General features: G+C 53.8%; 1 protein-coding gene and 1 pseudogene across 1 annotated transcript; one reads left to right on the forward strand and one right to left on the reverse strand.

Moving 5' to 3' along the window:
- Window positions 1-14,088: 14,088 nt before the first annotated feature.
- Window positions 14,089-60,478, reverse strand: HS6ST1 (heparan sulfate 6-O-sulfotransferase 1). The gene is made up of 2 exons (XM_019628367.1): window positions 59,651-60,478; window positions 14,089-17,543 (listed from the first exon to the last, which is right to left on the reverse strand). The coding sequence occupies exons 1-2, from the start codon at window positions 60,175-60,177 to the stop codon at window positions 16,835-16,837; spliced, it is 1,236 nt and encodes a 411-aa protein (XP_019483912.1). The 5' UTR covers window positions 60,178-60,478; the 3' UTR covers window positions 14,089-16,834.
- Window positions 53,810-54,424, forward strand: LOC109374068 (cytochrome c oxidase subunit NDUFA4 pseudogene; annotated as a pseudogene).
- Window positions 60,479-65,940: the final 5,462 nt, after the last annotated feature.

A 65,940-nucleotide genomic window follows, 5' to 3' on the forward strand; every position in this document is an offset into this window, starting at 1 on the left:
GTTAAGTGGTTTGGACCTAACTGCTTAATAAATGGACCCCTTAGGCGTTTCTGAGACACCAAGTGTTCTATGATCAGAGAGAGTTTGGAAACTCTGGCTTAGATGGTTCTGCCTCTGAAAATTAATATCTGCCCTTAGGAGGAATGGCCACAGGTATGTGTGGGTTGGTAGTTTCCTTTGGACAAGCAGGACACCAGAGAGGCCTAGATATTAGGGGGAAGGGGAGGGTGGAGGCCCAAACTGCTCTTGTCCCCTAGACCACTAATGGGTAGTGTTCCTTCTCCAAAAGCAAAACTCTACAGGGGACTTTGGGTGTGATTTTTGTTTACACCTAGTGGTGCTGATCAGCTGATGACGTTTAGCTGGGCCTGGGAAAAGCTGGAGAAGCAATGAGACATAGACTAGTTTAAGGTTTTACACAGAGCTGTGCTGAACATGTGGGGAACGGGCCTGCTGGTTCCCAAACAGCTGATGACAGCCCTACACACTTGGGGGCCCTGTGTCCACAGCAAGAAAAAGCTCAGGTCTTCCCAGGGATGGGCATCAGGCTACCTGAAAAGCAGTTGGGCAGCATCTGTTAAAATCAGAAATACATCTGCTTTTAGGCCCACCCAGCAGCCACTTTGGTCCATCATAACAGAAATAAAGTGCAGTGGCTGAAGCTGTTTGCACAGGGATGGCACCTCTGGCCCCAAAGCAGGAGCAACAGGACTGGTCAGCTCTGAGGATGGCTGAGCAGATCACAGCCATTCACACGTGAAACATTAGGTAGCCACAAAAAGACCCACTGAACACCGGAGCAGAAGATTTCACAAGATATCACTGAGAAAATCAAGATGCAGAAAAGTGTGAAATAGGATCGATCTCACTTTGTAAAGCAAATGAATGAAATACCTACATGTGTGTAGGTGTACATATGTATTAATATGCATATATATGCTTGATTATCATAACATATGCATATGGAGGGAAATGTGGAAAATACATGGAATAAAAATTTGATTATTAGTGTAGAATATGTGGGAAACAAGATGCAGTCAGGAGATGCAGTAGATGTAGAGCCAAACAAAGAAGGAAAAGGAAAAGGATTAAAATAAATGAAAAAAACACCCTCTTCATGCATTTCTACAAAGTGTTACACACGCATATATTTACACATGTGCATACAGACGTTTTATGTAACTAATGGTGTTTACCATGTGAACAAGGTAGATTAGGACCACCAGCACTCTTTTTCAAATGCATAAAACAACCATCCATTATTCTCATAGAGTCTGTGGGTCAGGCACTTTTGGGAAGCCTCAGCTAGGCACTTGATGTCACATATCAGCCGAGGTCACAGTCACCTGAAGGCTCACGGCTGGAGGGTCCCATTCTATGGCGGTGCACTTGTACAGCTGGCAGTGTGGTGCGGCTGTTGGCTGGGTCCTTTGTTGCCCTCTAAGTGGGCCTCTCCCTGGGGCCCCTGGAGTATTTTCATGGCAACATCTAGGGCACCCCACATGAAGCATTGTAGTAGGAAAGCAGCCATAGACAGCAGGGAACGAACACATGTGGCTGTGTTGCAGTGAACTGTAGGTACAGAAATAGGCTGTGGGACATTACTGCCTATGGGCTGTAATCTGCTGACCCCGACATAAAATACATCCTTGTAGGCCATGCTTAATACTTTGGCTTTTCCCCTGAGAGACATAAAGAGCAGAGAAAGAATAGGCATGGCTCAGTTTTGATGGGGCCACTCTGGCTGCTGTGTGGAGGGCATTTAGAAGGTCCAGGGAGAAGCCAGACCCAGGGAGGAGGCTCTTGCCCTGATCTAGGGGACCAGGGTGCTAGTGATGGCAGTGAGAAAGGGTTTTCTGTGCTTTGAAGCTAGACAGAGATTGGTGGGTTGATTAATTCACTGAGAAAGAAATACAAATCCAGACACCTCGTTAGCCCTCAGCTCTGTGTGGCTGTCCTGTGGGGCTGATGGTCAAGAAGCTGGGTGTGACATGGCAGCTGTGCCTGGAGATGGAACGAGCTCCTCCTACAAGAACGAAGGCCAATTCTACCCAAGAGGGAGGTTGAGTGTGTGTGGCAAGGGGCCTGGGGCCAGGAAGCCTGAGCACTGGGACCGGCCTCCCAGGAAGCTTTCAGTCCAGTGTGTGGAGGCATGTCGGATTCTGGAGGCAGGGTGGCCACCCCTGCAGGGTCTGGCAGCAGGTCAGTCCAACTGGGGCAGGCCACACCTGGCTGAGCCCTGGCCCTATGACACTGCTCTGTAAAAAGAAATAGTAAACTTGTAAATAAAAATGATGTTGTGGGGTTTTTGGTTCAAGCTAGTGATTCATGTTCTGCAACTGCCAGTCAGTGTTTTATTTAAATAAAACTGCAGATTCAACATTTTTTTGCTCTTCTGAAATTGTTTTAATGTGTATAGAACTTAAAAAATTAGTTAAATTTACACCCATACACCCAGTACCTAGATTCAGCACTTAGCTTTTGCTCCCATCAGGGCAAACCTGAAGGTTCCCTATTGTCCACTACAAAGTTTTCTCACTCCTGTGGCTGCCTTTGAGTCTCCGTCAGAAGACAAAACATTGGTGGCTGACCCCCTTGCTGTAGCAATCTCTGAATAAACAACGTTTGCCTCTTCTCACTTGGGCTGTCTTCATTTATTCCATAATGGGATTATACCTTCCTTTGGGTAAAATTTATCAAGTAAATCTATGTTTTAAAACCAGAAAAGAGATGGTGGCTCCCAAATCAGATCAAGAGACCTGGAAGATGAGCAGATGTTGTGGGTGCAGCAAGGGAGGAAGGAACACAGTGCTGGAGGGACCCCGCTCTGCCACCAGCAGGCAGGAGGGATAGCCAGCTGCATGAACTTGCATTCCTGCCCCACCCCAGCTGCACTCTGTGGGCACCTCACTCACCCATGTTCCCACCCTACACAGCTGCTCTCTGTGGGCACTTCACTGGCGTTCCTGCCCCATTCAGCTGTGCTTTGTGGGCACCCTACGCACCCATGTCCCACCCATTCCCAGCCATGCAGTTCAAGATCAAGTTCAAGATCAAGTTGAACTTGATTTCTCCTCAGGCCTGTCTCCTTGCCGTACAGATGGATGCACTCTCACTGTGTCTTTACATGAACTTTTCTCTGCGTAATCACATCTCTGGTGTCTCTTCCTCTTCTTATAGGGACACCAGTCACGTTGGATCCGGGCCCCACCCTTATGACCTTAATTACCTCCTTAAAGGTCCTATGTCCAAATATAGTCACATCGGGTGTTAGGATTTCAACATAGGGATATAGAAGGGACATAATTTGGTTTCTTTCTCTGTCTCTCTTTCTTTTTTCCCCTTCCTTCCTTCCTTCCTTCCTTCCTTCCTTCCTTCCTTCCTTCCTTCCTTCCTTCCCTCCCTCCCTCTCTCCCTTTCCCTCTCTCTCTCTCTTTCTTTTTTTTAACAGGCAGTCAATGGTGGAGAGCTGCCTCCTATTATTGGTGAGTGTCAGGGCCACCAGCCTCAAGGTGTCCACGAGCACTCCCAGTTAGGAGGACTTACCACTCACTGCTTTATTCTCTACCACACCTTAGGTCACAGGGGGTCCCATTGCCTGGAATGGCTGCTGTCTGTGGTCCTGAGTGGAGGTGACACAATATGCAACAAGAGTTCTCACTTTAAGTTCATGGTGGGCTTCCTGGTGGCCATCATGTGCATATTTTGTGGGGATGTTTCTGGGCCTTTGTATTTTCCAGAGAGAAGGCCAATAGCTTTCACTTGATCCCCTGAAGTGTCTGGGTCTAAAAGATGATATAGACAGTTGCTTCAGGTGGCTGGAGGCCTAGGCCCCTCAGAGCACGATGCAATGGGGCAGCCTTTTCAGGCCTGAGCTACAGAGACAGGGAAACTTGCCTGGAAGTGACATTCAAGATCCTTTAAAATCCATTAGCTTATTTAATCCTCAGCAATCCAGGGCCAGGTCGGCGTCATTTCTAATAGAATTCATATTTCAGAGGAGGAGTGAGGCTCACAGAGGTTATGGCCCACCCAGGGTCATTCCTCCGGGAGCTGAGCCCTCTGGCTCTTGAGCCTGGGAGCTACACATCTCACACTGTGTGTGCACACTAAAGAAGCTAATCTGCTTGTTTAGCTGGCTGGCAGGTTTTGCTTGTATTTCCAAGCATGAGTTAGAACTCATGAGATTACTTCTAGTTGTATCTCATAAGTCTATTTTTGTTGGTTCATTTCATCACCAGAGGCCAAAGCTCAGGCACCTAGACCACTATGGCCACACTTTCAGGTCAAGAATAAAACGTTAATTTGAAGTACCCATTCTCAATCTTTACAGCTCATGGGCATCTCCTGGGGATACTACTTCTTATCTGAAAAATGGGGTGCCTGAGCCTCCCACTTAGGTCCTACCTAAATCATGGGCATCCCAATTTTTACAAGCTCACTAAGTGACTCTGATGGACAATGAGAATTATGACCTGCTGACGTAGAAACTGAAGTGAGAACAGAAGGGGAATTCGTAAGTTTGCTAACCGATCTTTCTTTATATATCAGTTATGATCAGGTTCAGCTATGAGGAACCAAGTTGTAAACAATAGAGTCTTATACAAGATGGAAGTTTATTTCTGTCTCATATAATTGAAGTCTGGAAGTAGACAGTTTTAGGGCTCATATGGTGTCCTCACGATGTCTCAGGCTCTCCCAAGATTGCCTCATTGTCTAAGATGGGTGCTATTGTACCAACCATCACATTTGTATTCTAGCCAGCAGGATAGAGAAAACAAAGGTGAAAGGCATGCCCTATACTTTTAAGGAGGCTTCCTGGAAGTCTTATGTACGATTTATGCTTACATTTATTTGGCCAAAAAGACATAAAAAATACTAACCACAAACCAAACAAAAATAGTAATTTACACCTTATTAAAATTGAGAACCTGTCTTCATCAAAGAAGTTCATCAAGAGAGTCAAACCAAAGACTGGGAGAAGGTATTCAGAATACATGCATTTGACAAAGGGTTTCTATTAAGAATATATAAAGAATTCCTATAATACAAATTAATAAGAAAAAGACAAACAATCCAATTTAAAAAAATAAGACACATTTCACAAAAGAAGATATCTATAGGCATATGAAAATGTATTCAACATCATTACTTTTCTGGGAAATAAAAATTAAAAATCACATGAGATACACAAGTCTTCACCTTAACATCACTGATAGGTTCTTGGAAACTGCAACTTTAAGCAAAAGATGTCTAACAAAACCAATTTCACCATAGGCTAATTGATATAAACAAGAGTGAAGTTCCTCCAGCATATTTCTGGTCACAAAAACCAAGCTTTTAAATAAAGACCAAAAACAATTCTAATATTAAACATTGAAATAAGTATGAGTACACTTAAGAAAAATTTTAAAAAACTGGAAAGCTAATGACTTTATAATCCACTTACTCCAGTTCAGAGTCCCAGGTGGCTGGAGCCTCTCATGGCAGCTCAAGGTGCAAAGCAGGGACCCCGCCTATTGCAGGTTTATTCACACACACACAGACACACACACACACATATACTCATACACACACTCACACACACACTCACAGTCACACACACTGCCACACACAGTCACACACACATACACACTCACACACTCACACGCATACACACACACACACACACACACACACACTCACACTCAGACTGGAATAATATGGACATGCCACTTTACTCAACACACACATCTTTGGGATGTGGGAGGAAACCAGAGATCCTGGAGAAAACCATGCAGACCTGGGGAAAATGTGCAAACTCCACACAGACAGAGTGGCCCTGGCTGGGAATCGATTTTTTTCTTCTCATCAACGTTATCATGAAACAACTTCTAACAAAACATCATTATTCAAAGGCCTGCTGTACCACTAGTCAGCTACTGGAATGTCTAAAATGGAGAAGACATATCAACAAGGTTGGCAAGGATATGGAGCAATGAAAACTGTCACCCACTGCCTGTGGTGGTAGATTAGTTCAAACACTTTGAAAAACTGGAAGTCTGTTATAAAGTTAAAATATACTTTTATAGGAGAGTGGGCAGAGAAATTATATACATTAATATAACACAGACATAAAAAAGCACAAAGGTCCTCATTGCAGCCATGTGTGTGCCAGGCCCAGCTAGTAGAATAGGCTGCCCCCACAAAGGCTCTGGGCTAGCCTGGGACCCTGTGCAGCAACTGCAGGAGGGGCACATGGAGCTGAGAGCTGGAAAGGGTGCAGCCTGCCCTCCCACAGACACTTCCTCCTGAGGACTGGACTGTACCGGCCAATGTCTACGAGGAGTTGCATGGAACACATGTGGCGTATAACATGTATAGCATGCACCACAACATGTAACATATAGTGTAGAAGATGCACAATGTTTAATATATCATGTGTGCAAACATAGCACATGTATATAACATGCAACACACATAGGTGTGATGTGTAAAACTTTAATACAGAGCATGTAGCACACAGTGCATGTTACATGTAAAATACACAGCACATCATATGTATAGCATGCAACATATACAGCATGCAATCCATTATGTACAACCCATATAACATGTAACACATAATATAGTACATGCTACAGGTACACACAGTGTATAACATGCATAGCAGATAACACATGTTAGTCGTACATGTATACCATGTAACATGTACAGCATTAATGTAGCATGTGACACAGCACATAATACATGTGGTATATAACATATAGGGTATGAAGCACAAAGCATATAACATGTATAGTATGTAATAGATATAGCATGTGCACACATACAGCATGTGACACACATAACGTGAATCCACGGCTGTGGTTTGCCCTTCCACAAGGCACGTCTCCCCTGTTATCTCTGGCGGGTATAAACAGGCTTATTTTGTCCTATCCCTCTCCCTCTCCCTTCTTTTCTTCTTGGGGCCTGGCCTGAATGAGCTGGGCTAAAGAAGGAGACTTTTGTGATTTGGTTACGAGCAGGGAACAGCCCAGAATGTTCTTTTCTGTAGTAGTGCCCCGGAGCTGCATGAGGTGGTCACTCTTGGCAATGCCAGGCTTCTGGTGCCTTGTAGGCCTGACCCTCAGGCTGGCTCTCCTCCCCTCAGTCTTCCTGTGGCTCCATCAAGGAAGAAGCAACATGGAAAGAAGACTTCTGGAAGCTGCCCTGGAGTCAGGGTCTCTAGGTTTGTGTTCCCCCAGAAGTGGACCCATGCAAGAATTCAACTGCAAGCAGCGTATTAAGGAGAGGATTCTAGGAAGTTCCAGTATGTACATGACGGTGTGAAGGACAGTGAAGGGAGGCTTATTAGCAGGTTCCACCAGGCCACCAGGAGTCAATGCCCTTGGGACCCCAGGAGACCTTCCTCTTCCATCCTGGAGCCATTAATCCTCCAGCCACAGATGCTGTCTTCCAGGGAGGTCCAGGCGCTGGGACCTGCTCGCATCCCGAATCTCACCTGACCCCTCATTTTACAATAGGAACATATAGTCACCGAGAGGAACCACTTTTGCCCTAAAGCTGGAATGCGGAGGAGCTGGAGGTAAAGTTTCACACCAGTTCCCAGGCTGGTAAGTTCAGGGTTAGAGTGACAGTCAAGGGTGAGTGTGAAAGCAGAGTGTGTGAGGACTGGCCTGAAAGCAATGGGGGCTTCACGGGAGCCCTTTCCTTCCTGAGCCATTAAAACGTGAGCAGAAAGGGCCGGCCGAGTGGCTCAATTGGTTAAGAGCTCGCTCAAGAGTTTGAGCTCTGAGCAACAGCGGTTCGAGTCCAGCCCGAGCTGAGCAGCCGCTGAGCTGCCAACAGGTAGCAGGATGGCTCAGCTAAAAAACAAAAACAAAAACAACAAAAACAAAAAAAAACCGTGAGCAGAGTCAGGGCTGAGGCAGGAGCCCATGGGGTCCTACTTCCTGGCTCAGTGCCCCTTCTGTCACTCACTCCACCTGACAAATTCCCACAGTGCGCCCAGCCCTGAAGGGAGGACAGACCCCCTGCAGGAAAAGCCAGCACATATTGCTCATAGTGGCCTTCCAAGGAGTGGGTCCTCTAAAGGAGCTAAAAAAGAACCAAAGAGGTAATTGCAGAAGAAAGGATGGCAGTGGTCTAGCTGCTCCCCTGGACCCTCAAACAGAAGGCCCTGGCCTTATGAGGGGTGTTGGTTCTGTCTCTTGCTGGGGAAACTCAGGAAATAGTCAGCCTTTCAGGAGGGGTGGTCTGAGTTGGGGTTTGTTGGCAGAAGGTGGGAGCATCAGAACTTGATAGTTATGTTTTGTCCTCATATCAACTTTCTCAAGACTGTGCCCGAGGTCCTTCAGCACGGAGCCTCCTTTAAATTGATCAAAGGAAGTGATGGTGCCCATACTGGGTTAAGAATAACCATGTCCAGAGGTAGCTTCCTTAAAATAAAAATAAGGTTCTTCTAGAGAGGGAGCTTCTGCTGGGAATGTGGAGTGAACATACTTTTCCCTAGTCCTCCTGCTAAGTACTATGGAAAGCCCTGCATATTTTGTGTACACACACACAAACACACACACACACACACAATACCTACTTATCTATGATATATATTATATATAACATATATTATCTATTATCTATCTATTGATTGATCGATCGATCTATCATCTATCTATCTATCTGGACCCTAAAATGTAGAGAAAAGAAGACAGACCAGTGAGGGACCTTGAGGCCCAAGGAATGACATGATGTAAGTTCCTGAGTATTCTTATTGCCTCATGTGTCCCAGAATTGGAACAGAAGCAGCCAGCAACCCAGAGATGCCAATGGGTATCGACAGAAAAGCCCCAAGAACATCTGCTGTTTTAGCCAAGACCAAATAGAAAGTTCTTAGGCAATAACCACTCTACTCCAGGCAAATGCCACAGGAAACTCTGTGGCCCTACTCCCACCCCCACCCCCACTGGCAAGAGCCAAGTGGTGATCTTGGACTCTACCAACCCAGTGTCCCTCTGGGCGGTGTCAGAGCACGCTGAGAGGAGTCAGGACTCCCACCCTCACTAGGTGGGATGAGCCTCTGATGAGTGTCAACGGTGAGGCACCCCCACTTCAGGTGGTGAGAGGGGCCAAATTGGGACCCTGCCTATACTTGGGGCTCTTGTGAAGGGGACAAACGGATGTATGAGGGAGACTGGGCCCACACTGGGGAACGGCATGATCACGCTACAATTCATCCAACAAAATGACATAAATGAATGCTCAAAGCCACGTCCCTCAGCCCCACATCTCAGCCTAGGGGTTCTTGGGCCTGACTGTCTGTCTGGCTCCCTTCCTGTTTCAGGAGCCTGAATCCTGAGTTGCAGCCTGAGCTCCTGCACTGCCTCACGTGTAGGCTTGTCACATCGGTGTTTTTATTTTGAGAAACATAAAACCATAAAGAGAAGTACAAAGAATAATACCACAACAACCCCCCATGGACCCACCACCCAGCAGTGACAGCTGTTATATTCTTTTATTTGCCTGTTTTCTAACTATAACACATGAAATGTTACAGATAAAGTTGGAGTTCCTTTATTCCTCCAGCCTCTCCCTGTTCTTTGAATTCTGAGAAAATCATGAATTTAGCAGTTCTGTTCCAATTTGCTTTTGTTTTTATTTTCAGCCACCTATTTCATTCACGTGTTTCAAAATTCAAAAAGTGCAAAAGGGTATTATTCTGCATTGTAACACATCCATGTGTACGACGCCAGGAGCTGTAAGTGGATAAACCCCTGCAGCTGGTGGGACGAGGTGTTGTCACTTGAGTTGCCGCCTCCAGCTGTGTTTCCTTTGTAGGCCCACCATCTTCGGTGGCCATGCCATGGGGCCCATCATTCTTAGGATTAGGCTTAGTTGAGAGTGACAGAAACCCCAACCAGCAGCGGCTTAACTAAAGCACATATTTATTTCTCTCCTATGTGAATGAAGTGTCCAGGTAGGCAGCCCAAAGCTGGTAGGGTGGCTCCATAATCATCAGGGACCTATCTTATTGCTCTGCCATCTTCAACACAAGGCTTTTGCTTCATGACTCAAGATGGCTGCTTTACTTCCAACCATCACACCCTCATCTAGCGCCATTAGGTAGGAGGATGGAAGGGAGAAGGGCACACTGCTTCTTTCAGTGGTGTTTCCCGAAGCTGTGAGTGTCATCTCCTCTTGCACTGTTGGCCAGCATTTAGTGGTATATAGCCACATCTCACTGTGAGGGGCTGGGAAGTGTGGTCTTGACCCTGACTAGGTGTGTTCCCACTGATACGTGGGGTTTCTATTGCTAAGGAAGGAGGGGAAGACAACAAGCAGGCTTTGCTGTGATGCCCGCGTTTTAAATCCTTTGGAGTAGAAAAATTACTTCCTGTGTGGAGTGCTGACTAAGAATGTGCAGAGACTCCAAGCCGGTCTTGAGCAGTACCTCGGCCCGCTCTGGAAGCACAGGCTGGGCTGCGTTTCAAGCTGCTTCCTAAAGAACAATGTGGGAGTTACTCAACTGGAGGCCTAATTCCTCTGGAAGCCCCTCTTGCTAGAGCCCAGGGCCCCTTGCACCAAGCACCTGCAGTGTGTGCAGTTGCCCTGTGTCGAGATGGCCCTGTGAAAGCACTGAGCTAATGTGTTCAGCAACTCACAAATAAGACTGTCTGGAGTTCCCGGGGCCCAGCATCCGGCTTTGTGGCTCCAAAGAAGGGCAGCACCATCCAGAACAAAGCTGCACTGCCAGCCAGCCGAGCCTCGAGGAGCCTGCCTGGCTCCTTCAGTCTTGGAGAGGTTGAGTCTTGAATGCTTAGCTTTTGTTTAAGAAAGAAGTGCTTCTCACAGTCCCTGGACTTCCTTTTCCAGAGAAATCCCAGGGTTCGGAAGAGCCAGAGAGCAGGGCAGGAGGATGGGTTCGGTGAGGATGGGCTCCTCAGAGGAGATGGTGAGAAGCTGCAGGGGCACTGTGGGCAGGGAGCCCTCAGGCAGAGAGGAAGGGGAGACATCCCGGGCCTCAGTGTTCCACCCATGGCCTCTGCCAGGGCCAGGCCTTGGAAACAGCGTGGATGGGCTAAGAAGGAAGCAGAAAGAGGGGGACATTACTCAGCCCAGCTGCAGGAAGGTCAGCTGCAGTGGCCTGGAAATGGCAGTGTGGTAAATTTAAACAGAAAGCAGGCCTCCTGCGGCTGGTGCGTAGGTTAGGGGAACCTGTCTGGTGGGGAGGTTAAGAACCCCATACACATGGTGGTGGGGGAAGGAGCCTGTGGCAGGGGGAGGAGCTGCAGGGCCAAGAGAGCTGAGGAGGGGGCTTGTCATTAGAGCATCAGGAGGGACAGACTGGACCCCAGGAGGGATCTCTGTGCCTCACCCAAGCCAAGAGGGTGACACTGAGTTCTGGCCGCCCTGGACAGCAATGGAGCCAGTGAAGACAAAGGCTGGTAGTCTTGGCCAAGATCAGATGACCTTCTTGACAAGGTGGCAGAGGGATGGCAGAGGGCCATGTGTAAGCATCCTGCCACCCAACACTGGGTGACAGGAATGTCCCCTAGTCCCCAATGCCACCCAGAGAGGACAGGGGGAACTTTAACACTCTGGTTCTAACCAGGAGAGACTCTTAAGTAAAATGGACAAATTTTAAAAGATCAAATCACACTTTAGAGGGAATGGGAACAAAGTCAGGATGTGAGCTATTTTTTTTAAAAAGGCATGTTTGGAGGCAAGTCTGGGCAGTGCTGTGTGAGTTCAGACCCCTCCATTTGGCCTGCCCTGGAACCCAGGTCCTATCTGAAACCCGAGTTCCTAGCTGCGAAGGCCTCAGGCCTGGGTCGGCTGGGCTGGGAATGGAGAGGGGTGGAAGCCCAGCTGCGTGGGTCAAGAGGGCCTTCTGTATTTGTTTGGTGGGACAGAAGGCTGAGTAACCCACCCAACTCCTAGGGGCAGAAAACAAGATGGTGCTGACCAACTGGAGATAGATGGGGCTGGCCGGTGGGGGACCTGAAAAGTTGTCAAGGTCATTTGAGGGGAAAAAAAGGAAGAAAGGGGTAGTCCTTCTGTGTGCTCATAGGAGGATGGGTCCCAGGCGGCTTTGCTCTACTGGTGGGCAGCGCAGTGGATGTGACTGAGTCGGTCGGGGGAGGGTCAGGACTTTGCTTTTAACAAGTGCCCTCCAAGCAGCTTGTCTGTGGTTAGGACTGGAGACAGAGATGAAGGATCGCACAAGGTCTGGCCCGCCCAGGCCTGGTTCTTTCTCCAGAAGTGGGTGGATCCTTACAGCAGCCTTCCCATTTCACAGAGCAGGGCTAATAGCAGGTCAGTGCCCTGGCCGGAATCCTAACTCCGATCTGACAACAAAGCTGTTCTAAAGGTTTCTCTGTGCTATAGTATGGAAGGGAGTCAAGATCAGGCTCCCCACAGCAAGGGGTCTCCTTGGACCATGAGGTGTAGCCCTCCAAGACAGGCCTTGTCAAGGGGTCTGAGTGCCTACCCTGACCCACTAGGGTAGGAGCTTGTGGGAAGGGGACCTGGTCCACCAGGAAGGCTGCTGGGGAAAGGGTCCCCATGACATGGATACATCTAGTGCCTTCCCCAGGTCTCTGAGTCTTGGAGGTCCCTGAGACCAAGTGCATGCCCCTGGAGGGGACTGTGGGCTTCCCTTCCCTAGGGGTTGGCCGACAGCCCCCCAGAGAGCCTGAGTGCTCTGGTCTGGAGCATGGGGAGGCCAGAGGACCAGCTCCTCTCTTTGCCGCCACAAAGGGGTCCAGGCCCAGGTGGGGCGGGGCAGGACTACTTCCCCTAGAAAGAGAGGTGAACCAGGCACTCTGCCATGTGAGGGTAAGGGCTTGTAGGGAAAGCATGTAGGTGGCAGGCCCAGCCCAGGAAGTGGCAGCTGCTGGTCACAGCTGGAGTTTCGGGTGTGAAGGAGGGACAACAAGGGAAGTAGGGGTGGGATGGGTAGGGCAGGGCAGCAGCTGGACACGAGGGGAGGGGGATTTATCCAAACCCAGAAACCCAAGGCGCAAGCAGGTTTGCCCAGAAGTGTGGGAGGCAGAAGGCCACGGGGGGTGGAGGGACACACAGAGGCTACATTGAGTGCAGAGATGGATAAGGGGCTGGGCAGGGACCAGGAGCCTCCTGGGCCTCAGGCTCAGGAGACTTTGAAGTGGTCTTCTTTTTAATAAATGTAGGAGGATGAAAACCCCCATTTAGGGGGAGGTGTCCTCAGGACTTATTTTGCCTCCGTGTGAACAATCACACACTGGCCCTGCAGAGCTGAATGGAGCCCCCCAGTGGAGGGCCCTTCCATCATGGGTTCCTGAGGGAGGAGCGGGCTGAGGGGCCCAAATGAGGTGTTCCCGGAGTGGTCTCTGTGTAGGTCTCTCCACACTGGGCCCCACCTGGAGTCTATCTCTGCTCTTCCCTTGCAAGACTGCTTTGTTATTAAAGGGACACTCCTTTGGGGACTAGATGATCAAGAGCTCTGTATTTGGATCTGAGGGTGGGGTATAAGGGGCAGCTATGTCTGCCTGTCCCCCCATGTAAGAGACACAGATCCAGAAAGGGGGGCAATGTGGGTACTGGCTATGACACTATTTCCAGGGTTTCTGCTCTGTCCTTCATTCGCTTGGGGGGCCTGCCCTTCTCTCTCTGCAGGCAGCATGGGTCAGAAGCCCCAGACACCTGGCTCCCCCCACAAGTCTTTGTCCCACATGGACTTCATGGGGGCAGATTCCAGGTAGATACTAGGAAGGTACAGAAGGAGACCCCCTCAGGCCTTGCGGTCTGAACCACTTGAAGAGTTCACTGAGATAGCAAGCAGGTGATATCTGCCTCTATCACCCTGACTTTTGGCTGAGTTCACATTTTCAAGCTCTGTAGGCGATTAGTAAATTGTTCTTTGTGGTGATGACGATCGCATCTGTTACTGTCACAAAGCACTACCTAGTGAAACAGTGTTAACTTGTCCCTTATGGGCCCTGCACCTGAGGGAACTCCCTCTGTTCCTGCATTGGATCCTGTGCTCACAGATCATTTTGAAAATCAAACCAGAAGGTCCCTGCCACGCCATGTGGACTATGTCACCACAGACCACAGCACACCAGCGGCTCCTTTTCAGGGTTTATTTCATCTGCTAACATTCACTCTTGCCCTAGACAAAAACAATTAGATGATTATGACTTGCTTTTCCATCAACTCATTTTTTTGTATGAATAACCAAAAGATTTCTTAACACTTTTTTTTTTTTTTAAGAAGCTATAAATAAATAAAGCTTTAAACGTTCCTGGGTTCAAGTTAAACACTTCCAGTTCCCCAAAAGTTCATAGACTCATTGCTCGGACAATTCTGTCGTCCCCCGTTCCTCGTCCAGGAGGGGACATTGCAGGCCTGTGTGGGAAGTGAGTGGTTTGCTCCCCACGTGATTGCTTCTGTCCTCTCAGCCCTGGGAAGGGCCCCTGGGTAGGCTGCCCTGTGCTGTTTGTGGAGCCCAGCCCTGGCATCGGAGATGTTGTAGGCACCAGGAACCTTCACCCCAAAGCAGGTGGCCTAAGTGGAAAGTGCCAGACTGGAGCCCCAAGGGGCTGAGGGGCACTGCATTTCTGGGCAGCTCAGCCTGGGTGCTGCCCGGAGAAGGACTGCTTTCTAGATGCAGCAAAGCAACTGAGGAGAGACCCGTGTTTCCGTGTGAACTGGGACAACAGGCCATAAGTTAAAACATTCCAATATGTACAGAACAGAGCCTATGCGCAGGCCCGCCGTAAGGAGAGCCATCTTCTTGAGCCAGGCCCCAGGCAGAATGGGCGTGGGCTCTCCACTTATACCTTGGAGTCGGCCACCTCCCGACTGGAGGTCACAAGCCCCCAGAGCTCTTGTGAACATATCACCCTTCTCCCTGGAACATGCTTGCCCCAATGCTGAGAATCAGAGCAGATCCCCCACCCCCACGCTGTCCTTCACTTCCCTTTGAAAGAGTCATTAAGTCACCTGGGGGCTCACCTCCTCAGCATGATATGCCCATTCCTGGGGGTGGTCCTGGGTGGGGCTGGCACGGTGCCCATCACAGCCTGCTGACTGCTCTGCTCTTGGACTACAAGATGAAGTGGCCAGTGTAGGAAGCTGCAAGGTGGGGCCCTTATGCCAGACAAGCAAAGACTAAAGCCATTTCCTCTTGGGCAGCCCCTTCATTTGACACCAATTTGGCTCTTCCTGAGCTATGGAAGGTTCCCTGCTCCCCCACTCCTCACTCTCTGGTGGGACAGCTGGGATGGCAGAGGGAGCCAGGAGCAGGGAACTGCTGGCAGGATCTGCCTATGAAGCTGCTGCCCTTGCCAGCCTCTTGCCATGTGGTCCGTGGTCCTCTGGGCACATGTGCTTCCTTTTCTGAAGAGATGGGACACCCATCCCCAACGGTGTGGGGCTCACACCCAGTACCCCAGAATACAGGGCACACCCAAATGAGGCACTGGTCTGGCCTCCTTGAGCATGGGAGAGAATGGACTTGGGGAAAGTGTCTACAACGGATATGTAACATGGCTTCTCCACTCTGCAGGGCTGCTGGAAACAGCACACGACCAGCTTGGAGGTGGGGGGTGGGGGGTGGGGGAAGGGTAGGGCAGGGAAATGTAGGGAGAGCTCAGGGCGGGGAGGGCTGTGAATCTGCATATCAGGGAGGCATCCAGAGCCATTCCTTGCAACCCTACTGAGAATCTGAAAGCCCGAGTCCCCTTTCTTGGCCATCCAGAACCACTGTGCCTTGAGGTATGGCTCATGGGCAGCAGCTGTGGTCCGTGTGTTCCTGCCAGTGGAGGCTTACCTGGACTTTTATACATCAGGTGGTGGGAGCCATGGGGTATGAGCCCTGAATAAATGTCCAAGTGATGGCTTGGGGCTGTGGCATTCCACTAACAAGTCCAAGGGGTCAGAAAGGAAAATGGGGCAAGGAGGCCCTCAGTTTCCATCCACCTTCCTGTCTGAGCTGGTCTAACTGGGTGGTCACCCCAAAGGCCAGCTCGGACACAGTCTTTCCACTCGTGGATGCTCTCTGCCTGGGAAAGCGGGCAGGGGGTAGTGCAGTGTGGGGCCCATCCCCTCACAGCCTCCTCAGTCTGAGGACTGTGGAAAATGGAAGCGGGCAGGCCAGGAGGTGTCCTCTAATCTCCTGACCCAAAGCAGGAAGCTAGAGAGGGGAGGGGGCTACCCAGGGGCTGGACTAGTCTTCTTGACTTCATACAGGTGGCACTGACATTGAAGACAGACAAGCGTGGAGCTCCTTTCCTGACAATACCTCAAATGGCTGCCTGTGTTCCTGGGGAGGGGGCTTCATACAGGCCTGGGGCAATGGAGCCACTGGAGGCCAAGGGGATGCTGGGATGGCCTGAGCCTGGGGAACAAACCCCTACTGACTTATGCAGGGAGAGAGCAGATATATGCATAGCAGGCGTGGGATACATTCCCGGTCTGGCAGGGCCACTCCCCACGCTCGGCTCCACTGCCTTTTCCTTGTCTTCAAACTCTCGGCTGTTGTGACAGTGAGGTGAGGGCCTGGAGAGCAGGGACGCCCCCTTACCCCTGGTCTGTGCCGGCCTGACTGGGGCGTCCTTCAAGCACGCTTTCCGCTGAGCCAGTGGGCGGCACCGGTTGGTTTCTCAGATCCCAGGCTGGGAAGAAACAGTGAGAACCGACTCCACTGGGCCACCAGTCCCACTCCCTGATCTTTGTTCAGGACGCATCTGCCTTTTGGTGAGTGGATCTGGGACTCTCTTCCCGTAGAGTTCTGGGCAGGCCCGCGTGCGCTGCCTGTCTGATTTCACCTCCCCGTGCCGACCATCCCAGGGGCCTCCCCGCGGGGCCGCCACTACCACTTCTCGATGATGTGGCTCATGTAGTCCTCGGTGGGCACGCGGCCCGGCTCCTCCGCGTCCTCGCGAGGCGGCGCCTCTTTGGCGCGGTGCAGCAGGCGCTCCTCGCGGCTGCGCAGGCGCTGCTCCCTGCGCTCCAGCTGCCGCTTGTACTGGTAGCGCTGCTGGAAGAGGTCCCTGGCGTAGTCATAGAGCTGCATGTCCAGGTCGTTGAGCTCCTCGATACGCCGAATCGTATCCTCGTCCACCTCCACGCCGCCCGCTCTCGTGCTATTGTATTGCATGAAGGGCCGGATGAACTTGAGGTTGAATGTCCTCTCGAACAGGTACTGCGTCTTGCGCTGAAACTCCGTCAGGCCGAAGAAAGCCATGCCCCGCAGGTTCTTCTTGGCACTCTCCAGCAGCAGCTGGGCCCGCTTGCCCTCGGGGATGAAGGACAGGTTGTAGCAGCCCACCAGGCTCAGGTCGGCCAGCATGCGCACCTGGCGGTTGTTGGCCAGGTTGTAGGGGCAGTCCATGAACTCCTGCAGCGTGCAGCCGGACCAGTCCGTGCCCTCATAGCAGGGCGGCAGCTCCTCGGGTGTGGGCGTGCGCCCGTCACACATGTGCAGAGATGTCTTCCATGTGGCCCCCCGCTGCACGTGCCGCCACTCACTCAGGTAGCGGGACACTGGGTCTCGCAGCAGGGTGATGTAGTAGAACTTCCTGCAATGAGATGCGACAGGAGGTAAGGCCAGGGTGCAGGGATCGTTATGGGGTGAAGGAGGGAGGGGGCTGGAACCCCAAGTCTGACTGCCAGGGGTCTACACTCTGGGATCCCAGACAAATGACTTCCCCTCTGATGTTTAGATATAAAATGCCCAATTCTGAATGAGAAACCTAGCCACCATCATGGCTGCAGTGTGACCATCATGGTGTCCTGCAGTGCCTAGCCTCAGTGCCCTCCCAAAGGCCCAGGGTCTCCTCTGGGGGCCTTTCCCCAAGCCCCAGGCATACCCTCCTGCCTGCTGACACCTCAGGAGGGACAACCTGGCTTTATCCTGCTGCAAGTGGAGCAGGGTGGCCCCAGAGCCCACATCGCCTGGAACCAGTGGTTTAAAAAGCAAGGCTCAGTGTTGCCCAAAGGGCCATTCAGCAGAAGTCACGCAGAGTCCCAGGCTGCATGAGCAGGCCTGGGTGAGGAACTGCCACCGGGCACACCAGCCGACCCCCAGCTCAGGACCCTAGGGTGAGCTCTAATCTGTAATTTGTATTGTCTCCCAAAAACTGTTCCAGTCCCACAGAGACGGGCATCCCTCAAGATGTTACCTACCCACCATACATAAGGGAGTGTCCATACCATGGAAGAAAGGACTCAAGGAAGGCTCTGCCCAACCCCCTTCCCATGACAGGAGCCAAGCATGATTCATTTCCCTGCAGGGCATGCTATGACTGGCTCCACGCACGGCACCAGGACACCAAAGGGTAGCGGCTGTCAGGTGTTCCTATGACAGGCCTGGTGTGTGTGGGTCCACCTGGAGGGGTCTGCAGCTATTCTTGGAGGCCCCTCCCCCAGGGTTGGCTGAGCTGGCTGGATGTGCACGGTGGGGTGGGCAGTCTGTAATATCCTTGATTGACAGCAGGCAGCAGGAACCCACTGGGCCCCACACACCACTCTTGCGGGGAGAAGATTCAGGCTGGACCTCCCCCACCCCCAGCACACCCCCGGACGACAGCAACATGGAAGTGTACCCACACTGCCCCCTCCTCGTTGAGGCCAAACAAGAGTACCCAACTCATCCACCACCCTTCACACTACCCTCTGGGAGAGCTTCGGGGGCAGTGTCTGCTAGCATTGCCCTGATCTGACCAGGGGTAAGGGGATCCTGGGGGGCGGGTGTAGTAACTGGCAAAGGCAAAGGTGGCAGGGCACCAGTGGAGGACACCCCAGCCTAAGGGGAGCACAGCCAGAAAACCGCAGGGTAGCAGCTCTGCAGCACCTCCTTTAGAAGGCTCGGGTTGTGGAGCAGGAGAGGCAGCTAGCTGATGGCTCCAGGGGGCAAGTGGAAAGACTGGTCTGGCTATTCTCAGATTGCTGAGGAAGAGAAAGGGCAGCTGCTGGCCACCGGACAGTCCCCATGGCACCCATGGGCTGGTGCTATGCCACTGGGGGCTGGGCAAGGCAGATAGAGCCAGGCTCTACCACTGAGGGGCTCCAACAGACAGTGGGGACAGGGCTTGGACAGAAGGCACACCAGGGGCTGAAGGCCCACTAAAGGCTGTGGGAGGAAGTCAGTTTCCTTAGCAAGGAGTAAAGAGCAGGAAGGGTATGTTGACTCCAGACCTCTCCCCAAAGCCTGAGCTCTGTCTGCTCTCCACCTCAGGTCTGGGCTTCACCTTCCCAGCTGCTGTTTGGGCCAGGCCGAGGGGTGAGCCTGACAGGCCCCCATCTGCTCTAGAAGCACCCTCCCCATGTGCCATGCTCCAGCCCAGACAGTAGCCACTTGTTCTGGTTTCTGCAAGCAGCTCATGTTCCAGCCCCTCCAGAGGGAGTAACTTGTGGCCCAGCTCCTGTGGCACACACTTCAGGGGCTCTTGTCACCCTTGGGAGAAGAACAAAGGCCCACCTGCGCCCTCCCAGCCGCACTGTGACTGCTGGGACTTCCTCTTGGTCCTTGCCCTGGCTCCTGGAGACACCCCAGGGTCGGTCTTTGCATGGGCTGTGGCCTCTTCCCTCTCTACTTCATCTGCTGATTCTGGCTCATCCTCTAGACCTTAGCCAATGCCACCTCCCAGGGAAGCCTTGTGCCATAGACATGGCTCCCTCTTGGGCCTCTGTCACTGACATCACACTGACCTCTCAGCTCACCCTGGGGTAGGCAGTGGGTGGGCACAGAGCTGACTCCTGTATGTACACTAAGCAGGTGCCTTCCTGGGGACAAGACTTAGAGGGGTGAGGGGGCCCAAGAGAGAAGGTGTCTCAGGGTGGTCACGTCACATAGAATCTTCAGTCCCCAGTGGAGGACACCCAGCCCCAAGAGGTTAAACAACTGCCTAGAGGCCCCAAGTGGCTTCAGCACTGGGGTGGGGTGGTGGCCAGGCTCCTCTCTGCAGACCCTGGTTTGGTGGCCTCTGGCCAGTGAGAGAGCCTGTAAGTGTGGCCAGAACCAGGGAGATCAATTCATTGAAGGGCCAATTTCTTAGAGACCAAGTGTAACACATTTATAAATCCTGACCAGGAAAACCACTTCTAAAGAGGCCAAGAGACAGGCAGACACAGAACAACAGACGTAGGACATGCCTAGAAAGACACACAGAAATAAATCCCAAGTGCAAGATGAAAGCACACACGGTGTCTGCTGCCATGCCCAGCTGCTCCTGCATCCTGTCCTCAGGCCCCACAGGGAGGCCGGGGCTGCACAGACCTCTCCCAATCCTGTGGGGCCCTGACCTCTCCCACAGAAACAGGCTAGTGTGGCTGTTTCTCCTGGACACAGAAAATCAGAGTGACGTCAACTGACAGAGAGGTTTGTCTATCTGCCCCTATCCAAGGCAACGCGGGGCTCAACTTGGCCCCGAAGGTAACCTCTGAGGTCAAGGACGGCATACACAGTGGCGCTCCCTTCCCAGTGTGCTGGCAGTTGGCAGGCCCACCCACAGTCCTCCGGCAGTTACTTCAGCCTGAGGTCCCAAGTCAGCATTTGCTACCACTCCATCTTGAGGGGCAGGCTTGGTGGAGCTCCAGCTGCCCCCAGACCCTCACAGATCCTGGGGTACTGGAAGAAGGCTGTTAACCAGCCCCAGTGTGGTGCCTGAGGCCCCAAGGAGGCTAGGTTAGACGTCCCAGAAGCCGTTGGCCGTGAGTCATTCCTGTTGTAGGATGTCAGCTCACAGAGGTAAAGGTCACCCAGTGACCTATCTACAGCTGGGACCTAGATAGCCAGGACGGAGGGGAGCCCTGCCTGAGGGGCAAGGCCACCTGTATTCCAGGTTCCTCTGTTCACAGCTCAGGGATGGTGTATGACTTGCTCAGCATCACACAGTGAGTTATGTATGGGGCTGGAGTCCATGCTGGCTGACTTGAAGCCTCACGGTGAGCTGTGCCTGGTTAGACAATCGGACTGATTGTGTCAGAGGTCTCAATGTTTAAGGGCTTGAGGACCCATGGATGGGGTCGCTGAGGGCGCTGTCTACGCTGGTGTATAAGGCAGGTTCCAGGAGGTGCGTATGAGCCTCTGGTCCCTGTCTGGGCTCTGGTGGAGCCAGAGAGGCTGACTGTGCCCCCTTGGCCTCATACTGACCCCATAGCTCCTTGTGTGACCCATGGGTGCTGAGTGAGATGTCCTTCCTTCTTGCTGCATCCCCAGATACTGGCCCGGCTGGATGGGGACAGGGGTTTGCCCATGGCTGGGGTGACTGGGACGGATATTAGGATGGGGCCTGCCGCATTTTTTCTGTTAGCCTCTGGGCCCCTGATTCTGTCCCCTAGACATGGTCTGTGGTGGAGACAAAGGGCCCAGGCGGATTCTGGAACCTGCTTATGGGGTCAGCAGCCCTGGGTCACTGCCCACTTCCTGCCCTGCTCCTGCCTGGATGGGGCTGAAGCCCTTGTCAGGCACGTACACCTGTACTCTGCCAGCCTGCTCAGGAACTCAGGTGCCCCACCTCCACTTCCACTCTCCTCGTCCACCCTGACCTCACATGCTCTGCCATCAGGACACTGCAGGCATCTCCAGCCACAGGCCTGTGCCCTGGCCACCCTCTGCCCAGAAGCCCCCACTCCCATCTCTCTCACTTGGCTCTTTTGTCCGTTAATCACCAGACACATTGGCTATTTATGTTCTGGTTTGTTGTCGGCCAAAAGGGGAAACGAGGGCCCGGCGTGGTGTGGGGAAGATCTCTCGATGACCCACTCCCCACATCCGGCAGCTTTCCGCTCAGATGAGACATGATGCACTCTCAGGAGGCACTCACAGCTCAGAGACGAGGAGCTGAGCAGCCCTGCCATCAGGCTAACCTAATCCTGCCCCATCCTCACCAACAGGAAACTGGATGGCCTTCTGCCCCAGAGCAAAGTTCCTCCTCCACTGATGCCTAGGGTCTCCCACAAACCAGGGTGCTTTCTGCCTATCATTCTCCAACAGGATATGTCCATCCAGGTGGTCCAAGTGCTAACCAATGTTTCCAGAAAGAGAGAGGGAAGGAGCTGATAAAAGAAACAAGAACTGCAAATAATTCATTTAGAGTGAAATGGTTCACCAAGTACCCAGCAAATGAATGTGGGATCAGACCCCAGATTTAAGAGATGACCCAGGAAACATCTGGACAGAAAACACAGACTACATAAAGAGGACTGGTTATCGGAATTGGACTCAACTTCTCTACAGTAACACCATATGCTAAAATTCAATGGGTAATGGCTTCAAAATGCTGAGGGAAAATGACCAACTAGATACCATATCCAGCCAAACTATCGACCAAGTGTGACAAGGGAGTAGAAACATTTTCAGACATGCAAAGAAAGGCTTAGGAAATTTATTTCCCAAGAACCCTGGTTTAGGAAGATAATGGAGTATGTATCTCATTTAGTAAACAAGAAAAAAACAAGTGTGGGAGCCAGGAGCTCCAACCTAGGAGAGAGATCCAGGATGTCAACTGTGCATCCTGCTGGGCTTGTCAAGAGCAGAGGGACAGGGGTTCCAGGAAAAGGGGGCATGGATAGACTACCTCATAGAATAGAGCATTTGTGGAAAAGAATGAGTGGTAGGTACAGAGCAGATCTTTGGAATCACTTGGGAAAAATTAAGTCCATGAAGATAGAAAACAAAGCACGTAAAAAAAAAAAATAGGGCGATCATTAATTCCAGGAAAATGAAGTAGGACTGGCCGAGTGGCGCGATGGTTAAGAGCTGGCTTGGGACGCCAGAGGGCCCTGGTTCGGATCCCACATATGAGGGCCAGTGACACTGTCCTCTACAGCTAAGATGCTGAACAACAGCTCAACCTGGAGCTGGGCTGCCGTGAGTCGCCGGCGACGGCGTAGGCTGAAGTCCCCTGCTGCAGTGGGTTGCCATGGGCTACCGTGTGTAGCCAGCAGGCAGCGTGAGCGGCCATCCAGAAGCCGGTGACTGATCTGCCTCACCGGGAAAGAGCGCAATGATGGTGCCAACTTGGGCCAGTGAAGCAACGTCCTCCACAACTAAACTGAAGAACAAAAGGACAGCAACTTGTCTGTTCCCCTTCCCCCAATTCCCCAGCGCTGTTCACATCCCCCAATTCCCCAATAAAAAAAATCTTAAAAAAAAAAAATGAAGTATACTATTAGGCTCAGAAATAAACAATGGTTTTAGGGACATCATAATGTAAACAGTGATTACTGACTTAGTCAAAACTTGAACTTTAACTCTACTTGGAATTTGAGTGGGGTATGGAGAAGGATGTGTAAGGCATAGGAACACTTAATCTTCATCTACCAAAACAGAAAGTAAACAGATAACATTTAAATCAATAAAGCAAGAGATAGCACTATGCATTATTTAAAAATAAGGAAGTGCAAGTGGTTCTCTGGTAAGGTTTCAAGGAGCATCTGTTGGTTTTTACCATAAGCCTCTTGGAACTGTTCGTCCTTTTTTCCCAGTGTTTATATATATATATATATTAATATTTTTAAGATTTTTATTAAAATGTAGCTAACATATAACATTATATCAGTTTCAGGAGTACAGTGTAGTTGTTCAACATTTACATACCTAAAGAAGTGATCACCATGATAAGTCCAGCAACCGTCTGACACCGTACCATGCTATCATAATATTACTGGCTATATTCCCCACGCTGTACATTACATCTTCATGATGTATTTGTTTTATACCTGGAAATTTGGACCTCTTATTCCCCTTCACCTTTCCCTCTTCTAAAATTTTTCAATTACAGTCAACATTCAATATTATTTTATATTAATTTCAGGTGTACAGCTTAGTGGTTAGACACATATCCCCCAACTAGTACCCACCTGGCACCATACATAGTTATTACATTATTGACTATATTCCCTCCCCATGACTGTTTTGTAACTACCAATTTTGTACTTCTTAATCCCTTCACCTTTTTCACCCTGTTCCCCAAGCCCCCCTCCCATCTTTCACCCTGATAAATCTAGTACCCATCTGACACCACACAGTTATTACAATATTGACTATATTCCCTATGCTATACCCTACATCCCCATGACTACTATGTAACAACCAATTTGTGCTTCTTAATCCCTTCCCCTTTCTCACTAACCCCCAAGCCCCCTCCAATCTGGAAACCATCAAAATGTTCTCTGTATGTGTGAGATTGTTACCGTTTTGTTTATTTTGTTCTTTAGATTCTGCATATAAGCAAAATCACATTGCATCTGTCTTTCTCTGACACTCCACTCAGCACAATACCCTCCAGGTCCATCAATGCTGCCACAGATGGCAAGAACCCAATCCCATCTATAGCCAAACAATATTCCACTGTATATATGTAGCACCTCCTCTTTATCTATTCTTCTATCGACAGACACCCAGGCGACCACCACATCCTGGCCATTGTAAACAATGCTGCAATGAACATATGGAACTATTTGTCTTTAAGTATAAATTATTTTAATTTAAAAAGTAACAGTAACAGAAAACAACAAGGAAACTAGCTAAAAAAACATATGGGAAGGTGCGCCATTTCATCAGTCACTGAGCAAATGGCACCTTAAGCCACACTGTGATGCCCACTAGAGTGGAAAAACAGAAGGGGGCACTGCCAACTTTCGACAGCTGCTCACAGGACGTGAACTAGGGACAGTTGTTATGGAGTGCCTTCGCTGAGCAGCTGAGGGCATGCGTGCAGGCTTGTCTATGTGCACTGGGAGGTGTGGGCACGACTGCCCACAGGCACTGCTGGTGACAGCCCCAGTGCCCACCATAGCGCATGTGCACTCTAACGGTGGTGGTCTAGTCTGCCCTGGAATATGCTCAGCTACAAAACCCAACAAACTATAGCTACTCACAACAACTCCGGTAAATCTAATGAACGAGATGTTGCAGGAAAAAAGCAAAGTAAGAAAATTTAATAGAGTACGATGATAGTTTATCTAAAGTTTCCAAAATAAAACAAAACCAAAGAAAATACTATTTAGTGATACATACATATATATTGAAATTATTTTTTAAAAAGGTGATACACGTGAACATTCAAGTCAGAGGGTCAACCTGGTGTCTTCCGGGGTGGGAGGCTGGGATGGCACTAGTTCATGGTGGCTTCTTGTTCTTAAGGCAGGCAGTGAGGGTATGTTTTTATGTTTTAGTTCTTATGTACACTATGCAAGTTCTTTTCTATGTCCCAAACACTCTGTGAAACTGAAAGCAGTTTTTAAAAGTTTTCAAACAAAACCAAGATTCTCCAGTCAGTGTGAGAGGCCCCAGGTGGCCTTGCTGGTGAACTAGCCCTCTCACTAGACCAGGGGACTTGGTTCTCCAACTCATGAGGGTCCCCCATACCCTCCACCTCTGCTGTGATGCTCACTCTGCCTGCAAAGCCACCTCCCACCTCTGGTGCCAGCCAGCTTCAGGTGCCTTCAGCCTTTCCTTTGGGCCCCTCTCCCCCTCCCCATTCCTCTGTGCTAAAATAGGGAGAGGATCCATGGAGGGGTTGAGGACCCTCTGTGGGCGTCACCTTTGGGGAGGTGAAGGGGGCAGTTTCTGGGTCAGTTGGGGCTGTGCTGTGGCTTGTGAACTAACCACGCATTCAGGTAGGAACCACAGCTCCTCCCAAGTCACAGTATCAGCTGTTGGATGACTTACTTTCCATCCAGGAGGGCCTTGGGGGTGCAAACAGGGCCCCCTTCACTGCTACCAATCCTAGAACACAGGGCCAGCGACCTTGCTTAGTGACTGGCGGGCAAACTGTGCTCTTTCATGGTGAAAGCTTCTGCCACTTCCTGTGGGCACAGCCCTACAGCATGTCCTGGCTTCAGTGTGTGCCCACCCACTGAAGTACTCTGACCTCCGGTGCAGGTCTCCTTGGAGCACTGCTGCCTGCAGTGCACTGGGGCAGGCCCAGGAAGTTAGTTGCCCCGGGCACATCCCAGTCAGGCTGTAGACGGGGAGCAGGGCTCACAGTGCTGTCACCCCTGAATGGGACCCACACTGGGACAGGAGGGATGAGGAGGGAGCCCCGCCCACGTCTCTTCCTCTGAAGCCTTCAGCATCACTATCCATCCTGTCAGTGCCCTGCATGGTCCATTGGCAGTGGCAGGAGGTGGCGTGAGACCCTCCTGGAGGCACCCCCTCTGCAGCTGTGTGGACATCCGTCCGTGCAGCCACCACGTGCCAATCCCAGAGTCTTCATTCCCCACCTCTCACCCCAATGCACTGGTTGCTCTCAGAAGGCAGGCCTATGTATTCCGGCCAGCACAGTGTCCTGCCAGGTGCTGAGACAACCAATGTCCCGAGGGCCGCACAGACAGGGAGAGATGGCAGGCAGGGGCTGCAGGGGTGTGCCATCTTCAGGGTGGGTGTGAACCTCAGCCAAGGGTACACACACAGGGCCTGTGCAGCCCTTCTGGGGCTGAACCATGGAGCAGAGGGCGGGGGCATCATGCTCTCAGTCCCTCTGCCTCCAGTACCGAAGCTGGGCACGGAACTCAGGGGGCCAGGTGGCTGTCACCTGGAATCTGTAATGGGAATGACCCCGGTCAGGTGGGGGGAAATGGGGTGAGGAAGGGTGGAGGGAGCCAGTGGCCTCTCCCCTGGCACTCGGGAGGCCCCATGGCACACTATCAATGCTCAGCAGAGGACATGAACTAGCAGTGCCTTCAGGCCCCTCACGACAGTGACAGTGGCCATGGTCATTCAGGTTCACAGCATGGCAGGCACAGCCCAAGGCAGAGGATGAGCCTCTCAATCACCCCATTTCCAAGTGCTCTGGGCTGGGTGGGCTGGAACCAACAAGGGCAGTAGGATGGGATGGATGGTGGGAGGGCCGAAGGCACCACTCCCAAACAGGCAGGGTCAGGAAGGCTTCTCGGAGACGTGAGGACACAGCCTTCTGTTACTTGAGAAGGGGGCAGTGGAGGCACAAGGTGCAGGCAGGGCTACACTGAGAAGGGTCTTGTTCATTTTATAGAAAAACAAGCTTGGATGGGTCATAACACAGAGTGCAAAATTCATATGGGTTTCAGAGTTAAACATGAGTCTTCAAAGAAATTGCATGCTATGAAATAATTCGTCTGCATGGGCTGAAGCCCCTCTCAACCTCCCTCAGGACTCGTCGCCCACTGGGTCATGCATTCTTGCATGGAGTCGCACTTGGTTTAGTGTTCTCTTCTGCAACTTTAGCTGTTCTGATAGTTTGTGTGCACTGGTTTAGTGCGGCCCACAGTCATGTAAGAGCCTAGTGAACAATGTGTTTCGTTCTTGGGTCCAAACACTGCTACCAGGGAATGGCCAGCCCTGAGGTTTTTATGATCTGAGTTCTTATGGGACTACTTGAGTGTGGGCCCAGGAGCCCGCTCCAGTGACCACACACACGCCAGCCTCTGGGAGAGAGTTCTGCCGAGGGCAGCAGCTGAGCCTGGTGCTCTGTCCTTGGGAGGAGGGTAGGGGTGAGTGGGCGACAGATGAGCCACGAGGACTGCAGGGCCTGCTCTGGTCCAGGGCTGGGACTGGGGAGATGGCCACCCTCCTTCCTGTCCCCTGCCTGTGCATCAGGCAAGCTGAAGCCCACAGTCTTAACTGGGAGTTTGACTGTATCATTCAAATTTGATCAGTGATGTGGAAACTGGGCTCACAGAGGCCAGGTGACTGATCCCAGGCCAGTACTGGCATCTGCACTGTGAAGTGAGAGCTGCCGCCCATGAGCACCTGCCCCTTGTCCCTCCCACAGGTCACACTAGTGGCAAGAGGGGCTTCGTTTTCCTTTTCTGCCCTGAGGGCGTGGGTATGACTCCCCATGCCAAACACACCCACTCCTGACCCTCCTGCTGAGCCCAGGACTCTGCTCAGAAACAAGACTTGAAGCTAGCTCAGGAAGGCCATGGGAGGCCCAGGCCCGTGACAGGTGAGTAGCCTGATCAGTAGTTTCATTCCAGGAGGGAATCTGCTATAAGGAAAAGGGCCGAGATGTGGCAAAGCCACCGCGGGATGCTGGCTGAGTGTAAGCTCTCACAGGCTGACAAGGAAATAAAACAAGGTGGATTGCAGACACACACAGCAGACTGTCCTGCAGCCAAGGGCAGAGGCATCTGCAAGGCTGAAAACATGACAAGGCCCTGTGGCCACCTATGAGGTGACAAATGCTGTGAGCACCACCCAGAATGGGAATGTACTATTAAATGGCTATTTCAGGATGGCAAGACTATGGATTTTTTCCAGCATTATAAAAAATTTCAAGCTTAGAGAGAAGTTGAAAGTTCACTGAATACCCAGTATGTTCAAATGGGTGATTTTAACATTTTCTTCTTTAAATATTTCCATATTGTCTGCAATGAGCATACATTATTTAAATAACTGAAATACAGTAATAAAGGTCATAAAACATCCATTGCCTAGAATGGGGTGTTGGGCGTAAAGAGGCCACCAGACAAGGCCAGCTTTGCAAGGTTTGTGTTCATTTGTCCTCTGTGACAAAATGCCAGCTGGGTGGTATCTTACAGGGGCACATTTCCCCCTCACTTCCTCTCCTGGGCCATGGGCTGCCCCCTTCCCTCCTCTCCTGGGTCACGGACTCCAAGGACAGGGATTTTGTAAACAAGGGTCTAACTCACAAGTCTCTGAACTCAGACCCCAAAGCAAAGGTGGAATTTTCTACCAGTGCCATCAGAGCTGAAGCTCCTGAATTGCTGGGGAGGACACAGTTGTTTAGAATTCGAATTACAGTTTTTCTTTTTTCCTTCTAAAGAAATACTACTGTATTACTTCTGGATACACAGTCACTGGGAGAAAACTAATGCCATGGATCACAAGAGTCTGGTCAGAGTCCATGAGGACCAGCTTCAAGGCAGCAATAGAATGCGTGGCTACTTTCTTCCCCAGGGTGAGCTCTGGGGGTCCCAGAGTGGCAAGGGAAGCTCTGTGAGGGGTACCAAGCCCCTTTCCACCCCAACTGTGTCCTTTGGTCTCCCAGGGTCCAGGAGTCCCTTCATGAAGACAAAGCCCACACCATGACACCAGGGTGCCAATGGTTGTTTTTAAAGCCGTACTCTGAGAAGCATCTGTAAATTCAGAGAGGGAGAGGGAGAACTAGCCCTGCGGTGCCCTTGTGTGTGGGAGCACTAGGGCTCACATGTGGGCACGCTGCCTCCCCAAAGCCTTGCTCTGATTACTGTCCCACCATGGGGCACCTCAGGGTAGGGGAGCCGGGGCTCTCGCCAAGGCCTGGGTCTACCTCAAAGGAAGGAAATGACCACCTCAGTGGTGGCCCAAGCCAGGAGCCTGTGGCATGACCTGCCTCAGTTAGCTCACTGCAAAGAGCCTTGTCAGTGCCGCCTGCCTGCTGCCCACCCTGAGCCTCCAGCCCCTTATGGGGGCCCCAGAAGGCTGCATGTGGGTCAGGCCAGCTTCGGGGTGTGCACTTCACACTCAAAACAACCCAGCACCGAGTCCAGATGGGGATTCAGTGCCTTAGAAGACACGCAAGCCTGACTTTAGCTCAATTCCCACCACCTGTGTGCGGCTGGCTGCTTTCTCTTCCTTTCTGTGACAGGAAGGGGTCTGCAGACACAGCTCCCCAGGGTGAGAGTCTGGCTGGTTGTCAGCTGTGTCACCTCCTCTCAATGAACCAGGACCCTCACGTGCATCACTGAGAGAGCCCAGCTGAGAGAGCAGGGCAGGCAAAGGAAGAGGCAGGACAGATAGCACAGGAGCGAACCAGCACCTGACAGAGTGAAGACCCCACGGCACTGGTGGTCACCCCTCCCTGTGGGGACAGCACTGCTCAGCCCCAAGCATGGTGCCTCCCAGTGCCTGCAGGAAACACCCAGATCATCAGGTGTTGAGCTGGTAGTGCAGGCTGGGGAGCCCTTCTGCAAACAGTGCAGAAAATGCTGCTGTAAGGCTGCCTCTGACTGGGCAACGGACTGCAGAACAGCTCTTAACTCATAGCCATTATTCTTGTTGATTAAGTGACTCTGCTTCCAAATATGCCTGGGTTGGGAAAGCAGCCCCACACCGTGGTCAGGAGCTGTGTGCTTGAAGGCATGCAGCTCCACCCCTCCCCCAGAGCACTCTGCCTTGAGACTCCCAGAGCAGGAAAGCCTAAAGCTGACACATCCTTGGCAGAACACCAGAATGGAAGCTCTGGGGTGGTCCCGTACTGATCATGGTGATCATGCCAGCTGGAGAAGTGGGAGGCTGACACCCAGAGAGGCAAACGGCCGGCCCAACCGTGGAGGCTGTGCTTGGAGCCAGGTCTGCTGATGTTCGTGCGCCCGAGCGCCAACCCTTCTTCAGAGATGAGCTGCGGGGCCGGGCACGTGGGGAGGTACCAGGACCCGGGCAGGGCTGGTGGCTGATGCTTGGCTGACCCGCCCTTCCCACCTCCAGCAAAGCAGGAGCGGCCTCCTTGGCTCACCCAGTGAGCTGAACTCTCACAGTGGGAAAAGCCATAGGGAGCAGAGCTCACGTGGGCCCCCAGGTGACACCACAGGCTTAGGAATCAGCATGGAAGTCCCTGAGGAGGAGGAGCAGGAGAAATGTTCTACAGCCAGGTGTGGCTGTGTGACCAAGTCTGGCCATCAGAATGGTCTTATACATTCCTCCTTCCCCATTCTCCTCCTGCTGGCTGGAATGTGGATGTGACCGCAGAGTGCCACAAGTCATTCTGGCCCAGGAGGCAGAAGCCCTGCTTTCTGGTGGGGGTTGGGCAACAGACCCTGGGTCCCTGGGGCTTCCTGTGGCTGCACCACCAGCCTGCCTACGCTGAGTCCTGTTTAAAGGGAGAAGAATCAACTGCATGCTGCTTTGGTCCCTGAACCCAACGCACATATTCAGGGCCGACACACTCAGGACCTGGGCATGATCAGAGGATGAGTTCCCAGGTGTCAGGGCCTCAGCATTAACCGAATTAATTAACTGAATGGATGCTTAGTCCTTTACCCTGGTCATCCTTGACACTCAGACACCCTGCAGGAAGGAAATACGTACTCCCATTTGCAGACGAGGAAACTGATGCTCAGAGAGGTTAAATATCAAACCTGGCCACAGTGGCTGTGCTGGGGTGGGAGCCCAGGCCTGCCTGGACCCAGACTAACTGCCAGATGAAAACTGCTCACCTGCTGAACCACAGCACCCAGAAGGCACAGAAGCATGTCATCTGGCAAAGCCAGCCCCAGCTACCTGCTGACCACTTGCCAAACCACACTATGAACACAATTCACACTCGATTTTCTTTAAAGTACAGTGAGTTGGTTAAGAGACAGAGGGGTCTGCATAAAGAAAACCACACGTCCGACCTGCAGCGAGGGTACAGAGCTGAACCACCATACCCAAAGCTGTGCTGACATGGTGTCCAGCACAGGGAGGGGAAACCCTGGACGGGGACCCGACTCAGGCAGGACCTCGCTGGGGGACACTGGGCAGGCCTCCCCTGGGCCTCCTGGGCCGGCTCCTGGTCTGGTCATGCATGCTGCTCCAGCCCCCATCTCTCGATGGCAACTGGCTGATGACGCTGTTGCATTATAGCCTAGAGCTGGGGAGCAGTCCTAACAGCACTCCTGTCCCTATCAGGAAGACAGATGGATGAGACCCCAAAGCAAGAGACAAGGACGAGGGCAAGACTGACCCTCACGGGGCTCTTGAGTCTCTGCAAAGCTAGGGATCATGTGGGGCGAGGGCAGGGCTGCTGTGACCCCCATCAGTGCCTCAGTGGCTCTGCCCTCACCCCCTCCCCACCCCTGCTACACAGTCCAGCTCCAAAGGAGAAGCCTGTGCCCCCCAGAGCTCCCACCTGGAGGACGAGGCCTAGGCCAGAGGCCTAAGTGTGCCCAGGGTATATGGGCCACATGGGCCCACAGCTCCAGACACAGGCCCCTCTGACCACCCCACTTCCAGGGCCTTTGGGATTCAGTAACTGGCAGGGTCTGCAGGGGAGTGGTGGTGCAGCCCCAGTATGCAGGGTGCCTCCTTCCTGCCCTGGGAGCTGAGCCATAGCTGTTGGGAGGGGGCTGTCTGACTAGGGCCACAGGAACTGGGGACGGGGACTTCCAGCAAGCTCCCATCAGCAGAAGGCCTCCCTCCCCGCAGCACTCCCTGCCTGCACACCTCCCACCAGACTGGATCCGGCCTTGAGGTTTGGCTCAGTTACTGCCCAGTACTGGCTTGGCCTGGGCCTTTCTCCACAGAGGGGGTGGTACTGGGAGCTGTGAGGCCCAAGCCCTTCCCCGGGCCAGCATGGAGGCACTATCTGTCCCCAAATAGCTGTCATGGTAAGGAGGCTGAGAATGCAAAGGAGACAGTGCGGGACAGGTCCAGAGTCAGACTCGGCCAGTGCTCCCTGCTCTCATGTAGCCTGCGGGGAGACATCAGCCCCTCCAAGCCTGTTACCACCTCCTGTACCTCTGGGGTTCCTGCAGGATATGGTAAAATGGTGTATGAAAAGGCATTACAGCCTAGAGGATGCACGAAGGTGATGGCCTCACAGCTGGCCAGAGGCAAAGAGCTATGGGCAGGTACAGAAGGTGTGAGCTGGTGACCTCCCCTCTGCCTCAGGGCTCATCTCCTGCCTGTCCTGGGCTCCACAGTCCCCTGCAGGTAGATTTATCCTTTCCTCCTTCACAAGAGCACTGGCCCTTGTGCAGGAAAGGTACAGCCCTGCCCTCCTGTGGCATCTGGAAGGGCTGGGAATGTGGCCAGAAACATCCAGACTAGCAAGTGCCAGGAAGCAAAGGGTGTGCCTAATTCCTACTCAGGGTCAGGCAGGGCCTCTGAAGTGTGACATCTGAGCTGAAATGTGAAGGAGAGGGAAGAGGGGTGTGTGTGTGGGGGGGGGGCAGCATTCCTGACACACTCCCAGAGGATGAGAAGCGGGGTGAGGGGAGCCACACCAGACTGCAGTTCATGTAAGAGCAGGGTTGGTGAGTAGAGGAAAGGAGCTTGTGGTTTCAAAAAGGAAAGGACATTGTTGTTAAAAGATGGGAAAAAATGAAATTTCTGTCCTTGTTTCAAAATTCCAAGTTGTGGAGAAAACATGAAGAAAAACAAGTCTTGTGAATTTAGGCTTAGGAAATAGCTTGACAGTTCTCTTCCTCCTCCTCTGACAACACATAGGTTATGCGGGCAGATGAAAGTCTCCACCTGACTTACACACAAGGTTAGCAAAACAGAGCAGGTTAGGAAAACAGAGCAGGCTACCTCACCCCTGGCTCATCCTCACAGAGAATCTGGGGCATTGCCAGGGCCCCTGATGGTCTGGGGGATGGCAGAGGGGTTCCCAAGGTAGGCAGCCTCTTTGAATGCGTTCCAGGGGCCTGAAGCCCCCAACCTTTCTCCTCGGGGCAAGTAACCAGGAAGTGCGGCCCCATGCCTGGGAGTTTTTTTTCTCAAGCCCCCAGACCTTTGTGATCTCATCGGATCCTCACAAGGCCCCTGGGTGACCCACAGGGCAGGTAGTGACTTAACCATTAGGGCAGCATGCACTGTGGGGTGCGGTACAGGCCTCACCCCTCCACAGGCACAGATGGGAAAGGGCCCAGGCCAGGGTTGGGGTGCCATGAGGGGCAGGGTGTTTGCACACAGCTGCAGACTGGCCCTGCCTGGGCCTCCTGCCCGTCCCCCTGGCTGCAGCCTCTGTGCCAGTCCCCCTCCCTTCTTACCAGGGTGATCCCGTGTAACAGCATTTCAGGGGACACGTTCAGGGCCCGGGGCTTGTAACCTTCCATCCACGAAGATGCCGGTGAGGTCACCTTCTCCAGAAATTCGTTTCCCAACTGCATGCTGGGACAGGTACCGCTGTGCACATCCAGAGACATCCTCTCCAATGAGCACAGGACTGGCTGACGGCTTTCTGGGAGCCTGCCTGCTGTCCTCACACCCACCATGGTCAGGATCAGCCCCAGCCCTGGAGTTTGGGGCAAATGTCAGAAGCATTGCTCTGCATTGCTCTGCCTTCCGAGAGCGGTGGGGAGTGAGAGGTGCCTCCTCCTCACACGCCCTCCCTTGGCACCTCCTCACATGCCCCCCTCAGCCCTCCAACTCCACCAACCTCCCGCATGCTGCTTAGGTTTAAGCAGGCGCTGTGCAGGTGGACCCAGCCAGGCCCCGGAGCTGCTCACCCACGCACACAGCCGCCCATTCATGTTCCACATCGGCCCGTCTGGCACTTTCTGGTTCTTAACACCAAGCAGGGGAGACTTCACTTCCACCCGAACACACACACTCCCACCGCAGGCTAAAACAAAAGAGTTGTGCTCTGCGGCTTCCCTGGGAGGGGCCATGTGCCTACAGACTCAGCGAGACCTGCCTCCAGAGCCTTGGTTTCCTCTTGTCATCAGCTTGAATCCCGGCCAAGAGCTCTCAGACTCACTCTTGTAGCTTCTTGGCCTTTGAGGCTCTTCCCCCAGGTCCTCACAGTCCAGAACTGCAGCCCGGCCATGGCTGCCAGGGCCCCAGGAGGGAGGTGGCCTGTGAGGGAGGCTGGGGGCAGTGTTAGGCCTGTCAGGACTCGACCTGCTGCTCTATCTCCATGCAAAGTCCGCCTCTGGGTCTCTGTGCCAGGGACATACTGTACACGCAGCCAGGATGGAGCCGAGGAGGCCATGTAGCATGACACAGCTCAGCGGACTCTGTCCTGCAGGGGTACAAACAGCCCAGGGGCTAACGTGAGCTCAGGGGCACACGACCTGATCCCTACGCCTGGCGACTCCATGGCAACTGTTACATACAGTCCTCTGGGAGCTGTGCACACACTTCTGTGTGTACGAGCAAAGCACCACATCAGAGCTTGTGTCACAACTTGACATCAGTTCTGAAAAAAACATGGACTGAGCACAGAAAAAAAGGTGGGACAGAAACGCAACAAATGCCACAAGCCGTCAAAGGGGGCTTGTCCACCAGGCCTGGCGTCCCAGGCAAATTGTTTTTCTGATTTTCACTTTTTTGTACTTGACATGTGGAGCCAAAGCCCGGGAGGTCTAGGTCTCCCCAGAGGCTGCTCAAATGTCTCCAAAGCCTCATGAGACCACCAGTTATGTTTCTGCAGGTGAGGCAGGCCAGAGCCTGTCTGAGGGCCACTAGGGGTGTCCCAGGCTCAAACTGCTGGTGACTGGCTCACACCCCACAACACCCCTCCTCTCAGGATCCCAGGCGGATCCTCCTTTCTCTCCCATGAGACGCCACAGAGCCTGTGAACAGAGAGGAGAAGCTGGCACTGCCCCATCCCAGGCACACTCCTCAGCCAGCACACACCTCAGCCCACACAAGCACAGTGAGCCAGGGAGCCATGGCCTTACATGCTCTTGGAACATAAAACTATTTTTCCTGAGACAGAGAAATTTAGAGTCTAAACAGCACACTCCAGACAGAAGCCATTCGAGGCCCAAACTAACAGCAACATCCTATCTTCTGTCCTGTGGTTCCTGTTTACCCAGCTCTGCTCTCCCACACCTCGGGGGTGACCACCTCTGGCTGATGAGCTGGAAAAGCGGTCACCTCAGCAGTGACTCTTGGTCCTGGGGGTCGGGACAACAAATCTTTCCGGAACCAGGAACACCAAGGCCACTTCAAAGGTACCTACATCAAGTCCTTCTGTGGTCAGGGGTGGAGAAAGGGGCCTGTGGCTTGGTGTGGGGAGTGGGGTCTAGCAGGCATTCACCTCGCTTTATTCCTACAGCCTCTGGGGTGAGTACCACCGTTGGACCCCCTCTGCAGATGGGCAAACTGGGGATCCAAAGGTCCTTCGTTGGCCGAAATCTCCCAGTTATCAAGGGCATCCACGTCTGGTGTGTGTCTGCCACTGACCAGTCCTGGCCACAGGGCCTCAGAGGAGCTGGGGCAGGGTGCCCACGGGAACCGAGTGTGCCGTCGCGGGCATCAGGAAATGGGCCTTCCCACTTCATTTGCCATGGGCTCTGCCACTTAGCGACTGTGTGGCTCTGACTCATAACTTGAGGAATGTTTCCAGCATATGTTTCCTCACTGCATGATACAGACACCCAGCTTCCTAGAGTCCACAGCACAGCACCCCACATGGGGTCAGGGGGCATCCCAGGGAGCCCAAAGCCAGCAACAAGGGAAGGAGAGGAGGGCTAGGAGATAAAGGGAAGAATGGACTCTCACCTGCTCTCACCAACCATGGGGATGGTGGGGTGGTGGTGGTGGTGCCAGGAGCATATGCAAGGGGCGGGGGTGGGTGTGGGGGGAGAGGTAGAGAAGCTGTCAAATAAAAAAACATAAGTAATTGGGGGAGGGGGGTTGTCACTTCAAGGGGTAAAAAGTATAACTATTGCACTGTGTTGTACAGCTGAAACTAATTCTAAAAACTGTGTATTTCATAATAAAAAATAATTAAAAGAAAAAAAAACATAAGTAGCCCTATAATCTTAAAAAAAATCAAAGTAGTCGTTACAAATCTTCCTACAAGTATGCAAGTATTGAGGAATGCCTGCAGCCTAATTTCAAACAGTTCTGCCAAAAAAGAAAAAAAAAGCACACACACAGAAGTACATATGTACCCAGATACACACAGACATGCAGACAGCAAGAGCTGGTACGCACGGGCACGCATGCCGAAACGTTAACAATCAGTGCGTCTGGGTGAAAGGGCTACGTTTTAACTACTCTTTCACTACTTTACAGGCCTGACATGTTTCAAAATAAAAAGTGTGTGTGTGTGTGTGTGTGTGTGTGTGTGTGTGTGTGTGTAAATTCCTACAAAGAAAATGCCAGGCTATTTTTATCAAAGAACAAATTATCCAACTTTATGCAAACTCTTCTAGACAACAGTAAAGAAACGCACCACCCCAAAAAACCCTCATTCTATGAGGCCAATATAACGCCAATATCGAAATCAGACAAACACATGAGAAGGAAAATTACAGTCCTTTTCATTCCCAATTGAGATGTAAAAAAATCCCAAATGAAAATCTTATCAAATCAAATCCAGTAGAGCCTATGCAAGATATGACATTGTGACCAAGTCAGGCTATCCCTGGTACACAGAAAATCCACACAGGTGATTCATCATGCCAACAGATACAGATCTCAACAGGTGTGTAAGAAGCATTTGCTGGGGTGAAATACCTAGTCATGATAAAAGCGCTCAGTAAGGCAGGAACACAAGAGGGTTCCCTTAACCTGATAAAAGTATTTAAAATAACCGAGAACAGGGCCGGCTGAGTGGCTCAGTTGGTTAAGAGCTAGCTCAAGAGTTTGAGCTCTAAGCAACAGCAATTTGAGTCCCGACCCGAGCTGAGCAGTTACTGAGCTGCCAACAGGTGGCAGGATGGCTCAGCTAAAAAAACAAAAAAAACCGAGAACCAACATTGTCTGTACAAGGAAGAGTCAGATGCACTGACTCTAAGAAGAATGGGGCAAAGATGCCCATTCTCCCTGCTGCGAACCTCCATTGTGCCATCTCATCTGCTCTCTCCATCTCATCTGTGCTGAGCACCTGTGTGCAGGCACTAAGCTGGGGGCTTCACCCTCAGAATCTTGGCCAAGGGAAGGAGCTCCTCGCACACCCTGTGCCCTGGTGCTGGGTCCCAGCACACCCGACAGTTAAGGGTGCACGTTGCTGTCAGATGGAGAGGCTTCTGGAGGTTTGAAGCAGCTACGCCACCAGAGCAGCAGCAGAAAGCGGCACATCCTCCTGTGCCAGCCTCTCGGGGCACCAGGTGAGCTCAGCAGGTGCCTCCGTGGGAGCGTCCAGCTCTGTGGCCTCAGGGACAGCCCCTGGCTGCATGACCCAAGGTCTCCAGAGGCTGAGCCCTTCCTGGAGCAAGGTAAACCTGGAGGGCGCCCACGGAGGCAAGATGCGGGCCCAGGGCCTCTCCAAGCCCGTTTCCCTATTTCTTGGCCCAGCCCTGGCGGCCTCCCATCAGCTGGTCCCTTGTCTGTCTGTGGGAGGTATAGGTTGCTCAGAACAGGCAGCAAGCAGGGTCCTGAGGGTGGGCTCTGGACAGACCTGGAGGAAGAAGAACCCAGCCAGGGCTGTGCTAACAGCGCTGCCCGGGCCCTGAGTGCAAAGGGCCCTGCAGTCCGCTCACACTTCATGTGATTTAGCCAGGGGTCCACCGGTGTTTCCCTGAGTATACATGCACACACACACCAATCACTTTCCTCCATCTAATTCCCTCACTGCTTAGGATCCTTCCAATGCACACTCCTCCGAGGCTCACCCCAGTGAACCTCAGCCAAGTTGGCTGCAGGAGAGGGGTCTGAATCAGAAGGCCCCCGCAGGCCAGCAGAGGAGTCCAGGGTTGTCTTGTTGGGGGAGGCTGACTGGGCAGGGAGAGCAGGGGCAGGTGGCCAGTGAAGTGGGGCTGAGCAGTCCCCAGACCAAGCTTGGATGAAAGGGGTGGGGCCTGAGAAGAACTGTCCCCAACTGCCCCGCCTATCCTTCTGTGGAGTCTGAGCCTAGCAGGGACACTGGTTCGGACAGGCTCCTGAGGTGGTAGGCGGGGTGGAGGCTCCTGGTGCATCTGTCCACTCAGGCCAGGCGTTAGAGGGACACCCACGTCACGTGCAGAAGCAGCAGCAGTGGGCCTAGGCGCGTACCAGCCTAGACAAAGGACGACCCAGCGCTTGAGCCTTCTACTAGAGGGAAAGTGTGCCAGGAGCTCAGGGGCCTGCTTCCCAGGAGAAGCAGGCAGCAAGTGCCCATCAGCTGGGCTTTCCAGGCCCTGGTGATGCGGGGATGACAGGGGAGGATGATGGAGGGTTTGGGTCTAGGCAGCCTGCCCTGGGGGGACACTGACAGTATAATGGGGAACCACTGGGCACGGGATGGGGAAGACGCCTGTGTGATGGGAGTGGTGGCACAGTGGAGACAGAGCTCTCTTGGCTGTGGGCACCCAGAAAAGGCCTGGGTCATCCAGTAGGGGACAGGGCTGGCACTCAGGTGGGGACAGTGGTGCCCTGAAGCAGAGACAGCAGCATCTGAGGAAGTGAGCAGGGCCCAGATTTAGGGTGCTCTGAGTGTTATTGTCTAGGGTATATGGGGGAGGGCAGTGCCATCACTGGGCAGGGGCGCAGGTAGGCTCAGGGGGTAAATGGGGTGCCATCAGCTAACAGGCTTCGGATGGAAAAGGGCCTGACTCACATAGGCGGGCTCCTGAAATGCAGGGGTTCTGAACAAGTCAGCTTGAGGGACTAGGGCTGCAGCTGGGTGTTGGCCTGCCCACACCCACACCTCTGGTCACCAGCGCTCCTCTTCTATGAGAGGACATGCCCCAGCATGGACGGCCGCCCTTCCTGGCTCAGAGACAGGGTGCTGGGCCAGCGTGCAGGAACCGTGAGGAAGGAGGTCTGGAACCTCGGCCTAGAGCGCAGGGTACCATGGGCTCTGACTGTGGAGTGCCCAACAGCTCAGGGCATCCACAAGCAAGACCAAGGGGCCACAGCACAGGGTCGCCCCGCCAGAGTGGGCCCCATTGTACCCTCCCCCAGCCACACAGTCATGTCAAGGCTCCCAACAATATGTCTGTCTGCCCCAGTTTCAGGTGGCCCGGTCTGCTAGGGAGCTCAGTGAGGCTCGGAGTGAAACTGACCAAGGAACATGCCATCTGCTCCACGAAGCCAGGAGCAAAAGCAGTTAATGGTGGTTACCTCAGTGGCCATCACCTACCTCCTGGGCAATTTCCTCGCACAGAGCGGGAGGGCTTCTAAGAAACCATGCTCCTGCAACCACTAGAAAGGGGGGACCTCTCCAGGTTGAAGGAACAGCAGATGACTACAGGCCCCAAGGGAGCTGGGGAAGGACCATCCCTGCTTGCTGAGTCCAAGGCCTTAGCGCATGTACAGCCCGGGAGCGACGGGGTGTGGATGGTGCCCATGGGACCCAGAGGGGAAGGCACTGCAACATAGAGAATGAGACAGTGTGTCCTGGAAGGCAACGCGAAGGCCCCGCTGCACGTCCTCTTGGCGCATATACCTTCTGTACCCCATGGCCAGTCCTGCCGAGGGGTCTGGGATGAGGGGTGGGGGGTCCACAAGAAAGGTTCAGCCTCACTGCTCGGCAAGCTTGCCAGGCCCCAAGAGTCCTCAGAATGGGGACACACACACACACACACACACTTCAAAACCTCACAAGGGGGAATAGAAACATGGTCCAAAATGTCTGGAGGGTCAGCCAGGACTGTGGCTTCCAGCCCTTCAGGGCACTGCCAAGGTCCTTCCTGCCAGCCGAGAAAGGCCTCTGCCACTGATGGCCTGGGAGGCAAAGGCCCCTGCACTGTCCCTGAAATGTGGAAAGCAGAAAACAGGGACGTGAAGGCTACAGGCCCGCAGTGGCAACACGTGGCCAATAAATGCCCCGCCTGTGGGGCGGAGCCCTGCACCTGGGAGGAGCGCTAAGTGTTACAGCCCCAGATCCAGGAATGTCCAGAGCCACGCGCAAACGACCCTGTGCAGGGACCCCTCATAAATCCAGGGGCCTGAAGGTCTCGAGAGCTTGACACGCACTCCCAGAGCGCTGTCCTGCCCCTGCCCCCACCTGGCTTGCTCGGGGTCCTCAGAGACAAACAGGCAGAGGATGTCTGTGTGGCCCAGCACAGGATGCCCATGGATGAAGCAGGGCAGGTCATATACCTGAGCACAAACAGTGCTTCCTGACTGCCCAAGGGGGCTGAGGGATTCACATTCACCCTTGGAGGTGGCAAGAAACTGCAGGATGCCAGTGTCATGAGCAGGTGTCTGTGGCCACCACAGGGCCCCGTTGGCCCCATGGTTGGCCTCAGACCATGCTGAGCCAGGCAGAAGCTGAACTGGCCATGAGGAAATCTCCAGGGGTAGGGCCTGGCACCACTGGGGCTCTGCAGTGACACCACTGCAGGGACAAGGACACCATGAAGGTGCAAGCGGGTAGGCTTGCAGTAAAGGGTGAGGACCTGCCCACTCCTTTCTGCACCTGCCCCCAACTCCACAAAGTACGGTCCTGTGCCCCTGCCTGGGCCCACAAAGTCTGAACCTGGTCTTGCCAGACTCTCCCAAGGTCCCACACTTACGAGATACGACAATTAAGTTTGCGACCTTGCCACCGTGGGCTTACATTGGCAGCACTGTACAAACAGCTCGGTAAGGTTTCATAACTGTGGTAAATCAGTGTGTACAGCTGTGTCCGTGTGGACGTGTGGCAGTGTCTTGCTGAGTGGTGTTCATTATTGTTGTTGCGTGTTTTTGTGTGCCACCGCGAGAATGTCTGAGCTTGAATTAGAGTAATGAACAAACATTAAATTTCTTGTTAAACTTGGCAAGAGTGGAAATGAAATCAGGGACATGTTAGTCCAAGTTTATGGGGATCATGCCATGAAGAAAACAGCAGTGTATAAATGAATTAAATGTTTTTCTGAGGGGAGAGAACGTGTCACTGATGAAGAGAGGTCAGGGTGGCCAGTAATGAACAGAACTGATGAAAACATTGCAAAAATTCATCGAATTGTGTGTCAAAATCATCGGCTGACTGTGAGAAGCAGCAGACCAAGTAAACATTGATAGAGAAACAGGAAAATCTTAACTGAAAATCTTGGCATGAGAAAGGTGTGTGCAAAAATGGTCCCAAAGGAGCTCACCGATGAACAAAAGCAAAGGAGAGTCAAAGTTTGCTAAGACCTTTTGGAGAGGCAAGACGATGTTTTGGGTCGTGTTATCACTGGTTGTGAAACATGGATGTACCAATATAACCCTGAAACAAAGCGTCAAAGTGCACAATGGAAGTCAGCCAATTCTCCATGACCAAAAATCTTCTGTCAGTCCAAATCAAGAGTCAGAACAATGTTGCTAACCTTTTTTGATATCAGAGGGATTATTCATTTTGAATTTGTACCAACTGGACAGTTAACCAAGTTTACTATTTGGAAGTGCTGAAAAGGCTGTGTGGAAAAGTTAGACAACCTGAACTTTTCACCAACAATTCATGGCTCTTGCACCAGCTCACATGGCACTGACTGTGAGGGAGTTTTTAGCCAGTAAACAAATAACTGTGTTGGAACACCCTCCCTACTCACCTGATCTGGCCCCCAAAGACTTCTTTCTTTACCTGAAGATAAGAAACTATTGAAAGGAAGACATTTTGATGACATTCAGGACATTAAGGGTAATACAATGACAACTCTGATGGCCACTGCAGAAAGAGTTCCAAAATTGCTTTGAAGGGTGGACTAGGCACTGGCGTCAGTGAACATAGTTTCCCAAGGGGAGTACTTTGAAGGTGACCATAGTGATATAGGTATGTAGCACTTTTTCTAGGACGAGTTCGCGAACTTAATTGTCCGACCATGTATATCTTCATATTTGCATCTTTGCTGACTAATCACGACAGTGCTATTTGGACCAATCAAACTGTGCAAATATGGATTCCTTATTTTGCATGAAAATGGACCAATCAGAAACCAGGGGGTAGGAACTTTCTCTTTATAAGCCAGCCGCCCCTCTCTATCTGTGGAGCATTTCCTGGCCTTGAGCTATTAGCACTAGAGGTGTAACGCTTGAATGGCTTCGCTTGAGTCTCTTGCACCTGAGCTGTCTCACAATTGAGCTGTTTTTATTGTGTAAGTTCCCCCCCTCACTGCACCCCAAATTGGGGACTCCTGTTGATATTGAAATTGGTGGCAACAACCTTCAGTTGACAGTGTATTACCTGGTGGGGTGTGTGTTTGTGTGTGTGTGTGTGTGTGTGTCTCTCTCTCTGCCTGGGGGGTATCACGGGGGTGGTGTGTGTCTACCTGGGGGACTGTGTGTGGGGGAGGTGTCATGCGGTTGGTGTTTGTGTGCTTCTGGGGGCCCATGTGTCTATCTACCTGGGGGTGGTGGTGTCATGGGGGTGGTGTGTGTGTGTACCTGGGGGGCTGTTTGGGGGGGAGTCGTGTCTACCTGGGGAAGTATCATGGGGGTGTAATGTGTGTGTGTGTATGTCAGGGGAGGTACTGTGCTCATGGAGGTGTTTCAGCCACTGAGCAGCTTCTGTGGCTGGAGGTCTCCAGCTCCTCCCCCAGGCCTGTCCCCAAGATCCCTCCCCAAGTGGAGAAGGAGGGGAGGCTGGGCCTCTAGACCCCACTATCTGTCAGTGGCCCATCTGTAACTGTCTTCAGGCAGGCCTGAAAAACAACTGGGGAAGTACAGGCACACATCCATACAATAGTCCGCAGCCACACGCTACTCCCAGGCCCCCTGGGGCCCTCAGTACCAGGTGCCCCTACAATCACTGTGAGGCAGCCCGAGGACAAGCCTGAGGTGGCCATTGCAGAACTAGCTTCGCTCTCCAGGGCAGCACAGCCCCTGTCCCTGTCCGTGCTCAGGTCCTTCCTTCCGGTGGGAGCCCTGCCACGTCTCGGGTGTGATGAGGGCAGCCATGATGGCACATATACAGAGCACCCAGCACACCCCACTGCCATGCCTGCTGAAGACCGGAGGCTATGGTCACTGTCATCAGCCAGGCCCCTTCTCCTGGGAGGGCAGAAAGGAGGAGGGAACCCCCAGGTCCAGCTGTCTAAAAAGTCTGGTCTCTTGGCCCTGTGTAGCCTCTCACAGAGCCCAGCAACCGTGTTCCCACCCTCTGTGTGGGCAGGGGACCCAAGGGGCGGCAGGCGTGCTGCAGGCTGCCCTCTCCCTGCTTCTGCAGTGATGGAAAATTTTTCATGAAAACTCACTTCCTCATACCCTAGTCAGTCCTGAGGGGGCAGGGACAGTGGGGCGGCCCAGCCACAGACTGGAAAATTGCTCAGCTCTTAAAGGGGGTTTGCAGGAAGGAATTTCAAAAGGGAGGAAATGTCCCAAAATGTCAAACACTTGTAAGAAAAAAAGGAATTCTTATTCCAGGATATTTCTGAGTCACTGAACACTGCTGCTGGGAGGGAGTAAGGGGCAGGAGCGGTGGAGAGAAAGAGAGAGATAGAGGCTCTATGAATGCAAGTGGGGGGGGCGGGTCTTGTGCAGCCTGCGGTCAGCCCCGGGAGCACCAGTACCTTGCCCTCTGGGAGGAGGGGCCCGATGTCCCTGAGGCCTACACAAAGCCCAGCCCTGCCCTGAGGCCACTGCTCTGTGAGGCAGAGGATGGCTTGTGGTTGGTGGTGACAGGGGGCAGAGATCACAAACTAAACAAGGGGCTGTGCCACGTGGTCGGCCCCAGGGGAACTGTGGACCCTCCCCCAGCACCAGGTGCCTATCCTGGGTGATGTGCATGGCCGCATGAGGTGGGAGGGGGCTGGGAGCTGGCAGAGACCCAGAGGTCATCAGACATGTGCATAGTCTATGCACAGGGTGAAGGCAGAGGTTCTTGTCCCAACCTCAGGGACACGTGTGTGCATGTTCGAGGCCTATGGCTCTGCCTGCTGAAGCCCAGCCTCCACGGGATCCCTGGTACCTGCGAAACCATGGCTGAGTTTATCCTCAGGGCTCAGCTGGCCCAAACGGCCTGTTCCTCCACCAGCCCACATGGATGGGAGCTGATGAGCAGTTGGGGACAGCATGCTGGCCTGTGCCTCCTCTGCCAAAACCACTCAGAGGTGCCAGCTTGGCCAGCGGGCAGAGGGCCAAGCCAGAGACAAGTCCCCACCAGAAAACATTCCCACCTGAGGCAAGAAGCCAGTCCTGGCCCTCAGGAACACCTGGTAGCACCTGGAAACCAGGTGGGCATCAGGAACACAGAGAGCCCTGCCTACCTGACTCCTCCCCATGCTGTGTGACCACAGGCCTGTGCTCTCAGCTGGCACCACAGGCTTCAGAGGCCATAGAGAAGTGCAACAAGGGTGGGTGGGGGACCAGTCTCAGGCCCCAGGCTCCCTGGCTGGCTCCTGAGCTATGGCAGTTACTACTGTTAGAGGGAGAACTGAAGACATTTAAAAAGTAGTATTTAGGTCTAGCAGTAAAATTTCCATGGCCCTGAGCTTCCTCTTTGCCACATGTGGGACAGACTGGGCTGCCTCTGGGTGATCCTTACCCAGCCTAGAATGTTGACTGCGTTCCTGCGACTGACTTCTCTAAGTCATTACTCCTTGGGGCAGGACAGGGGCCCATCCTGAGCATCACCCCCTCTATGAAAACTGGCTCCAGAGTGACAGCTGCCAAGTGGCTGCAGCCAGGGGAGTGGGCTCCAGAATGCCTGGGTTCAAGTCCCGAGTCTGCTGCCTAAGCCACGTGAACTTTGGCAAGTCGCCTGACCTCTCTGAGCCCCTGCTCCCCCATCTGTAACAGGAGCAATGGAGGCCCCTTCATAGTACACCTGGGATGTGCCTGTACCCAGGCCCAAGGATGAGTCCCTGGCAGAGGGCAGCCAAGTGAGCAGGGGTCCAGGGTGCATCCAGACAGAGGCTAGAGCAAGCGTGTTTGAAGGGACCCTGACCTGATGTCACCTGTAGAAGGCCAGCATCTGGCCTGGAAGATGGACAGCAGAGATACCACCAGAGGGTGCCAGGACCCGCATATTGCCCTGTGAACTCAAGAGGCCACCAGTACAACCTTAGGAAGGTGCCAAGATCCCCAGGTCCTCCCAAACCTGGGCTGCCCACCAGACACAGCTGGGGAGTCCTGGCAGGGAAGGCGGGCTGGATCTTATGTCAGGGATCCTATCCCTGGCACAGAGTGAAAGCTCAGTGAAAACATGCTAAACAAATTAAAAAGATGCAGAAGGCTCCATGACAGAGCCCAGGCTGGTAGAGGTTGGGCCCCCGTTAGCTCAGCACGCAACAGCCACCAGCTGGCCCACAGGGTCAGGCTCCGCTGCCAGCTGACTGCATGGCTTGGCTAGGTCTCTGAGCTGGGCGGGCTGAGAAAGCCAGTGACCAGTGCCCACACACAGCTGCAGGCCATCTCCCCCAGACTCCAGGGCAACCACTGACCTCCTGAAGAGCATTTCCTCTGGAAATGACCTGGGATAGTTCATGTGATTGTTGAATGTCCAGCAGGAGGTGGCTGGGCAGCAATGCCATCTGGCCCTGCCTCTCCTTTTGGGGCACACTGTGACGCCTATGCTAAGTCAGCTGCATCTGCAGCACTGGGACTATCCCACCCCCATGCCTGGCACCACCTCAGGCGCCTCTGGCCTGGCCAGTGGAGGGACACAGTGACCAGATGGCAGGGATCAGGCTGGCGGGGGTGGGGGGGGGGGGCTGGGGGAGGCAGTGCAGAGAATAAAGTGGGTGAGAGGGACAGGAGGGTACCCCCAGCCAAGGGGCTTCCTTGGTCTGTGGGAAGCCCCTGCCAACTCAAAACTGCTTTGCTGCTCAGAGAGGACCTCGTGGCAAGTGCTGGTCCTCAGACAGGTGTTGTGTTGTGCGAAGGGGCCCAACACACTGGCCACTGGCCTCTGCTTGTCAAATCTTCTGTGCACCTGAAAAGTCAAGTCAGGGCTCTGCGAGGCAGCGGGGACCCGTGCTGTAGACCAGGGGTCGGCAAACGTTTGAGACGGAAGAGCCGCCAGGGGTCAGCAAACTGCGGCTCGTGAGCCACATGCGGCTCTTTGGGTTCATACATGTGGCTCTGAAGTAAAATTAAAAATAAAAATAAAATTATCATAATTTCATTTATAAAATTTTTAAAGGATTTAAAATTTTTCCTTATTTGTAAAAATATATTTATGGCTCTAGAATAATTTTTAAGTTGTTGTGAGGGACAGGATTGGTTCTTACAGGGGATGGTAAACTTTTGAGACGGAACGTACCCAAAGAGCCGCATGTGGCTCGCACGCCGCAGTCTGTCAAGCTCTGCTGTAGAACAAGCCAGAAGGACACCTCAGAATGCCAGGGCCCCAACACCACTCACACTCTGGGACTTGGCTGGCCTGCAGTGCAGTCTGTGCCCCTGGGTTGGCCCTGCCTGATGTCCGCTGGGACCCTTTTGACCCAGCTGCCTGAGGACAGGGTCTGTTCCTGCTCTGGAACAACCCCACACCAATCCCATCACCCCCCTTTCACCCACTTGGCTGAAACCTGACTGCCTTTTATTTGATAAAAACGGTGTTTTCCTCTGGGCACATTGCCAGCCCAGCTTCCAGGAAAGAAAAAGAAACAAACCTCTCCTTACAGGGCTGGGCTTCGTGACTGCCTGTGCCTGATGGTTTTAAAGCAGGACTCACTAGGCCTGAGCTTTCACGGGGTTCAGATGGTGGGCCAACAAGCAGCCTTCTATCCGAACTTACGTGAGCAAAACAAACTGCCCAAACCTGCCTGCCCACCTAGCTGCCTGCCATCAGGGAACAGAGGAGAGGAGGAGGGCGACTGTACCTGGAGCTGAAGTCTCTCCTCTTCAGGATGAGGGGCCCTGGGGTACTGCCGTGGGCTGGGTGGGAAGGAGGGCTGTGGTGAGGGTCTGAGGCTGGAAAGGAGAGGCCTTGGTTCTCCAGGCATGGTACGAACTGTGCTCTCGTGCCATGGTCCACTTGTTCCCTCTCCTTACAGGTGACACCAGAAGCATTCAACCCCTGCAGGAGACCACCTGCTCTGCCTCCCCCCTTTCCACCTGCCCCGATCCTCTCAGGGGAGCGACACATCAGACCTAATGATTTGGCTGTTTCCGGAAAGCTGCGTCTCAAGGAGGGTGAGCTGACGGTCACTCAGGGGCCTCCCCCCAGGATTCCTGTACCATCTTGGGCTCCTGGGGAAGCCCATCCTTGAAGTGGCCATGCAGCCTTCGCCACAGGCAGGCAGTATGGCCGGCTGGCGCCTGGCACTCCCTCCTAGCTGGGGACCTCTCCAACTCCTTGTCACCCCAGGGCCACCCTAGAGCGTGGTGTGAGCCTCAGCTCTGCCACCTGTTACCACTTAGCTCTCTGAGCCTCAGTTTCCTCATCCGTGCTAGGGGCCCACAACAGTGAGGCAAGGATGAGGAGGGCCTGGCGCTCAGTGAGCGCAGCGGCTGTCGCAGTCATGCTCCCCCAGCACAGCACACGTCCAGTAAGTGGGGTGCCTGGGGAACAGCAGGGCGCCTCACAGACAGCGCCCACTCCACATGCTGTGTTTTGGCTGGAGGACTTCCTCTTGCTACTGCAAAGTTTTCCCTGACAAGAACATGATGCAGGATTCCAGAGAAAACGCACTGCTAACCCTACACCCTGGCCTCACTGCCCAGCACGATGCCCCACCCTGCCTCTTGCTGTAATGATACAAATGAAAAGCCTCAGCGCTGGCAGGTCCTCAGTTTCCGAGGACACTAAGGCTCCAAGGAGGTAAATATTTACATGTGAGCCTTTAAAACTCCTAGCTCAGAGGGGTGCTGTTCACAGCTGCCCTTGGGCCACAGACGTGCCCACGATTGTCTCTGGGGCCCTGTAAGTCCTGTTGTGGCAGAGTTGTTTAATTCTCCATGAATGGTGAGTTACGGGCCAATGCTCCCAGGCCAGTGAGGGAAGTGGGCTAGGAGCAAATGCTGCAGATATGCGGCTGGGGTAAAGCGGGGCTGGAGGGGTGCATTCCAAGGTTGCTGGAATGATGAGGAAAGTCTGCCCTCATGCCCCTCTCTGGGAGGGGGCAGGAAGCTCTGTCCACAGAGGGCCATGCAGGGGCAGCCCTGGGGTGTGGCACCAGGCTAGAAGCAAAGGGACACAGGTAGCCCCGCCCAGATGCCCATCCGGAGAGGAAAGGGGGTCCTGTGATTTCACAGCAGTGGACTCCAGACTTTGGTTTTGGTTGCACGATCCTTTCTTCCAATCCAACCTCACAGGGTCCCCACAAACCAGGGCCAGTGGGCATGAGATGCCAGTCAGGAGGCCCACCCATTCGTTTGGCCTCTGGGCTCAGCTCCTGTAGCGGCCACCCCGGGTGCTGCTGAGGACTTCCAAGGATGGCCAGGGGACATTCCCGCTGCAGGGAGGGTGACCAATTTTAGTGGCCATCTGTCCACCCACTCAGCCCCCTACGCCTCTGGATGAGCCCCCACAGGGGTCCCAGAAGGGTTCAGAGGTTAGCAGATCCACTCCCCCCGCCCCTCTCCCCAACACTGCATGTGCACTTGGTGCTGTTGGCTGGAGGACGGCATGCTGGCCCTCCAGCCCCTAGGGTGCAGGTGCTGGTAAAGCAAACACCCAGGCCACATGCAGTGTGGGAGGCCAGCGCGAGGGGCCTGGCACGTACATCCCCTGCAGAACTTTGTAGTAGGACACATAAGGGAACAAACCACCGCTCAGGGGAGAAAGCAGCCCAGGGACACCAACAGTTAAGTGTCAGGAGGAAACCACAGAGGCCAGTAACCACACAACAGGACGCCCGTCTCACTCCATCATGAGAAAAATGTGCTAAGACCAAGGCTACCAGCAACGTCTGACAGGCCAAGTGGTGGGGAACCTCAGGCATGGCATGCGGGCATCGGAGGCAGTCTGGAGAGCTCTGGTCCTGTCCAGTAGAGCTGAGGACAGACCACCCACCCTTCTACCCACTGCTAGGGATGAGAGGAAGAGGGGCAAGCCCAGTCCCCAACACCTGTCTGTGAAATACTCCTCCCCTGTGCTCTCAGAACAAAGCACAGGGAAAAAAGATATGTCTAGACAAACTTGATGTTAAATCTAGCAGTCAGTGAATTAAATATGCATGTCATGGACCAATATGGATACATCTCACAAGGCTAAGTGAAGAAGGCAAGTTGCAAAAGGTCAAGTACAGTCTGATGCAAGTTCTAGAAAGTTTATAACATCTAAACAGTGCTGTGCAAGGAATACACACCTGCTGTAAGAGCATAAAAAGGGTGCAGGAACAATAGTGCAGATAGAGGTGATGGGGTGGGGTGGGGGGCAAACGGGAGGCCAAAGCAGGCTCCCTCTGCTGGAGCTCTGAGCCTGCAGTGGGCACAGAAGTACGGGCGATGCAGGTCATGCAATCACCAAGTGAAAATACGAGCCTGTCACCTCACATGCTTGTGAACGGGTAACCACGGCAGCCCAGGGCACATTCCTCAGTTTCTAAAAGGCTGGCTTCTGTGTCTGGCTGAGTCACCCACCTTTTCATCTCTTCCTCCCCTCGCCACTGAGCTCTTCCTGGTTGCATTCTCAGTTGGGCCACAGGCAGCAGGACCGACTGGACAATCCCACAGGCCATGGTTACCGTGCCCCTTTCATCTGGGCTGCCGGCCAGGGGGATGGGGGTCTGCCGGAGATCCTGGGAGCAGACACAGCAAAGCCCTTTTGCTGAGTGTGCACCGACAGGAAGGAAAACGGCGGTCCCTGGTGCCACAGCTGGGGTAAACGGGAGACCCTCACAGCTGAAGCACGGCATGGCCCAGGTCATCATGTACAAAAGCTTGTTGGATGTCCCAGACAATGGTGCCCTAGCTGCCTTGACTGCAGCTGCTGTAAGGGAAGTGCCCTGCTGGCTCCTGGGCTGACCAATTCAGAGCAGTCAGGAGCCAAACTCCTTGCTGGCTCTGAAGGGCCCTGCCCTGTCCCCAGAGAGAGGGGATGCATTGCAGCCTCTTGTAACAAAGAGTCCCCAGCACCAGGCACAATTCCAAGTACCTACCTATGAGGCAGGCACTGTCAGTATGCCCATTTTAAAGATGGGAAACCGAGGCACAGAAGTCACAGAGCTTGTGAGTGGCAGAAATGGGATCCGACCTGTTGGTCTGGCTCTACGCCTGGGTCCCCACCCTTGCTCTACTGCCCCCTCCTCCCCTGCCTATGGTCATGGATTTCCTGCTTTTGCTCTCCCATCTGCGGCAGGTTACTTTTTTCTAGCTGGCTTTCTCGCTGCTGGGCTGCTCATGGACTGCCTCTGTCCTGAATGATTGCGGAAGGCGGACACACATTTCAGGAGCTGCAGTCCTCCCACCACTCCACCAGGCAGGGAAGGTACACGAGGCTGAGAGAGCTCTGAGCACACCAGGTATGGAGCCAGGCCACGGCTGCAGTGATGGGTGGTCTCCCAAGACACCGGGGTCCCCAGCTCCTGCTGTGACCAATGCAGGTGGGTCCACACAGCCACTGACCCCCTTCAACTCCACAGCTTTATAAACAATTGATGTGGAGTCTTAATCTCTCTAGTTACTGTCTTTCCAGAAGACTACTGATTTGCTCTGATGCCCATTTACCAAGTAAACAAACCGGACAGCAGTGCTGCTCACACGGGGCCCTCAGAAAGGCCACGCTCAACCATCCGAGAGCTGCCTGCCTCTCACTGACCTCCCCCCACCCCTGGCACCAGGTCCTATTCCCTGCCACCATGGCCAGCCTCCTGCAGAGCTGCAGGAAGCCTCTGACAGCTCACTTTACAGACAAAGCCCTGGGCCCCACTCCTGGGCACAGAGGCCTGTGCTCCACGGGATTGCAGAATTCTAAGGGGTTATGAGTGGCCACAGCTCCGGCAAGACATGCACACAAGCTGAGGCTGGAGGGACCATGAGGTCACAGGAGGTAACAGGTCACTGGTTCCTCTATAGAATGACACAACAAATGCTACCATTTCAGAGATGGGGACTGAGGCTCAGAGAGATGGTTGCCCTGTGCCCACGAGACTCCTGGCTCCAGACACAAGTTAAGAGAGGCTGCCCGCCCAGGGGCCTCTGCTCTCCTCCTTCCGTTCCTCGCCGGGCCTATCGAGGCCCAGAGCTGCTGCCTGGCTGCCCGGAAGGAGCCCAGGGGCTGAGTCCCACACGCCTCAGCCCTCCCCTGGAGCCTCAGAGTCACATCTGCACAGAGAGCCCAAGAGCCCTGCAGTGGCCTTGTGGGACTTGGGGCGTCAGTCCTTACAGGTAGCCCTTGGTGAGCTGGGGCCCCAGACTCAGGGTGCTTGGCTGAGTGAATAAACAGACCAACAGCCGGGTGAGGAGGGACCCCAAACTGTCCAGCCGCCCTGGAGACTGCCTCGAGAGTGGTGTCCAGCAGCTGAATAGCCTTCTCCCCCTGCCTGCTCAGCTGACCCGATGCCCTCTAACAGTGTCCACCCAGGTCAAGCAGTCTGCAATCAGCATTTTAACTCTCTGATGTGTGGGAAAGTGCATGCTACACTCTTCTAACATAATAGGCCCTGGAAGCTGGGGACTTGGGACAATGCCATACCAGAAGGGGGCATTTTACCCAGAAGGGGACATTTTACCCAGGAAGGAACATAGATTAGGCCGTAAGTCCCTCAGCCTGAAAGGGACAGGCCTGCATTCAGCGCAGACTGAACACCAATGCCTGGACGTCTGCCTGCCCTGCTCTGCTCGCTGACCCCTATCCCCACTCCCCTCCTTTGCTCTTATCTGTCCCCGTGACTGGCTGTGCCTCAGAGGATGTGTCTGGAACCTAACAGTGGTTCCAGGGCACCACTTCCTGTCCACACTTGTATTCCTCCTGCAAACCCTGTGTGGAGGCAGCTTCTCTAAGCCCCCCAAATGCTACAGGTCATACCTCCTGCTGTTACCACTCACATGCCTGCTCATTTTTGTGGCTGGGCAGGGTCTCATCCCCTATGGCCCTGACCAAGCTTAGGACTTATTTTCTGCATAACATCCCCCACCCCCACCAAGAGAAAGAAAGAGAGAAAGAGAGAAAGAGAGAGAGAGAGAGAGAGAGAGAGAGAGAGAGAGAGAGAGAGAGAGAGAGAGAGAGAGAAAGAGAGAGAGAGAGAAAGAAGGGCGGGAGGGAGGGAAGGAAGGAAGGAAGGCAGGCAGGCAGGCAGGCAGGCAGGCAGGCCGGCCCAAATAGCAAAAACTTAGTGGGAAGAGAAGGAGCCAACGAAGTTCTGGAAGAGGTAAGAACAAGAGTCCTGAGATGAAAACTTTCTTGCAAACATGTCTCCCCACCTGTGAGGGCTGGCCAGGGAGGTCATGGTACCAGACTCAAGGAGGAGAGCAGGGCTGCCAACGAGAAGCGTCCCCGCGGTTGAAGGTAACTAACTGCTAAGGAGAAGCAGACAGACAATATGCTGTCAGGAGAGGGCTGAGCCCCAGCCCGCTGGGTGTGCTCTCCACAGACCAGCTGAATCACGACCTGGCCTGAGTCACACAACTCTTATCAGGGCCAGGTGGTGGGACTGATAGCTGCCAGCCCCCAGAACCACCTGAGCACAGCCCTACTGCATAGAGCAGGCAGGGGGAGGCAATGGCCTTGCCGCCATGGCGGTCTAAGCTGCCAGCAGTGCCGACACCACCAGCCAACCTCACCCAGGTACCCTGCCAGAGCCGAGAGGATGTGGCCTAATTAGGATCCTGCTGCTACTGCAGTGAAGGCTGCCAGCTGTTTCCCAGTAAATTGAATGACACAGTCTGCCTGTGGAATTGCCCGTGTCTGCCCAAGGTCTCAGAAGCCCACACACGCAAAGCCTAGCCTGTCTGCCTTAATGGCTGCCTACTGTTCTTACCTACCAACAGTCTCCCAGCTGGGGGGGCAGTGGGGGCTGCAGCCACGGGCTGGGCGGGCACGCAGGCTTCAGGACAGATATCCAAATGTCAGCTCCTGGCTCTCCAGACTGAGGGACTCTGCAAGGTCCCCAACTTTTCTGAACCCTAACTTTCTTGTGTGGAAAATGAGGACAGTTGTCACACACCTGCCTTGAGGGGTGGGGGACCAAATGAGATGAGCCATTCCAAGTACCTACTGAGCACTCAGGGAACAAGAGCCAGCCTCCTGTACGCACCCTTCCCTCTCTGACCCCTGAATCCCCTCACAGCCCCATCACCCCTCACCAGACTCCAGATGGCAGAGTTGCACCCCACTCTCTGGGCAGGGCTGACATGCACACACCTGTAACAAATGGGCTGGCATTTGGGATGACTGGGCATGGCCCCTCCCACACCCCCGAAAGTGATGGGCTAAACCCAAGGGTATACTCATCAGGCAGGACTTTTTCCTAAAAACCACAGACAGATCCATTTTGATGATTTAAGAAAGTAAACCCTTTTTAAACCCACAACAATATCCAATACAAAGAAGGTGCTGCTGCTGAGATGGGCAATCAAATACCACAGGTGGCAACATTATGGGCATAGACTTTCTGAAAAGTAATTCAACACGTATATGGACAGCATTTAAGCATTCAGATCATTCAACTCAGAAATTCCCCTCCTAGGGCAGAGACTACCTAGTCCGGGGCCTCTCAGTTTTGTTTTGCTGTGCTTCTGGACCCCGAGACCACTGCCGCAACCATGCTGCGCCAAATCTTCGGCCAGGCCCAGAATCACCCGAGCTTGATCCCCCTCTTTGTGTTTATTGGAGCTGGAGGTACTGGAGCAGCACTGCATGTTTTGCGCCTGGCACTGTTCAATCCAGATGTCTCTTGGGATAGAAAGAATAACCCAGAACCCTGGAACAAACTGGGTCCCAATAAGCAATACAAGTTCTACTCAGTGAATGTAGATTACAGCAAACTGAAGAAAGAAGGTGCAGACTTCCAAATGAAATGTTTCTATAAAGCTGCTTAGAATGAAGGTCTTCCAGAAGCCATCCGCACAACTTTCCACTTAACCAGGACTATTCCCCCTCCTAATGCACGAAATCATGTTGGTGTGTTATGTTGGGGTTTACACTGATTAATAAATATCTGAAACTTGGGAAAAAAAAAAGAAAGAAATTCCCCTCCTAGGAATTTTCTGAGGAAATCAGAGCTATGCAAAATATTTACACACAAGGATGTCCACTGCAGCACTGTACAGGGCCAGAGGTGGCATCTGCAAACCAATGCTAGGGTCATCTGCAGCCCCTGAAGTATCGTGTTTTTAATGACACAGAACAACCTTAACAGAGACTTTATATTGTGGTTTCAGTTACAGAAAAAAAGGATGCATGGAGAATAGGGTGACTCTTCTTTTATACCTTCCTCCCAATTACCCATCACACTCATTATTTTACAGCAACTAAAAAAGAGAGGATGTGAAAGAGACTCAGGGCTCCTTAAGGACAACAAAGTCAGGCCCCACCGACTGCCTGCCACTCCCCAACTGCAGCTGCCAAACCTCTCAGACCTCCCACCTAGAAAGAAACTCCTATTGATGGGGCTTCAGCAGCCCCTGGACCCCAGGGCTGCAGGCTGTGCCTACAGGGGAAGCCTCTGACCCAGGAGCAGACAAGCCACCAGACAAGGGGCAGCGAGCACCACAGCACAGGGTCCAACGCCTTCTACACGGCCCCAGGTTCCACAAGAGCAGTGCCTACAAGGACAGGAAGCCCTGGCTGTCCAAGGCCACATGCTTTAGGACAACATAGCAACTTCACAAGCCAGAGCACCATTGAAAATGACTGTCAGTAAGCCTTTTGAAAGTTTGTTTAAAAAGAAAGCTGTCATGGGCTGGCCGGCCAAGTGGCTCAGTTGGTTAAGAGCATGAGCTCTGAGCAACAGGCTCACTGGTTCGATTCCCACATGGGCCAGTGAGCTGCACCCGAGCTGAGCTGCCAACAGATGGCAGGATGGCTCAGCTGGTGAGAGCACATGCTCCTAATAACAAGGTTGCTGGTAGACTCCCACATGGGATGGTGGGCTACGCCCACCCACAACTAAGACTGATCACAGCAACTTGAGCTGAGCTGCCCTGAGCTGCAGATAGGCAGTTGGATGATGACTGAACTTGGAGGTGAGCTAGCTGCATCCTCCACAACTAAGACTGAAGGATAACAATTTGGCTGTTCCCCTTCCCCAATAAAATCTTAAAAAAAAAAAAAGCTGTCATGCATTTGCTTAAAAAAGGTTTTGTTTTGTTTTAAATGAAAATCTAATTCTGAACATTTTGACTTCAGATTCTTTCAGCTTAACCCAAGCACTCTCTAGGTGATTCAGACCATGGTGACGCCCCCAATCAGGTCCTTGAGGTGGCAGGGCCCTGTTTATTGGTCACAGTCGCATGCTCTGGGTGCTATCTGCTCCACTGCAGGCAAATGTGGGTTTATCCCTTGATGGCACATAAGAAAGTGATTGTAAAGACAAGCTGGGACTTGCTGAGTGCCATAGAAAAAACTGTCCCAGAACCATTCCAATCTAAGTGGCTCAACCTGGTTGGGCCCACCGAGGAGCCCCCGAGGTTCTCTGGGACCAGCACTGCATTCAGTGACGACTCCCTGAAACTGACTTGTCCAGAGAAAGCTCAGTGCAGCTCCTAGAGAGGCTGCGGGTCCAGGAAAACATTCCCATTGGTGCCCACATGTGGGCAGCACCCACTGGCATCTGGCTAGTGCCAACATGTTGTGAACAAGCCAGGATGAAAAGTGGCCACGGGGCCTATGGCAATAGAGCACTGCCAGGGAAGCCTTCCTGGAGTAAGGGGCAGCAGAGCAGAGGCAGGAGGGAGGTGGAGCCCACAGAGAAGTGAAAGGAGATGAGGGCAAGCCAGGCATATTTCTGCAACCAGAGGGGACTTCAGGTTGGTGGAGGGAGGATGCGTGACCAGAGATGAGGCTGCAGGACCAAGAGGGCACACTCCACTGATGCCAGGCTCCTTGTAAGAAGCACAGTCTCTGAGGGCAACATCATAGGTGCTGGGAGCCCACCAGGGACTCCAGGGGGCCCTGCTGCAGAAAGGATGTGGTCAGCCCAGGATCCCAAGAAGGTGGCCCAGAAGCCACATTCAGGTCCCAAGTGCCCTTATTGGTTCCAAACGAAGTCTAACGATTTCAGGGACATTTCCAGGGCGGCCCAGGCAAGACCCTGACTGTCTTCTGTCCCCTTCAGGCAGATGGGAAGAGGAATGGGGAACATTTCTGGCAGCTTAAGAGCACCATTCCAACCCTATGAGGTGACACAGGATGTGGGGTGCTGAGACACTCTAACCAAAGTGGCCCTTGGCAACAGTCAGCTACCTGCCAGTTGCCTGTGGGCAGCCACACCTCTCAAGGCCAGTCATTCCTGGGAGGGCCTTACAAGCGCTCCTGGCTGATGCTAGCAAGTGTGGCAGCCCCCTTGATGGGCACAGGACAAAAGAGGGACCTGCCAATGCTTCGCTCGCATACCTGTTCTTCTTTTCCAAGTCAGGAAGCACTAAGAGCTGCTAGAACTTTTAAACCATATTCTAGGAAGGTGATGAAAACCTGTCCAGCTCCATTTGTCACCTCAACATGTGCCCAGTTAAGATGACCCACACTAATCCATGGGATGAAAGGTGCAGTTGTGAACACCCTTCACTTCCTACACAAGGCCCACCTCTCCTAGGCCTCAAAATACTGCAGACACTGGCACCAGGAGCTGGGAGCTTGGCGGAAGGGTTCTAGAAGTGTCCCTTACTGCAGGAAGGCATCTGTCTGAGCCCTGCCATGTGTTTCGCCCTGGGACCAGACAGGAGGAAAAAAGGGTCCTCTTTCCAGTCCTAGACACCAGCAGCACCCGCAGGGCCACAGGGAGGGTGGGACCTGGTCCTGCTGGGAGGAGGGCGAGGGTGACATCTGAGACTTGTGAAATCAAGCACCACCAACCCCAGGCGCCCCAAAGAGGCTGGGCACTGCCAACATCCCAAGAGGAGCTGGGTGCCTGCACAGATGGGAGAATTGCACCCCGACCTCCAAAGACCAGGGGAGCACTTAGCAAGTAAACCTTAGTGCAGACAGGCTTGTAAACACACAAACCCAAGAATACCCTGGCCTCTCGAGGAAGCTCATTGAAAAAAAAACAATCTACCTAGTGCCTGGAACAGAAATGAGAGGAGGGGGAGGAGAGCGACTTGGGAGGTGAAGCTGTCACCTGCCTGCTGGCACAGAGGGCTCCCAGTGGAAGGCAGAGCAAGGGCCTCTGGAGGACCCTAGAAACCCCTCCTCCACCAGGCCTGCTGCTGCTGAGCTCAGCAACTTCCAGGAAGGGAGGAGGGGGCTGGTAGCCTACCACAGCCAGAGACTTCAGGCTGAACAGGTATGGCATTTTCCATTCTTGCTATACACACCCACCCTGGGTGGGGCACTGGGGCCTCCCTGGTGAAGCACTGGGCAAGGCAGGAAGGAGACCAGTGAGTTCCACCTGATCTTCCCGCTTCTGTCTGTGAGGGCGGCTGACCTGTTCTGATGGACAAACGGAAGAAAAGGGAGGTCAGGGGTCTTTCACCCTCCTGACCCCAAGGGAAAATCAATCTTAGGAGGTGGGGCTGCAGAAAGGAGTGTCCTGGTTGCAAACTAGGGCCGAAGCCAAGTCTACTGGGCAAGCTTGATTCAGGCCTCGCAGCAGTCCCCAAAGCACATTCTGCACACTCTCCCTAAAGGGGCTCTCCCACGCTAATTCCCTCTGGCAGACAGGACAGTGTCTGCCCCAATTCCTGACTCCTGCAGACAGGGATGTGCCCACCTGGGCCTATTTGAGTTGGGCAGTGCCCAATTCCTGGGGGTCTACAGTCCTGGTGGGTGGCTGCAAGCCCCCAGGCCAAGCTCAGTCTAGCATAGAGTGGCTAAACCATGGGGGGCAGAGGGTGGAGGGGTGGTGTCACCCCAGGAAAGTGCATTCAGGCAGAGCAGGCCAAGGGTGGGCAGGAAGCACTGCTTCAAGTGCCCTGGACAGGCAGATCTGTTAGCACTATGGCCTTTAGGGACCAGGAACATCACTTCTCATGCTGGAAGCTGCTAGGGCGGGGGGACCTTCCGCCAGCTCTAGGACTCCAATTTCCTGACAGTCTGGGAAAGATCCCAGGAAAAGGACTGAGGGCTGATCAGGGAGAGTAATGCATGCACGTTGCTCAGCACTGAACTGGCCAGATGTCCAACTTTCATCCTCCAACCTCACCAGAGACCCTGCACCTTCCTGACAAGGAGTGTCGATGAAAACGACTACACTCCAAGGGCCACACAGCTCCCCACCCTGCCCATCTGAGAATGCAGTCCTAAGGCAAATACGGAAGGTAAACAAAAAGCAAGCAAGAATACCTCACTCCTGGCCTTTCCCAGCAGACATCCTGGAGACAAGGCCCCACAGGGTACCAACACCAACGGGAGGGAAAGAATCCCAACGCTAACCAACCGAAACCCAGCACGGCCCCCACACTGCTTTGGGGCTCTGGCTGCAAAGTGCTTCTCAGGAGAGGTGCCCCCCACACAGGTCAGCCCTATGCCCCCAACCTCCACAGAAATGGGGGTCTACAGGAAAGGTGGCTGGCTGCACAGGTACTTCCGACCAGCTCGGCTTCCCCAAACCTGGCTGTTGGGTCGCTTTTGCTCCTTTCAGAGCAAGGTCGCACCTGGTTCTGGCCCAACTGGAGGGCAGGCAGCACTACCGCACTACCTCCTCCCCGCCCCCAGCCCCAGGTCACACTCGGGCCTTTGTTCTACCTGCACACACGGGCAGGCGGAGCCAATCCCCCTCCCTGGCAGCTCCTCCCCAGCCCCCTCAACACAGGCTGAGGGGCTGGGGGCCCCACAGGTGCAGAGGAAGAGGACCTCCACTTCTCACTTACGCTCTGGGTATGAGCCGCACAGGAAAGCGAACACTCCAGGTGGGCTACGCACTCACAGGAACCCACTTTCCCACTCGACGAGCCAAGGCCAGTCTGGGCCTATAGTTAGCGCCGGCCCGGTGGAAGTCCAGGCACTGCGCAGGGAGGTGGGGAAAAGTATAGAGAGGGGCGGCACAAGAGGGGAGAGCGACATTAGACGCCAGTGTGACAGCGGCCGCAGCAGACCACCTGGGGGCTTCGGGCGCCGGGCAAGCAGGAGGGGTTTCAGAAGGGCTGTGGCTAGTGGAGGCCCCGAGGGCAACAGAGGAGAGCAGGGAAGGAGACCGGGCCCAGGGGCATGGCCCGGTGAGCCGCCACAAGCTGGGCCTCGCGCTACGGCCCCGACAGCGTGGCCACGCATCGGGCGGGCCTCACCTGGGCGTGCGCAGCGCGGTGGGGTCGCGGCGGTCCAGCACGCCGGGCACGCAGTTGGTGAGCTCCGTCCAGTCGGCGTGCAGCCCGCAGCTCCAGCCCGTAGAGAAGCGGGAGAAGAGCCAGGTCTCGCGGCGGTTTGGCCGGTAGCAGGTGCACTTCTTCTGGCCTGGCCGGCAGTCGCAGGGCACTTCGAGGCGCACATTCTGCACGAGGTGGCGGCCAAAGGTGGTGCCGCCCGTCTTCTGGATGTGCAGAAAGACGATCACGTCGTCGCCTTTCATGTCGAAGCGCAGCGAGCGCTCCAGCTCGCGCACCGGGAAGTAGTACTTCTTCTCGTAGTGCGGGTCGGGCGTGGGGAAGAGGTCTAGATCATCGGGCGGCGCGCGGCCGCCTGGCGCGCCCAGGCTCAGCCCCGGGCCCGCGTACTGGTACAGGATGAGCATGAAGCACGCCGAGCCCGCCACCACCAGCACGAACTTGCTGGCGCGCTCAACCATGGTCCTGCCGCCGGCGCGCCGCCGCCACATGTGTCACCATCGCCGGCAGCCGGGGCGCGGGGCGCTGGGCCTGTGAGGGCGCGGGGCGCGAGTGCAGCTGCCTCCGCCCGCGGCCCGGCCTGCCTATTCGGCGCCCAGCCTGCCCGCAGCGGATCGGGCCCTGGCTCTGAGCGGTGCCATGGCTGCTCCCCGCCTGTCCTGGCTCCCCGGCCCGATCCCGGCCTCGGCTGCGGGCCCGCACAGCCGCACACCACACCACAGCTCCGCTACGCGCCGAGAGGGCTCTGCGCCGCCCCGCACGCTGCCGCGTCTTCGCAGTTCGCCTGCCCCGCCTCCGCCCCGCCCCCGCGGCGTCTCTTACCATCGCCGCCCGCGCCGGTCCTAGGCTCCGCCCCCAGAGTACGCTGGGCCGTAGGCCCCGGCCAGGGGTTCATGCTTGGGCTCTGGCCGCCGAAGGCCTCTCCGAGGCGGGATGCCATCTACTGGGGACCGACTTCCGTGCGCCGAGGCGTGGGGAGCGGCTAGGGGACGTGGTACCGGGGTGCGGCGGCCGTTGTGGGCGGGAGGGGCGCGCAGCGGCCGGCGCCTCGGCTTGGGTCCTCCTTCCCTTGGGGCCGGGCTGTGAGTGGAATAGGCCTTTCCCCACTTCTCGGGAGGAGAGGCATTGACCTTGCATACTGGGTGCTCTGAAGTTCCAAACGCCAAAAGGCGGGCTACATTTGTAGGGACTTGAGGGCGGTGGGGGCCAGAAGCACCACGTTAGGGACAAGGGCCCGCGAGGGAAAGGAGGGTTGCGGAGGAGGAGCCTGGGCAGGCGGCCGCGATAGGACTCCCCTCCCCCCTCTCCCACCCGCCGTGGCTTTGGGACAATGAGCCAGAGTCCCTCGTGTAGAGATGCTTAAGTGTCCTGACCGCAGAGGCCCTCCGGCCAGTTTTATGAAGTCCCTCCTTTGCAGTGTGCATTTTTCCCTCAATGTTTATTACAACCCAGTGAAAAAGTAAAAGGTTGAGCCAATATTTAAAAATTGTGAGTCCATAAAAAAATTTTCAGCTTCCAGCTTTGGTGGGTTGTTTGGAGGGTCTGGCTGCCTTGAGCCTGTCTGTTCTGCGGTGGTGCCCTGGTGTGCCCCGCCTCCAGCTAGGGCTCTGTGCATGGCTTCTCTGGACCCCTGCCGGCAGGCATCTAGAGTGGGCCAAGTCCATACCCACAGCGGTGGCACCTCTAACAGAGGAGGAGGTGGGCTGGGGTGTGAAATGACTGGCGTGGAATCTCAGCGCGGCGGGTTAGCCGGGTTTTTACTCAGGCCAGAGTGGCCTCGGGGAGGGAGTTCAGCCACCAGGCCTGGGTTCAAATGCCCACACCATCTCCTGCCAGGGGTCCTTGGTTTCTTTCTGTTAGAAGTCATGAAAGCATGGGGGTGGGGGGGGGTTGTGAGGCCTTATTGTGTCAATTATACCGCTGTAAAACTTTAAAATAAATTGTACCAGAAAACTGCTGGAAGCAAACCCAGAGAGCTGGAAAAATCACCCCCAACACCCCAGAACCCACTAAGAGGGGAGCATACGATTGTCACAAGACTCTGAAAGAATAGCCGCTCCAGACAGAAAGAAGGGTGCAGTGTCCTGAACACAATGCAGAGTGACTTAACAACTGCTGGGGGTGGGGGGTGGTGAGACCTTGGGTCCCAAAGCTCTCACCCATCCTTAGCTGCTTTAAAACTGCCCCTGGCCTAGGGAAGCCTGGGGTGACCTGATCAGACTTCCCCAGGAATGATTCCTTCTTGCCAGGAGTGGGGCTGGCACCAGGTGTGCTAGGAGATGCCTGCCTCTGCCTGTCAAGTCATTTGACCCCTCTTTAGGCTGAAGCCCAGGCCTGGAGGGCAGAGATGCCCTGGGTCAACCACAAGGCACCCTTACCCAGATGACACTGTTGTACCAAGTGGTAAATCACAATTGAGGCTGCTCTTCATCCAGAACTACTGTAAATGTGTCATTCCTAATTGTATCAGCAAGCTATTTTACAGACGAGAAAACAGGCTCAGAGGGGGCAAAGGAAGGCCCTGGCCAAGGTCACATGGCTGGCTGGTGCTTCTGTAAGGGTGACAGTATTTTGCAAGATTTAACAATCTGGTTGATTTTTCTTTTCTTTGTTTCCTTCCCCTCTTCCCTGACTCCATTACTCAGTTACATGCATACCTCGTTAATTTGGTTAATTGCCAGAACATGGACTTAAAAGAAACTGTTTCAGCCCTTAGACTTCTAGACGCTGATATAACCAGGCTGCAACTAACTCCCTTGCAGTTTTCCAACAGATGATGCATGAATCACCCCTATGACCTGGTCTGAGATAACAATATTTTGAACCGGACCCTAGGATGTGTTTTTCTGGATGTAAGCATCCAGGAATCACCTGCCTAACTCCCCCTTTCCTTTGTTTTGCCTCATTTTATGTGCCTATAAAACCTAGGAATGGAGAGACGGCCTTTGAGACGGGAGTCCGCCATCTTCCTGGGATGCTGGCATGTTGAATAAACTCCATTTTCTTTCTACCCCTTGTCTCTTGGACTTGAGGTTTCCTGTGGCAAGCAGCTGAACCTGGGTTTTCCAGTGACACTTCCTCTTCCTGACCCAGGAGAGCAGGGTAGATAACGTCTGAGCTAAAGCCTCCTGCATGGGCACCCTTGCCCTCAGCCCTGGTGTCTGGGTCCAGCATGGAGCTCATGGGTGTCCTCCAGGGTCAGCCAAGCTCCTCTCACACTTGTGAGAGAGTCAACGGAGCTGGGATTCTGATCCTGGACTATCTGGCTCCAGAAGCTGGCCCTTACCCACCCCTGCACTCACCTCAGCTCCCCCATGCTGGGGCCAAGGCTAGGGTGGCGGGCTGTGAGAGGGTCTAGAGGGGCTACTCCTTAGCTCCTGACAAGTGTCTCTGCTGCCAGATAGGAATGTGGGTCCAGAGTATTCAGCAGAAAGCTGGAGTGTTATCCAAAGGCCACCAAAACCATCTGTGCTTGGCCTGTGGCCCCATCTTGTGACAATCTCACTGTCCCAATAGGGAAACTGAGGCCCATATTGGGAAGGCCTAATAAAGGGTCCCTAGTGGGTGGCTGCCCCTCCCATGAGCAGCTTGACCCACAGATAAACAGTGTTCCCCTTACCCCCAACCCCCAGAAGCTGTTTAATCCAACTTTGTACCTACTGGAATGGCTGATCGGGAACCCCCTACTTAGTCAGGGAGCCTTAGAGTTGTCTTAAGAGGAAGAAAAATTTCCTACTGCACTACAGGATTTTACTCTCTTTGATCTAAGTGCTGCACATGTACTGAGGCCCCAAGGCTGCAGGTGAGTTTCTCACCTTAAAGTCAAGTCAGATGAGCTGCTAATCCTGAGTGAAGTTGCTTCAGTCAATCAGTGAACACGCGGGAGCAGGATGGAATGCAAACTACACCTCATTGCTTGGCTGCGAAGCTTTCATCCAGCTATTCCGAATTGTGCCTCCAGTGTCATCCCCTGAAAAACTAGCAGAAATGTGCACATTAAAGTGCAGTTGTAGCTTTGACGTGATATCACAGAGCACAGCCAACTCCTCACATTCAGTAGGGCCCCTTCACTTGCTGTTTCCTTTCTATCCCTACTTGATCTACAGGGCAGCCAAGGTTCCCCTTGGCCCTAAGATTGTATATGAATATGAGGCCTTTTAATTGTTTGCTGTAGGCGGTGCCCAGCCCTGAGTGTTTTCAGAGTTCAAGCAAAAGCAATTGCTGCTCTTCTGCCTGTGACTGTCTTTGAATCCTGAATATCCACTTCATAAATTCTTTAATGTACGGTCTCTGACTTAATGTCAAAGAAAAAAAAAAAGGAACACGGTTAGTGGTAGGAAGTGATGATCAGATAAAAACAAGTCATTGTACTGCTGCTCCGGGAAAGCGCAAGCCGCGATAAAATTTCGGCATTAGGAGTGAAATGCAATTTGCTTTGAACCTAAAAGAGCCTCAGAACACAATGCAAGCTTTCCCACCCTACCGACAATACGTCCTCAAAGTCTGAGAACCAGGAGATCAACTCACGTCCCTCCCTCCGGGGCTTCAGTCCCACGGAAGGGCGTGCGGGGGCAGCACCGCCGCCGCAGCAGGCCAGTCCCGGCATTCCGCAGTAGACCTTGCGAGATTAGGGGGGTTTCCCGTACTCTGTTCCCTCATTCGCTTTCGGTCTGCCCCCATTGTGGTTTCCGAAGGCGAGGAGGACAACCGCGTCTGTCCTCAGAGCTTCCTCTGGGGATGGCCCTGCTTCACACGGCGGGGCGTGAGAGGGGTTTGATTTTGGGACAAACTTTTCAAGGGCACTCTGCATCGCGGCGGAATTGGGGTCGCCTGCAATTAGACCCGCCGGAGAGGGCAGCCCTGGGGCGGCGAGCGACGGCCCCAGACCCCAGTGACTGGCCCAGTTGGACCGGGAGCGTGGGGCGCCAGGGGGCGGAGCCGGCCACGCCTGGCCACTCTGGTTTCACCTATGCGTCCTCCCCTCTGTGGAGGTCCATCTCTCTTGGGGTCTCCACGCACGCCCCTCTTGCACCACCTGCCTGTACTCTCATTGTACCCTCTGTCCTGATCTGTTGCGGAGGCCTGCCCGCCTGTGTAAGGCTTCCTCCTCCTCCAGGGAGCCCTCTCACCGGCTCCTTCCCACCGCAGTGCTGTCCTTGTGGCCAGGTCCCCTCCAGCTGTATTATTGGCTTACACTCAGGCTCTGCGAGGTAGCCCGTCCTTCCTGCCCCAGCCCCAGCCCCAGCCCCGAAAGAGACCTTCCCAGTGTCATCCCGGGGCAGCTGTCTTGTGGGTTGCAGGATACAGGCTTTAAGAGGCCACCAGGGCACTGGGGAGCCTGCGGTCACGCTTCTACCTGAATTAACTTTGAAGGGCCGGGAATGACAGGCATGGGGGAGGGGCGCTCAGAGCAGTGGTCTCCAGTACTCCCTGCCTGTCCTGACCATTCGTGGAGAGTGGGCAGTGGCTGGAGGGCATAGCAGAGCCTGCTGAGCAGCACACGGCTGGTGTCCTTCTGAGCAGCCTGGGCCTCCTTTTCATCTGCTACTCACTTTTCTTTGTGTTTTCTCCTGTTGGATTTTAGGCCCCCTGAAATCCTTTTGGGAAGAAGGTGAGAGTGTAAATAAATTAATGAGAATCAGAGTAATTCAGATGGAAACAACATGGCCCTGATCTTCCCCCCACCCCCAAGAGCTGAGGTTTGTGACCTAGTTCTGGCCCTGGGAGAAACCAGTGGGGCCCTTCCCAGCCCCTGCCCTGCAGATCCTGGGTGACTGTTTACCCTGGCTGAGCACTGACACCTGGGAGCATGGCCCTCCCCTCCCTGTGGGTGGTTGGGCAGGGACCTGCTTTGCCTGCTGCCTGGCGTGGACTCCTTGTCCTGCAGTGGAGGTCCTGTCTGGGTGTCCCTCCCCACCTGGACCACAGAGGGGGAAGCAGAGCCCCCTTCCCCATTGCTTGTTCCCCAGCTTGCAGGGTCGTTGACAGGACAGGGGCAGGTTCTGCCAGCTTGGTGAGGCGTGGACAGGCATAATGTTATCTTGAGGTCATTGTCCTCTTTCTTATACTTGGAACCTCTCCCAAAGGGACACGCCTTTAGAAATTCCAGGGCAAAGTCAGGCTCCAAAAGCCTGTGTGGCAGGGAGGTATAAAGTGAGAGGTTGAGAGGTGTCTATGTGGTGTCCAGCTCCCAGCAGGACCTAATCTCAGATTTATATCATTGTTTTTTCTTCCCAGAAAGGGCCATGATCCAG

This window comes from Hipposideros armiger, unplaced genomic scaffold (assembly GCF_001890085.2).
Source record: "Hipposideros armiger isolate ML-2016 unplaced genomic scaffold, ASM189008v1 scaffold_782, whole genome shotgun sequence".
Classification (NCBI taxonomy): domain Eukaryota; kingdom Metazoa; phylum Chordata; class Mammalia; order Chiroptera; family Hipposideridae; genus Hipposideros; species Hipposideros armiger.

Bases quoted from the DNA above. Each gene is read 5' to 3' on its own strand.
- HS6ST1 (XM_019628367.1), bottom strand. From the start codon at position 60,177: ATGTGGCGGCGGCGCGCCGGCGGCAGGACCATGGTTGAGCGCGCCAGC. The intron at 17,544-59,650 runs GTGAGGCCCGCC...ATCTCATTGCAG, and splicing joins ACCGCGCTGCGCACGCCCAG to GAAGTTCTACTACATCACCC.